Source organism: Malurus melanocephalus, unplaced genomic scaffold, assembly GCF_030028575.1.
Source record: "Malurus melanocephalus ecotype Western Australia unplaced genomic scaffold, MMel_1.1 scaffold_237, whole genome shotgun sequence".
Lineage (NCBI taxonomy): Eukaryota > Metazoa > Chordata > Aves > Passeriformes > Maluridae > Malurus > Malurus melanocephalus.
In genome coordinates, this window is record NW_026623469.1 from 975,311 (window position 1) to 1,044,803 (window position 69,493).

General features: G+C 44.4%; 5 protein-coding genes across 26 annotated transcripts in view; 4 read left to right on the forward strand and 1 right to left on the reverse strand.

The window, feature by feature from the left end:
* Positions 1 to 2,352, forward strand: part of PHKA1 (phosphorylase kinase regulatory subunit alpha 1) — an 18,551-nt gene extending 16,199 nt beyond the window's left edge. For 2 of the 6 annotated variants that reach the window (XM_057375041.1, XM_057375042.1), the window contains 5 exons: positions 573 to 617; positions 867 to 1,037; positions 1,536 to 1,589; positions 1,726 to 1,926; positions 2,177 to 2,352. In XM_057375041.1, coding sequence (XP_057231024.1) covers positions 573 to 617; positions 867 to 1,037; positions 1,536 to 1,589; positions 1,726 to 1,926; positions 2,177 to 2,350 — 645 coding nt within the window. In that variant the 3' untranslated portion in view covers positions 2,351 to 2,352. Of the gene's footprint in view, positions 1 to 572; positions 1,038 to 1,535; positions 1,590 to 1,725; positions 1,927 to 2,176 lie in introns of all 6 variants that reach the window. The other 4 variants (XM_057375039.1, XM_057375040.1, XM_057375044.1 and 1 more) reach the window with 2 other exon arrangements.
* A 3,008-nt stretch (positions 2,353 to 5,360) lies between these two features.
* Positions 5,361 to 27,123, forward strand: HDAC8 (histone deacetylase 8). 7 transcript variants are annotated; one of them, XM_057375046.1, is made up of 11 exons: positions 5,361 to 5,741; positions 6,204 to 6,256; positions 7,532 to 7,662; positions 9,165 to 9,306; positions 12,139 to 12,251; positions 13,223 to 13,300; positions 13,690 to 13,798; positions 15,318 to 15,490; positions 17,098 to 17,192; positions 21,890 to 21,995; positions 23,979 to 26,075. In XM_057375046.1, exons 1-11 carry the CDS (start codon positions 5,376 to 5,378, stop codon positions 23,999 to 24,001), a joined length of 1,389 nt encoding a protein of 462 aa, XP_057231029.1. In that variant the 5' UTR covers positions 5,361 to 5,375; the 3' UTR covers positions 24,002 to 26,075. The 7 variants fall into 7 exon arrangements, with proteins under 7 accessions (XP_057231029.1, XP_057231030.1, XP_057231031.1 ...); XM_057375047.1 differs by lacking the exon at positions 23,979 to 26,075 and adding an exon at positions 26,507 to 27,123 and having other exon boundaries at positions 5,628 to 5,784; XM_057375048.1 differs by lacking the exon at positions 23,979 to 26,075 and adding an exon at positions 26,082 to 26,500 and having other exon boundaries at positions 5,628 to 5,784.
* A 539-nt stretch (positions 27,124 to 27,662) lies between these two features.
* RPS4X (ribosomal protein S4 X-linked) lies at positions 27,663 to 31,772 on the forward strand. Its single transcript, XM_057375054.1, has 7 exons — positions 27,663 to 27,763; positions 27,977 to 28,054; positions 28,530 to 28,710; positions 29,152 to 29,249; positions 30,274 to 30,445; positions 30,897 to 31,054; positions 31,614 to 31,772. The coding sequence occupies exons 1-7, from the start codon at positions 27,761 to 27,763 to the stop codon at positions 31,713 to 31,715; spliced, it is 792 nt and encodes a 263-aa protein (XP_057231037.1). The 5' UTR covers positions 27,663 to 27,760; the 3' UTR covers positions 31,716 to 31,772.
* Positions 31,773 to 33,845: 2,073 nt separating this feature from the next.
* On the forward strand, positions 33,846 to 41,681 carry RBM11 (RNA binding motif protein 11). 2 transcript variants are annotated; one of them, XM_057375055.1, is made up of 5 exons: positions 33,846 to 37,326; positions 38,217 to 38,379; positions 39,285 to 39,363; positions 40,057 to 40,150; positions 40,653 to 41,681. In XM_057375055.1, the coding sequence occupies exons 1-5, from the start codon at positions 37,225 to 37,227 to the stop codon at positions 40,653 to 40,655; spliced, it is 441 nt and encodes a 146-aa protein (XP_057231038.1). In that variant the 5' UTR covers positions 33,846 to 37,224; the 3' UTR covers positions 40,656 to 41,681. The 2 variants fall into 2 exon arrangements, with proteins under 2 accessions (XP_057231038.1, XP_057231039.1); XM_057375056.1 differs by lacking the exon at positions 40,653 to 41,681 and having other exon boundaries at positions 39,975 to 40,124.
* Positions 41,682 to 50,760: 9,079 nt separating this feature from the next.
* The window catches only part of RPGRIP1L (RPGRIP1 like), a 61,752-nt gene continuing 43,019 nt past the window's right edge, over positions 50,761 to 69,493 (reverse strand). For 8 of the 10 annotated variants that reach the window (XM_057375007.1, XM_057375010.1, XM_057375012.1 and 5 more), the window contains 7 exons: positions 68,788 to 68,871; positions 64,866 to 65,037; positions 63,657 to 63,784; positions 60,715 to 60,898; positions 59,129 to 59,213; positions 56,998 to 57,131; positions 50,764 to 54,335 (listed from right to left, as the gene is read on the reverse strand). In XM_057375007.1, the coding sequence (XP_057230990.1) occupies positions 54,232 to 54,335; positions 56,998 to 57,131; positions 59,129 to 59,213; positions 60,715 to 60,898; positions 63,657 to 63,784; positions 64,866 to 65,037; positions 68,788 to 68,871 (891 nt within the window). In that variant the 3' untranslated portion in view covers positions 50,764 to 54,231. Of the gene's footprint in view, positions 54,336 to 56,997; positions 57,132 to 59,128; positions 59,214 to 60,714; positions 60,899 to 61,474; positions 61,685 to 63,656; positions 63,785 to 64,865; positions 65,038 to 68,787; positions 68,872 to 69,493 lie in introns of those variants that run through there. The other 2 variants (XM_057375014.1, XM_057375013.1) reach the window with 2 other exon arrangements.

The following is a 69,493-nucleotide window of genomic DNA, read 5'->3' on the forward strand; positions in this document are numbered from 1 at the left end:
CATGACCGGTAGGGACTCTGCTGGACAGTTCACTGGATCCTGTCTGTAGCCTCCTCAGCTCTTTCTCCTCTGGGGAAAGAGGCTTCTGGTCAGCTACAAATGCCAAGGATCTCCTCCTGTGCCTGGCMTGTGTCCGGGAGGAGTCCTGAGCTCTAGAAGGAGTCCAGTCATCAAAGAGATGGAGCTTGCAGGGATCAGGCTGATGCAGCAGATTTAGAGCCAACTTGCTTCAGTGTGAAACCTGACATCACACAGGGTTGTTTGTGGGCAGTGACCTTGCTACTGGTCCCCTGTCTGCTCGAGATTAAATCACTGCCCATGCCAGCAGCCAGCAGGGCAGTAACAGTCCTATTCCTATGTGCAGACCAGCACAAACCCCCTGCTGCTGCAGCCCTGGCATGTGCAGCCTTCTGCAGCTTTCTTTTTGAAATTCCMTCTGTCTTCAGCTAAGCCTGGCCCTGGGATAACTGCCCTGTGACCTGACCTTGATCTGTGCTGCTGCTGCTCTGTTTCATGTAACCACTACTGTGCTCTGGCATGGTCTCATTTCCATCTCTCCCTTTCTCCTTCAGCCSCTCAGTTTGCAGTCTGGGAGCATCGACCTCAAGTCCTCTCTGGTAACCTGTTTGTTGGCTGCACACATGGCGTCTGTCTTGTTTGGGACTGGGCTGTGGGAAAGAGCTGTGCTCTGGGGGGTGCTGCAGGGAGCTAGGACTGTAAGGTGGGCCTTGCTGGGGGTGGGGGATGGCAGCTCTGTCTTGAGAATGAGGCTGGAGAACCACAAGTTCTTGAACAGCAGCAGGCTGCATTCCTGTGGGATATTTAACTTTGCAGCAGCCTCTGTGGTTCTTGCTTTGTCTGCCCAGTCTGCTAGGCACACAGAGTTGCTGGACAAGGACTCCTTTTCAAGCATGCTGGAAGACCAGAGCAGTAAGGACAGCCGGCAGGGTCAGTGGCAGCGGAGACGACGGCTGGATGGGGCCCTTAACCGTGTCCCTGTGGGCTTCTACCAGAAGGTCTGGAATGTCCTGCARAAGGTGAGCTGAACATCAGCTGGTGTCTCTCCATGCACCTGAGSCTCTGGTCCCAGGCATCAGCTTTGCCAGGGGGACTTCGACACTCAGGGCTGGTCCCTGCTGTGGTGTAGATGTGTGCTTCATAGACAAGGCCTGCAGCTGAACTTGGAAAGCTGTGGAAGACTTGCAATTGYCTTGTAGTCATGTAGGACCTACCTCAGCCTGCACTTTGCTGAGGGGAGCTGGGGTCTGCTCAGGTGCTTCATACATCAGACAGACAGGGGCATGGCTGAAAGTGGTCTGGGCACAGCCCATCCTCAGCTCCCATTCAGGTGGGCTCTGGCTGATGCTGAACTGATGGGAAAGGAGTGATGCTGTGTGGAGTCAGGAGGCAGAGCTGGGGTGTATGGGCAGCATGCACCAGTGTTCAAATGGGAACAAGTTTGTGGGCTGGACCTATGCGTCTTAGCATGGTGTTTCTCCAAGCCATAATCACGAWCTCTCCTTCCTGTTCTGCAGTGCCATGGCCTCTCTGTGGAGGGCTTTGTTCTTCCCTCCTCAACAACCAGAGAGGTAGGTTCACATGAATAGGAAGCGGGGCATGTGGGTTTTTGTGTGCTGGGTTACCCTGGCTGATTGCCCAGCATAGCTCAGGAATTGAGCTGGTGATACAGTGCTCTAGGGTACACTTCTTTCTRCCTCTTCACAGATGACCCCAGGGGAACTGAAGTTTGCTGTACATGTGGAGTCTGTCCTCAACCGCGTGCCCCAGCCAGAGTACAGGCAGCTGCTGGTGGAAGCTATCTTAGTGCTCACCATGCTGGTGGATATGGAGGTGCACACCATTGGTGGCATCATAGCTGTGGAAAAGATCTTGCACATAGCCAATGACCTCTTCTATGAGGAGCAGGTAGGGGCCAGGCCTCACCCAGGGCTGCTGGCTACATTCCCCACAGCTGTGCAGCCCTCACCCACTTGGAGGGCCCTGCCTGTTGTCCCTATTGTGTTCATGGGGTCAGCAAAGCTGTAGTATCTTCGTCCCACTGCTCACCATTGATGTGTCATACTATAAGTGCGATAGAGGATGCTTGGGTGGAAGTGGATAAGGGGATGGCCCTCATTACTAATGATGCCTTTCTCCTTCCCTATCCAAAATCCAGAAAGCTCTGGGCGCTGATGAGCACATGCTGGAGAGGGATGCTTCGACAGGCATCTGCAGCCTGCTGTATGACAGTGCACCAAGTGGCCGGTTTGGCACCATGACCTACCTGTCCAAGTCGGTCGCCTTGTACGTGTATGACTTTCTGCCCACAGATGGTTGCTCTATGCAGTAGCTCTTGCAGTTCCTCACTGGATTGCAGGTGCTCTAGGAAGGTTATTTCATAAAGCTTGTAAAGAGAAACACTAGTTTAGTTTGCAAGGCAGCCTGTGTGGCCATCTCTCCTCCCAGCCTTGGCCTCTTGGTGTGTGAATGGCCCTCTCAGGAACTCCGCAGAAGGCATGTGTCCTAAACTGACTTGTGCCTGGGTGTGGCCTGAGGAGCAAGGGAAAGGCTGAGCTTTGAAGCCTGCTTGTTTTGGAATGTTCTGTCTGCATGACTCCTCCTGAGCCATCACCCTTGGAGAGACCTTTGAGGGAGTTGGAAAGGGCTTCCCTGGCCAGACCTGTGTGCTCAGCACTACAGTGCTCCCTGACCAGCTCACACTCTCCCTGTCTCCAGCAGGTTTGCAGTTTTTAACCTCTTCTGTGCTGCTTTTTATTCCAAATCTGTAGGATTTAGCCTAGTGTAGGCTGGAGCTCTTGTTCTTTCAGCTGCTGATGGAAAAGTTTGCTAGAGGAATAGGGGATGATGCCTTAGTCTTTCTCCCAGCACACCTAAAATCAGTATGGTCCAGCCCAGCCACAGCTGTGCTGATTGGAAGCAGGCAGCCCAGCATTCCCCCCAGGGGTCCTGTGTGTGGAGCTGGGGAAGTTCTGGTAGCCAGGATCCCTGTTACCTTCAAGCTGCAAGGACAGGGCTTCTGCCTGGTTGGGACATGTCAGTGGCAGTCCCTCTGTGCCATCTACCCTATCCCTGGTAGCAGTGCTAGTGGAAAAGTCATAGATTCCTGAGTTCTCATGGACCCTGTGCAGCAGCTCTGAGCTGGCTGCTTGGCATTACCTCTGCAATCAGAGCCATGCTTTTAATGCTCTGGCCTCTGTCCCATCTCCCATAGCCTGGCACAGAGAGGGGTGGGGACACAGTGGTTCCCTGCTTCAATCTATCCTGCAGGTCAGCCCCCACTCAGGATGGTGCGGTTGGACTGATGAAGATCAGGCATGCATGCCACAAAGTGATGGAGGAAGTGGGTTCTCTTGTGGGTCCCTGGTACATCTCCCTGATACATCTCCCTGACTTCATGTGTGCTCCAGTATACTCAGCACATTGAGCCACAGGCCAAGAACCATCACTCTCACCTTGTGACCTTGCAATGGCCCACAGCTTRTCAAAGGCCAGCCTGATACCATCCATGTCCCACTCCAAAGACTGCTTTACAGCTGTCAGTGAGCCCCACTAGCTCTGAGCAAAGACCCCTTTGGAAAAGATTGATCCCATCTAACATCAGCATGCCTTGTTAAAAAGTTATTAAAAAATTTGAAATCGTGGCAGTGACATCAGCTACCAAGCCATGAATAAAGCAGACTGAGTCCATGTCTTTCAATGTCACTGCTCACAACTGGAAGGACAGAGGAAAGAACCAGTGTTCCAGAATCTTACCAATCATCCCCTGGCCCTGAAGTCTCTTTCGATTGCCCTCAGACATGTTGCAGCTTCATTGCCACCCTCATGGAGGAGCGGCAGTCTGAAGGTGAACCCCGCTGGGAAGTTTCCAACTGCTGTGCTTAACCTGAGCCCTAGGGAGGCAGCAGACCTCCCTCAGAGGACCATCTGTGTGGCATGTTGGACCCTCAGAAAGGAGTCACCTCTAACTCTAACCCATCTTTCTCATGGAGGTGGACATGATCTGGGGGCTCAGATGCAGCCATGGCAACATCTCTGTGTACACATCYCTGGTGTACATGGACTAACATCCACATAATCCATTGCTGTACTGAGGCACGGGGAGGCACGGTGGCAAGGAGGGGATTTGCTTCCACCCACTCCATTCCTTCAAATTACTGCCTTCACCTGGCAAGGGATGACACAGGATTCTGCTGAGCTGTGGGGTGGCTGTTGCTGTCAGGGAGGGGAGAGCCTGGTTCCCCCATTCTTTCTGAGATTCCCTTATGCTGCTTAGCCATTCTATGTCTTCTCGTACCTCAGCCCCGAGGGTGGGCAGATCTTATCCCCTTGGCCATAYCAAACACAGCTGTTCTCACCACTGCCTTCGCTTCCAGTGAAAGGCTCTGGCACTCCCTGTGCCCAGAGGCCTGGACTGCTGCGTGTTTTCATGGGAGCTCTGTCTGTGYGGTCACATCCGCTCTAGCAAGCACAGAGGATGTGGTTTCTGGATGTCACAGCCTGASCTCCTTTTGAGAGGGTGATGGCCAGCAGCTGAACTTGTCTTTTGAGCTGGCAGGGTGACAKTGCCCATGCCATGTGCCAGCACCGCACTCTGTCCATGCTGCCCGCGTGGCTCCCTGGGCTGGCTGAGTGCAGGAGAGCCTGCCAGACAAAGATYGGCCACTCCATTGGGGATAGGGCTGGCTTCAGAGCCAGGTGTTTTCCTGTGAGTGTGCCTGTGTTTTGTGATATCCAGGTTGGTTTGGCCTCAAAGCCAGGTGGTCTCTTGGGGCAGCAGCTCTTCTGTATCTGTGGCTGTATGGAAAATCACTAYGAAACTGGCTATGAAAAGCCAATGTCCAATAAAGGAGACAGAGGAGTCCTGCACTTTATTCAAATAAAGAGAGAGAGTCCAATGGGGTGTCTGCCCACAGGATTTTCTCTATCGAGGTTTCAGAAAGTAGTCTCCCTTTATCCTAAACTCCTGGCCGCATGTTGCCTGCTTCCTTTTCCCACTGGCTGAGGTACTAGAAAGGTACAGCCTTCCCGAACTGCGTACCACGTATTTCCCCCTTGAACCTCACAGTTCACAAACTCAGGCTTGTGCAGACCCAATAGTCTATTTCGGGAGTCAAACTGTCTGGGTTCTGTAACAAAACTGTGGCTTGAAGTAGGTAGAAACATAAGATCTATTTCAAAGACGTTACACCCATACCCTCACCCCTCATGTATGGAACAGTTTGTAAAGATATTAGCATACATCTTTCCTGTCATGGCTGATCCTTCCTTGTGTGATCCCTGCCCCCGTCAGAGGAGGCTTGAAGGGCCCGAGACCTGCCCGGTGTCTCCCTCCGACCCTAGGGACCCGATGGGAGATGCCGTGGGTCAGGGGGGCCCGGTTACTTCCAGAAGTGCGGCTCCTTGAGCAGGGCGAGCACCCCGTGGGGGCTGCGTACGGGCCACAGGCCCTTTTCAAAACATTTTTAGAGAATAAACATCCCGAGCCGCGTGGGAGCCCCAATAAAAATGTCTCTAACACGAGTTGGCTGTCTCTTCTTACACGGCCGGGCCAGGGGAAGGATGGTGGTGGGGCCGGCCTACAGCTCCCGGCACGCCACGGGGCCGGAACTGCCCGTCCCGGCGCACCCCGAGCCAGCGGCTCTGCGGGTGCTGCTCCCGGTCCCGGTCGCGCCGGTCCCCATGGCGGTAGTGCCGCCGCCGGTCTATGTGTACAGCCCGGAGTACGTGGCCCTCTGCGACTCCCTCTGCAAAGTGCCCAAGCGGGTTAGCGCCGCGGCGGGGGCGAGGGGGCGCGGGGAGCACAGCGGTGAGGCCCGGGCGCGGAGGCGGGCGGTGCCCGGCACGGCAGCAGGAAAGGAGGAAGCTGGGGGAACGGGCGGCCCCGGCGGGCAGAGTGTGGGGTCAGAGCGGGGAGGAATCGTCTGTTCCTTTACATCGCCCCTAGCAGCGCGGGGTCGCACACTGAAGAGACGCTTCCCTTYGCCGGGAAGCTGTGCGCGGCTGCGTCTGTGTCCGGGACACTGGAAGGCCGGTTCACACGCCATGGGCRCGGGCCGGAGCTGGGACCCGGGCGGGGAAAGCCGCTGCTGGAAGAGTCTGAACCGCATCTCGTCTGCGAGTCCTTGGGTCCCCGGTTGCTGGCTTTCTGTCCCCTGCTCTTACAGTCTTATTCTTCTCTTTAGGCCAGCATGGTGCATTCATTGATTGAAGCGTATTGCTTACTTGGCCAGATGAAGTAAGTGCCCYCATTTTCTGTGACGGACGTTTTCTTCTCCACTAAGGTTTGGAAGATGCTGAGCAACTTCAGGTTTCACAGTGTCCCTCCCTGGTGGCATGATTATAGGACMCCCCACAATGGACACAATTACAATAATTATGGCAGGTGTAATTCAGTGTGGTTACACTCCTGGTCTGGTGGAGCACATACAACCTTGTGCCTTCTCAGCAGAGTGTGCGTTACCCCCCTGCTTGGGACTCTGAGCAGGGTGACACTCTTCTTGCTGCTCCARATCCACCAATCAACCAGGGCTGATGCAGAGAGGGACCATGTTGTTTTGCTGTGTTGTTATTGATCTGGGAGACTTTTTGTGAGTTCTGTGTGCTGTTAAGGAGAGAAGACCAAATGAGAATGGGGGCAGAAAAGTGAGATACCTCTTGCTTCATTTGGCTCTTGGCACTGAGGCATATGAAAGGAAAAAAAGGCTTAGTTCAGGCCCTCTTGTGAAGCATCTCATAAAATCTTTAAAAAAAATGTGTTCCAGTTCAGCAGAAGACTTCTTTTTTAAACTATTTTTTTTTCTGGAGTGTGCTTGGGAAATGGCTGCAGGTATCATTATGGAGCAAACCTGGAGGGCTGTTTGCCCTAGCATGGGGTGGGAAGCACCGGGAGCAGCCTGGAGCTGGGAGTTTCCTGTGTTCTTCCTGTAGCAGCGAAGCTGTGCTGCACTGCCTGTGTGTGCTCCCCGTGTCCAAGTTTTGGGGAAGGTTCAGTGTGCTGCAGGATTTGTTTACCCAGACCCAGGAAGGTGCTGTGCAAGTCGCTGGGAACAGCGACAGTCACTGCTTTGATGCAGGTCACAGTATGCAAGAGGCATTGCCCAGCTTCTCATCCAGGCTGAGATCCTAATGCAGCTGGGCCTGGGCATTTCACTTGGTTAGTTTCTCTATGTATGTGTAACCTGAATGWTGGATCTGCTGGGGATTGCGGAGAAAAGGGAAAAAAACTTGAAGCGAAGTGGGAGGTTAATGCAGGCAGCACTTGCAGGTGTTCTTCACTGGGGTGGGCACGGCAGGGAGTGCCAAGCCAGGGCAAGGCCTGCTCCAGCTCAGCTGGATGRTTTTCTCACCTGAGTGACAGTCCAGTGCAAGAGGAAGAGGAAGTTTTGTTTGCTTTTACAGCAGTAACTGCCAAAATAAGAAGGCTCCTAGGCTTTAAAGGCTAAAGTTGGACATTGCTGYTGAAACCTGAAGTCTCCTGTCCTGATATGCTCCCCTCCTCCTCTCTGCCTAGCATAGTCAAGCCAAAAGTGGCCTCCATGGAGGAGATGGCAAGTTTCCACACAGATGCTTACCTGCAGCACCTGCAGAAGGTCAGTGAGGAGGGGGATGATGACCACCCGGAGTCTGTGGAGTATGGACTGGGTAAGGACATGCATCTTCAGCAAGAGATTAGTTCAGTGTCAGGGCTAGGATGCTTTTTGTTGGAGCTGCAGTTATACAGAGGGGTGAGCTCAGGGTGATGCTGGACTTGGTTCTGGAGGGAGACACTCTTTGATGGAGTGTTGCTGAACTCCAGCAGTCATCTGGTAGGCACTTTCCATGGTGCCAGCAGAGGGTACACCTAGCTTGACACTGCTGCTCTCTGCAGCTTGGCCTGTCTCTTGCCAGCTGGGGCTGATGCCTTTTGCTGCTGCCCTGGGGCCCTGGAGAAGGATGCAAAACCTGGGAGCTGGGACTGGCTGCTGCCAGCCTGCTGTGGGGAGGCCATGTGAGCTGTAGAGCGGCCTGGAGCTGTAGYGATCTGCTCTGCAGGGACCAGAGCAGCTGCTGTCTCTCTGGTGACTTATGTCTGGAGCAAAGGGAGGGCTCTTGCCCACCTGGACCTGAGACAGTCTGAGCAATGTGATGGGTAAAGCAGTTGAGATGGCTATGGGCACTGTTTTGGTCTCAGGAATGGGAGAAGTGACTCAGAACTGAGGCAGAGKTGCAGATTTTGTGCCGATGAGTGTCCATTAGCCCTTACTTYCCCTGAAGCTGCTCTGTCTGCAGGAAGACAAGCAGTCCTGCTATATGCATGCTTTGTGGGGAGCAGCTGCAGGAAAGCTGCTCTATGTCAGTGACCATGCCAGGGCTTTTCTGGTCAAGTAGCCAGAGACCCGAGAGTAGTTTTTGGTGAGATTGATATGAGGGATCAGTAGGTTGGGCAAGCCAGACACACAGCTCAGAAGCTGGTTCAGGACACATTTTTTGATGAACTGAGTGCAAGAAAACATTTAGATTGTTGCGTTTTGTGGTGGGTTAACTTTTGTGGTGTGAGTGGGGTTTTTTGCCAGGTGCTCACCAAGATGCACTCTTTCTCTCCCCCTCAATAAGGTGGAGGAGAAAATACTGTGGAAAAGAGCATGTCAAGATAATAACAGGAAGATGACTCTCCAGTTACTGTTACCAGCAAAACAGACTCTACACAGGGAAATTAATTTGATTTATTGCCAATTAATAAAGAGCAAAATAGGATAGTGAGAATTCAAAATAAAACTGAAATCACCATTCCCTTCATCCACCTTTCTTCCCAGACTCAGCTTCACTCACAGCTCTTCTACTTTTCTCCTCAAGCAGTGTAAGTGGACAGGAAATGGGGATTGTGGTCAGATCACACATTTGCTGCTCCATCCTCCTCACTCTTGCCCTGTGTGTGTATGGAGTTCTTCCACAGGACACTGTTCTCCATAAACTTTTCCAGTGCAGATCTTTCCTATGGGTAGCAGTTTTTCAAGAACTTCCCCACTGCTGGGTCTTCCATGGGATTAGTCTTTCAGAAACAGGCTGCTCCAGCAAGGGTCAGTCATGAAGGTTCAAACAAAAGGAATGTGCTTCCCCTGGAGGAAAAGGCCTGTTGTGTCTGACATGCGGACTCTTACCTGCAGGTTACGACTGTCCAGCCACTGAAGGAATCTTTGAATATGCAGCGGCTGTGGGAGGAGCCACCATCACTGCAGCCCAGTGCCTGCTGGATGGCAAGTGCAAGGTAGCAATTAACTGGCCTGGAGGATGGCATCATGCAAAGAAGTAAGAAAATAATCTCTTCCCTTGTGTTTTCTCATCTGGTGTCTGAACGCTGCTTCCTAGCTCCCTGCTTCCATGCAAACCCTCAGGGTGCAATGATCCAGTTGGAAGAGAAAGCAAGGTATGTGGGAAGGCAGGAAATAGAGAGGAAAGAAATGGAGGGTAGGGCAGAGGCCTGAGAGGAGGCAGGTCACTGCTTGAAGCTGGTGCTGTCGCTGTCATTGGCTGCAGAGCAGGTCTGGGGCAGGTATGCTYACAGGTGTCCTGTCTTTCCTTGATATATTATTATCTCGGGAAGCTCAAGTGAGAATGGATTTTGTGGGGTCCATGGAGAAGCTCAGTGGAGAGACAAACAATTGATGTCACTGCCAGGCGGAACACAATGGGAATATGGCAACATGTCCAAAATATTTTGTGTGATTGTTTTGGTTTCTTAATAAGATGTTTCAAATAATGTAGGACTGACCTTGGCTTTCCCCACCCACTGTGCGGGGCTGTTTGCTGTGARCGCTAACATCAGTGGTGATCTTCCAGCACAACAGGAGAGGAAGTAAAAATTCTGTTCCTGAATCCTGTGGTTCTGTAGTGATGTAATAATTTGTTTCTATCCATTTTCCTTGGATGTATGTTTTATTTAACTCATGCTCCCCATCTCCCAAAACATGGGACCTCATTGCAGTATAGACCAGATACCACCCTTCCTTGTCCATGGCCAGCTCATGTTTGCAGTGCTGTTCTGTGTCCCTGGGGAGCCTCAGGAGTTCTCATGAGCTCTGTGTCTAGCCCTGGCAGCTTGTACATGCAGATGTCTTGCTCTTACAGATGTCTTACATGCAGTGACTTTTCTGACCTGACAGGAATTCTGGTGTAACAGTGATGTGCAAATGGCGGCAATAACACCGTCTCAGCCCTTTTCCTGGTGGGCACTTGGCTGAAATTGGCTTCAGCCGCAACTTGCTGTGAAAGGAGGCTTGCACTTGGCAGAATTGATGGCTTTTGGAAAATCTCCTGTTCTCCTCTGTCTGGACTGCATGGCTTAAAAAATGCCTGTAATGAAAAAAAAATCTTATCAGTTGCTCCTGCTGAGCTATTAGCACTGTTCTGGGAAGCAGTCTGTTTAAAAAAACAGCATTTAATACTCACTGATCCCAAAGGAGTCTTCCCAGTCACCCCAATAAGTTTGTGTGTRATGCTTCAGGGTAGGTGCCAGTCCACTGTGAAGGTCCAGGCAGACTGACACTGAATTGCAGGTGCCTGGTGCTAGGACCTGTGTTRGAGCAAAATACATTCCTTTTGTCAAAAAACACCTGTTCTCTGGTGGTTTGGTTGCTTTCTATGGTCCTAAAGGTAGGAATTACTTTGGGCTTTGGAAGCTCTTGGTTCAGAGAATGCCTTTAGGGTTGAGGGTAAGACTCTGAGTCAGTGCCTTTTCTCAAGCCAGCCTTACCTTCCCTTCTGTCAGTGACACCCAGAGCTTTGCTGGGTGGATTTAGGGCTGCTTGGGGACATCCCAAGTGCTGGCCATGAGCTGCAGCTCCAGCATTGCTCCACCTTTGAACTGGTTTCCTGCTCTGCTTAGCCTTGAGTTTCAGAGATGTGTCACATAGGAGAGTGCTCAAGACATGGCGTAGTTCACTTTGCTTCCTTGTGGGCTGTGAGGAAGGGGAGAAGCACATAGCCACAACTGAGTCAGATTCCCARGATACCTGGTAACACCTCCATTCTCAGCATCAGTGTAAATGAACAGAATCACTGGGAAACACCTGTGCTTCATGGCACTTGCAGGGAGTGAGAGTGAGTTTAGTTCTGCCATCCTGGGCTTACTTCTCGCTGTTTCCAGCTATTGCTGAGCAGGAGGTGTCAKGGGAAATGAGCGGAGTGCTATGATTGAAAGTTAAGAAGCATTTTCCAGAGTTGCATCTTGGATCCTGGTATAATTTGTGGAAGAGGGATTTGGGCACTCCTGTTGCAAAGTATAAAGCTTTGCTTTAAACCAGCTGTCCAGGGCAGATTTAGGAATGCATGTGGATTGGTGCTAAGTGGTGATGGGGTCTTGACTTTGGAGCGAGGCTGGAGTAGGGGTCAAGAAACTTCCTTGTTCCTTTGATGCCAGTGAGGAAGCTCTCCCCTGATGAATGCTACACCTGTCCTCTCTTTAGCTGCTGGGACTCTTTCCTGGCTGGGCCCAGGAGCTGTATTGTGAGGGACTGCATGTGGGACATGCCATTTGCATTTTCCTGGGGAGAGAAAGGAGYGAGTTACTTAAGAAAGAGCCTTAACCTTCATGTTCTGAGACTTTGGAGCAGTGGCAGAGGCATGTGACTGTCTTTCACTGCCAGGACTTTCCCGGGAGCTGTGACCCAGACAGCAGGGATGGAATGGCTGCTTGTCTGTGCCTGTCCAGAACTCACAGGAAAATGGCCTAGGAGACTGACCTCGTGCCGCAGAGGGAGAGTGGGTTTGAGTCGAGTGGTTCTGAACTTCTTTAAAATGTCTCAGGTGCAGAAAGCTAACATTTTATTTGTTCAACAGTGCARTGGTCAGAGGTACCCCCAATAAGCCAGGGCCTCTCTTCAGCAGAACCCMCTGATGATTACCAAGCTGCCAGAAAGCCCAAAGTTGAGAAGCAGTTGGCACAAACTGTTCCCTGTGCTTCCCAGTCATGCTTTGACCTGCTCCTGACCTGTCTCTGACCCAGCACTGCTGGGCCTTGGCTGAGTTTTCTTACTTCTCTGTGCCCCTGTGAGGTGGACACTTGCAAAGTCAAAATGAGAGTGCTGGGATCAGTGSTGATTGCATTGGCAGTGTTACATGTCACAGACATTGTTTTCACAGGGATGAAGCTTCTGGCTTCTGTTACCTGAATGACGCTGTCTTGGGGATCCTGCGACTGCGCCAGAAATTTGACCGTGTCCTTTATATCGATTTGGATTTGCATCATGGGGATGGTAAGGCCCAGAAGAAGCTGCAATCAGCACAGCTGCCCACACAGACTCAGGGAGGGATGAGAGAAGTCAAGGCTTGTCTGCACAGCAGGGTTTTATTTGCTGAAACAGCTGTGGTTTCACCTCCTTTCAGTGCAGTTGAGTTCCCCCCATCCATTTMTGCCTTATCCTGCTTTATAGAATTGCCCTATGCTGCTCCTCAGACCTCTCTTGAGGGTCTTGTATCTAARGCAACAGATACTGTGTCCCAGTCTCCCATCCTAGCAGAGCAGTTGCTGACAGGGTTTAATTGTTTAATGGTCCAGTGCAAGAGGGAAGCAGCCAGTAGTAAACAGTGCTTTTAAAAGAAGACTTGATGCTATGTGACTAGAGCCAGAGCTGGCCTAGCCAAAACTGCTCTCTCCTCCAGGGACATTATTTTTACACCATTTAACATCTCCTGCTTTTCTAAATTTTATGGTGTGTTTCATGTTGCTCCATTTTCCCCCTGCATTTGTTTTCTGTTAAGTTTCCTATTACTTCTTTTTTCCCTCTCCACCTCCACTATTTTAATGTGTCTTTAAGGAAAAGGCATGTTGAATCACAGCAGTACTGAGAAAAGGCAAGAGAGCCCAGTAGCACTGGTTCTATTCAGAGCCAAGCTCTGGCTAAAGCAGCCCTGCTCGGATCACTGTCCAGCTTTGTAGCCCTAGCAGTGCAGTCAAATGTTGCTACTGTGTGTACTGACATAAAATATTGAGAACCATTCAGTACTGATTAGCATGAGATTTCCCAGATTCATTTCAGTTGTGTTTTTTGCTGCAGTTGAACTCCAGTTTGTGGATTTAGGATGGATTTATTGAGCTACATCTGTATTTCTTTGCTATGCTGCTCCTTCTCTGCTTGCTGCCCTGTGTGTATCAAGCAACTCTGTGTGTTTAGACTCCATCATTTATAAAAATGATGCATGAAAGCTTTTTTCCCTTTCCTAACAGGAGTTGAGGATGCCTTTAGTTTCACCTCGAAAGTCATGACTGTTTCTCTGCACAAATTTTCACCAGGATTTTTCCCAGGCAAGTTGAACATGTGAGGTTTGTGCTCATTTGGTTTGCACATCACTGGTGAGGCCTCCATAAAGGCAAGTCTCATCCCTGCTGTCCTGCAGATGTGTCTTGCTGTCTTTCCTCTCGACCCAGGAGGAGGAAAGAGAGAGGAGCTACATGTTTGGCATTTCCCCCTTTCTGGTTGTAGCTGAGTCTGGGCAGAACCCCTTCAATGCTGCAGAATTGGGTGAAGGAGAGAACTGGGTCCTTCCACCCCACCTTTCTTGGTAGTGGCAAGTGGACATATCCATAAGCATGCTGAACATCCTGGCTCTCAGCTTGCCTTGGAGTCATCTCACATGTCTCTCTCTTGTCGCTGTGCTGCTTTCCCTCCTAATTGGGGTGTTTCTGTTGTGCAGGCACCGGTGATGTGACAGATGTTGGCTTGGGAAAAGGTCGCTATTACAGTGTGAATGTGCCCATTCAAGATGGCATTCAGGATGAGAAGTATTACCAGATCTGTGAATCGTAAGCCCTCTTGCTCCAATACAGCTGACTTGGATGGGATTTTAGAGAATAAGATACTACACAGCTTACTATTTTTAATTACAGTGCTTTCTTAGGCCTTGTCACTTCCTCTGTTGCAGCCTTTGATTACAATGAACATGGATTGTAAGAGTTCTCAGAGGTCTTTTCTGAATCCTTAAGCAAACTGAATATACAGAGACATTTGTGGGTGGCTTGGGGGGTGTCTCTGCCACAGGTCAGCCTTGTGTATCTAAGGAGAGACTGAGAATGGACAAGTATTTTTTAGCTGTGAACTTAGGGCTAGATGTCTTTTCTTCAAGTAAGTGCTRTGTCTGTCTGTGGGATGTATGCTTAGGGCTTAGCTAAGTGTTTTACTAGTAGCTTCTGTCTGTGCTGGAAAAATGAAAGAATGACAAYGACAGAGCTGCCTCCTGGCAGGCCCCTCTGTCATTTAGCTGATGGCAGACCTCACAAGTTGTTGCCTGCCTCAAAACCAGGCTGTGAGGCTTGTTCTTTTCCAGGGGAGAGGAATCTCAGTGCAGCGCTGCAGGACATGGTAGTGTGTCCACCTATAATGCTTGAGGGCTGAAACCTCTCCAAAGTTCTAGGCCAGTAGGACAGTCCTGCKGAGGCCATGCCTCCTGCTAGCTTGTTGGTTCTTGCCACTGCTGGGATAGAGCAGCCCTCTTTGTGCTAGAGGACATGCTTCTGAAAGGCAGCTCTAGGGGCTGAGACAGGTCAGGAGCGCACCCAGGAGGAGCTTGCTGCATACATGCATTCAACTGAACGACATCATAACCTACCATTGATTTCAAGCTGTGTGTAGCTAAAGCTTCTGCAAAGAGACTTTGCGATCTCTTTGAGTTCTGTCCAGGCTGGGAGGTAGCCACAGGCATGACTGTGGATATCTCATTCAGCTGTTTTTGAGGGTGATTGCCTGTATTTCCCAAAACCATGGTGGGCTTGAAGCATGAAGCTCTGTCCAATACAAGTTTTTGCAGGCTGACTACACCCTGTACAGAGGTTTTCCTCAGTTTTGCCTTGAGCCACATAGGAGAGAGCCTAGCCAGAGCCTTCCTCTGKTTCACCTGTCCTTTCTTGTGCTGTCCTAGTGATAAATGTCTGAGAGGTCAGGATTATTGTTTTGCYAGACCCTAATTTCCACGATGGTTTTGGCAGGGGAGAAAGGCCCCTGGGTTGTCCTGCAGCCAAAGGGCAGCCAATGTAAATTCAGAGTTTGATGCTACCACTAAATTGGTGAGGACTAGATCCCCCTCTGCCATGTGGCARTGGTGCTTTTGCCTTCATCAGCCTTTTGATAAGTGCTCTCAGAGCTAAACTTGCTGTGGAGGTAGAAGACTTAACTGGGAACAGAGGTAGTGTAACTGGTATGAATTACGTGGAAGCAGAGAATGCAGTGACCCTGAGAGGCATTGGTGGATCTGAGGGACCAGGGCTGTGCCACCAGCATTACTCTGAGCCATGTTGGCATTAACTGGACTGCTTCTCCTCTCCACAGAGTGCTGAAGGAGGTGTATGCTGCCTTCAACCCCAATGCAGTTGTGCTGCAGCTGGGGGCAGACACCATCGCTGGAGACCCTATGTGCTCTTTCAACATGACACCTGAGGGAGTGGGCAAGTGCCTCAAGTATGTCCTGCAGTGGCAGCTAGCAACTCTTGTCTTGGGAGGAGGTGAGTCCATCCTGCCGTTCACAGAGAAACATGTCTCCTCCTATGACCCTGCCTCAAGTGCCTGCCCTTGGGCTCAGCACTGGCAAGGGCTTAGCAGGGTGACTGCTGGACAGTATCAGGAGGACATACTGTAGCACAGTACTGTTTCCTCATGCCTGAAATCCTTGATACTGACAGGTGCAAGTCTCCGTCCTGACTGAGATCTTGATTTAAAATCTGCTTGGCTCCTCTGGAGGAGAGGCCRACAAAACTCACCCTGATTTCTCAATGGCACCTCTGATACCCATCTGCTGATCAGCCCTTCTGGGCTTCTCTTTAAAAAGTGTTCCCAAACTTACCTTGGGCACCTGGTGATGAATGGTGTCATTTAGATTCRAGCAGGGACTTGGGACAAGGTCTGGCTGCCTGCAAGGTACAACAGGGCTCTGATACCCAGTGAAAGCTAAGCTGGACTTGTGTCTGCTCTGCTGCCTAACCAGCTGCTTGTCCAGTGGGGAGAGCACAGGACAGGCTTTATGTTAACAGAGCATTCAGAACAACAAAAGCCACTGTGTGCCTGGGAAAGCCCCTGAGCTCCATGATTGGAGCCAGATCAGCTCTAGCTGTTCTTTTTGAGATGGGGGAAATCTGGTAAAGCATATTAYGGCTGAAATTTTATGTGCTTGATGCCCTTTGTTTTGGGAAGGTTATGAGTGTTCTGCCATAGCGTGTCTGTGAGTATGCTGGAGATGTCACCTTTTAAACAAAACCCCCCAACCTTTTGTTAAAAAATAAGGATTAACTATTTGTCACTCGTGAAAATACCAAAGGAGCATCCCATCCCTGCAGCACATGGAAACATTTGAAGTAAAAAGAAAAAGCAGGAAAAAAAACCTCGCAACAACCAACCCAAACATAAGGGAATGTTGAAAAATATGGTGTCTCTGTCTTGTTGAAGTGCTTTTCTCCTTTCCCTATTCTAGTCATCTTTTCTGGAAAAAAACTTACTTGAGTCTCTTGCAGGATTGCTTTCAGCTAAGGTTTCTCCTTGTGGGCTTATGTTCCATTACCATGGAGGTAACCATTTCCTACTGACTGTAGAATCTCATTTACCTGTAAAGCAGTTGCAAGTTGTATTGATGAGTTTCACTTTCATCTTCTCAAACATGGCAGTGCTGAAGAGCTCACCAGCGTATRGCTGGACATGTGTATTTTGCTTTATAGGTCATAGGCTGGTATTAAAAAGCAGGAAACCCCTGTTTGTGCTGTGGCTCTTGCACTTCTCTCCCTGCTATTTGTGAACAGCTCTCCTTGTTGCCAGGAGGGAGACCAGCACATGGTGCTAGGAGCTCATCCTGGGTGGCTGGAGGACTGGCCTCTGCCACACTGGATATAACTGGAGTTCAGTTTGAGAGATCTGCTCTTCCATATACTGTCATTCAGACCTGGCCTTGTGTAGCCAGCAGGTGCAAAATGCAGATTTGGGCATGGCTTGAGTGAATAAAATAAGCTGAATTCATGTAACCTGCACATAGTGGCTCCATGATTTTTTCCTTACACTTAAGTGTTTTTCTCTTTTCCCTTTCCCCACTCTTCTTCCTCAAAATCCCAATTCTTGCTGGAAACAGGAGGTTACAACCTTGCCAACACAGCTCGCTGCTGGACATATTTGACTGGRGTCATCCTTGGGAGAACGCTGTCCTCTGAGATCCCCGATCATGAGGTAATGGTTTGAAAAACTCTCTTCTTGCAGAAGAGCCAGTTGTTCTGCCTCATCCACACAGCATCCTTGCAAGTCAGTCCTGTTTTGTGGAGACATGTAACAATRCTGCCCTGACATAGCAATATGGTGGGTGCCCAAAACCAAAAGCTGTCTGCAGCTTTCTGTGAGGGGTCTCACGTGCCAATAAACTGGTCTCAGTAGTTGCAGAGAGGATGGGCAGGAGTCACTGGTTTGCTCAAAGAGCACTTTAGGATGTGCTTTTTACTTTTCTTAGGGCTTCAAATTTTTGTCCTGCTTTCATTGATGTACACAAGAGACCAGGTGCAACTTTGAAGCTTTGGCTGTAGGGCCAGATGCTGTCTTCATGCCCATACTGGTGTTTTTCAAGTCTTGAGCTTGGCTGGACAGCCTCTTGGAGGGACATCATTTAGACTGAATTTGTGTGGAATAACTATAGGTCGGAATCATCAAAACACAGAAGGGTTTGGGTTGGAAGGGACCTTAAAGGCCATCTAGTTCTACCKCCCAGCCATGGGCAGGGACACCTCCCACTAGACCAGACTGCTCCAAGCCCKTTCCAACCTGGCCTTGAACACTGCCATGTTTATAATAGGACTCAAACYGTAGATCAGTGTTACCAACACTACTCTTAACAAACCTGTAGTTTCAGAGTAACTGAAGCCTACAGTGACTACAGATGAGAATTCAGGTTTTATGTATGTCTAAGGATCTCATGGATCAATATACATAGGGAAGTAAAGTTTTTGTGTGAATTGAGGCTGGAAATTCATCATTATAGAAACTGGTGATTAGAGATGCAAGATTCTTTTTGACAGATGTCATACTTAAATGTGATCCTTTAACCAGATTTTTGCAGAAACARGTTATAAACAAGACTGGTATATGTGGGAAGTGAAAAGTCCCACATGTACCCTGTCCTCTGTAGGAATTAACTGCAGAAAGTGGTTAGGTTTGTTGTAGCTCCAAAAATTTTCTCATGAAAACTATACATGAAAAAACTCCCAACTTGTAGATACCAAAGCTCTCAAAGTAAACTGGAAGCCAGTACAGGAATGTTCCCTTTTGTTTAAGCTCGAAGGCTTTATCTGGCGTAGCAGTTGGGGTTCCACCACTTCTTTAAGAAAAATTCCACTTTCAAAATTATTTCCATCACAGGAAATGCTCARATTTTCTGATTGTTTCTCAGTTTGGTTTTGTCTCCATGTCCCCAGGGGTACCAGGCTGTTCTTACCCAACTCTCAGGGTTTAGACCTCCCAGCTGGAGACTCCCGTGGCAGTAATTGGAAGCCATGGCTGATTGTGAGCAGTTGAAGGTTTTGTCTTCACTGCAGCTAATGTTGCCTTTAATTTAGATGCTGTCACCAAGCTGACTCCTCTCCACACAGACCAAATTGTTTGATCCTGCTCTTATGGATCCTCCTCTTTCAATTGAGGCTGCCACCTGGGGGCTGCTTTATTCAAATCAATGACTCTTCCTTGTATCCATGGCMTTCAGGATCTGGTCACTCATGGAAAAAGAATAATCTATTGGAAACATTGCCAGCTGGATCTGTTTACTTGTTAGTGGGAGAAAAATRGCCAAAGATGATAGACCAGTGAAACTATGAAAAGGGTGTGAGCTTGGGGCCAGAAGGGGCAGCTGGGACAATGCTGTCACTTGCTAATTTGAAAAAGGCATATGCAGCCTGAGCACCTGAGGGCTGGTGAGTGTCTGCTTCCCAGCTCCTCTCTTAGCAATTTCCATCCACTCCTGCTACATCCTAGCATTTGTATTAATCTCTGGTGAATCTCTTACCCTTGACATGGAAATCCCAGTTGGTTGATGAAACTCATGGAAGAGTTGTTGGTCTTCACTATCATCCAATTCCGTTTTGTGGGCTGCATTATCCCAGCATCAGAGCAGCTGGGTCACCAGGGCCTCATCCAACTGGTGGCTGAAATCTTTTTGCACAGCTCACCTGGGGATAAGGATCAGGTGATTATCTCTGGCCTTCCCTCTTCTTCCTGTTCTGAAGGCCCTGCTTCCTCTTTCTCCCTCACTAAGCGAACTGATTTGGCCTTGGATTTCTTCTGTATAGGGGTGACTGSTCCCAGCAYGAGTYGTTACTCTGGTTCAGCTGCAGTTTGAGTGGCCACAGTGCCTGTTGCTCTTCTTTCCTCCTCCTCYCCCTGAGGGTTCTGTCTAGTGACCAGCAGTGTCTGGTAAAAGTAGCCAGGGTCCAACACACTTCAATAAGTTGCTCYTCTCCAGAGTTGCCACAGCACTCTCCTTGCAAATATTCTGTCACTTTATCAGGGTCCTGTAGTTGTTCAGGAGTCAGCTTGCAAACCATTAGAGCAGACAATTTCCAAAAAAACTGGCCAATTTTCTCCCACATTCTGTGTCAYTCAAGACTATCCACCCTCAGGACAGATCTCTGAATGACTGTCCTAGAAATCTCTGTCCTGACTCTAAACATGGTGTGGATTGCACTAAACGTAAACTGTACGAGGAGACATGAGAGACATAGTAACAAGAACATACTATCTGTAACATCCAAAGGGAATTCAAAATTGTCAAAAGCTGTTGTAACAGGCCTGAAGGAGGAAAAGGGGGTGAGGAGTTGGGGAAAATCACCCTCCCCTGTTCCTCCCACAGGCTGAGTCCTCTTATTAATGGACTACCAAAGGTAGCACCTGAGGTAGGGGTAGGAGAGGAATACTGAATACCCATCCCAAATGACCCTTATTGCCCTTGTTATCATTTCATAAACTGATATCACACAGTACGGCAGCAAAGCAATCCTGATCCCTCTCCCTGCTCTCAAAAATAATATCACAGGGGGCACATACATGCTCACATGAACTCACACCCACAAGAACAGACCAAGCAGCATTGTGCTAAGGGGCTCTGTACCTAATATCAACAAATGCTTAAATCAAATTTGTTTCCAGCCCACTGTGGGCAGATCTGTTATTATCTCAACCCTTTGTGCCCCATACTGAGCATCAATTAACATTGTCTCAGGAATGGTATTCTCCAATTTAGTATTCCTGCTAAAACCATGCACTGCTCCCCCTGCCACCTGCAATTGGAGGCACACAGAGTAAAGATCACGGGTTGAATTAAACAATTTACTGGAAATAGCAATGACGMAAGAGAGAGAACAGCCACAACAATAATGACAGAGGGAACAAGACAAGAAACAATTCACACAGAAACACCCCTTACCCTCTGACAACACTGCTGAGCTCCCTCTGCCACATTATTTCAACTGGAAGGAATCCCTTCTGTCTGGAAAAGACTCCCTTTCCCTTGCCCTCAGCAATGACATGAGGTGGTGTAGAATAACCTCTGTGTCCTGGCCATGCCTCTTCCYATCCGCTGCAAAAACTGACCCTGTCCTGGCCAGAATCATGACACAACAGCTGGCAATAATCTGTGATTCTGTGTTAACATGTCAAGCCCTTGTGCTGCAGATTTTCTGCACACTATCTGAGCATTTAGCCAGGAGAGACACAGTATACTTGCAGCAGCAGCTTTTTCCTCTCCAGGTGTTTCACAATCATGTCATGCACTGTYCAGCAAGGTGGGAGGTGAATGGAAGGATATGTGATTGGCAGCACTTGGAATTTCTAAATAAAACAAATTCCATTTGCAGGTAACCATGTGTAAAATTAGTGTCAACAGCTTTCCCAAATAAAGTATTGGGATAGACATTTGACTGCTTTTGGCTGCACCACTGAGCTCTRCTTCTCATCCCTTGAACTGGGAAATGGTAGAAAACTCCAGGTTGGCATAGGCACTGCTGAAATACACCTTGATGTAGCAAAGCTACATGTGGCCCTGTTCTGCCAGTTGATGGGGACGGTGTAAAGAACACAGACACCAAGGGAAAGAATGGTCCTATTTTACTATGAATATTAAGGCAACACAAAAACAAAATGATACACCTGATAAAACTATGCTCTTGGCTTTAGCAACAAGCAAAAATAAGCAAGGTAATGCACCTAGTCRTTATTGTATGAGCAAAAGGACAGTGATTGAGAAAGATACATCATCAATTGCCTAAATACTTTACCATCATCCAGAGTCCACAGTCATTGGGGAGCCCTGTCTTGCAGCAAGGACCTGGAGAACCCTTTCTAGCAATTGGGAAAATCCTACGTGATGTGTCCACTCATAGGTGAGGTCTCCAAATTTGCCTCAAAAGTGGGTCCAGCTTTTATAGGCCCAAATCAGCAAGTTAAGTGACTTGACTGTATATTTTTAGAACAGAAACTCCTGGATCTGATGGCACACTTCCCAACTAGCCAGGACCAGGGCTTAGCCAGAGCCCAGTTCTTGGCTGGGAGAGTTTTCCCCTAAATTACCCTACAAACAAGCCTCTATTCATGTCAGTTTTTTAAAATGATACATTTCTTGCAGATAACTATGCAAGGTTATAAAGAGCTAGCATAAGCGTCTTTGTCGTGTATTTTTAATTAAATAATACTGATGGTGTTAGTCACACAGTACTCAGGATCCATCTTGTAAGTTAACCCTGGCTGAGGCCTTCTGCCCACTAAGCACACTAGGCCCTTAGATGGACAAATGCTTTTTTGTCTTTTTAAAAACAGGTACCCTTGGGGAGCTCTCCCTCTAGCCTCAGCCTTCAGAGACCTCTCTGCTGACCCTCCTCTCCTGTTCTCTGCAGTTCTTCACAGAGTACGGTCCTGATTATGTGCTGGAGATCACACCAAGCTGCAGACCGGACCGCAACGAGCCGCAGAGAATTCAAGAAATTCTGAATTCTATCAAAGGTGAGTTGTCCAAGACAACACTCCTGCTTCAGRCTTACAGGTCTTTTTAGAGAGGGCTTCAGAAGAGCTCATTGGAGTCTTTTTCGTTGACTAGAAAGATGAACCATATTCCTGTGGCTGCTCATTAGTGCACAGTGTCATTTGCCTCCCACATCCCTTGGGATTTTCAGGGTTGGTTATGGACTTATGGGTCCTTGTAGCAAAAGTTGCCATTGCCTTTCCTGTGGCTGGGCATGGGAGCATGGGGCCTTGTCCTTATTGGAATCATAGAACAGCCCAGGTTCCAAGGGACTTCAAAGATCATCTGGTCCAACCTTTCATGTGAAAGAGAGCATAGACAAGATTATCCAGCACCCTGTCCAGTCACATCCTGAAAACTAATGGTGGGGTCTCTACTACATCCCTGGAGAGTTTCCTCCAGTGATTGATTGTTCTCATCGTAAAAATAAACAACTTAAAATAAGGTGAAACCTGTCATGGTGCAACTCACACCTGTTGTCCCTTGTCCTCTCTATGTGGCTCCTTGTGAAGAGAGAGCGTCTGTCCTCTCTGAAGCCAACCCTCAAGTATGAGGCTACTGTGATGGGGTCCCTTCTAAGCTTTCTCCTCCACAGAAAAAGTCTTTCCTCCTTAGACAGCCTTTGATCACCTTTGTGGTCCTCCTTTGGATGCTCTCTGCTCTGTCCATGTCTTTGCGGGGATCAGAACTGGACATGGACTTGTTTCTTGTCAGCTGCACCTGGAATGAGATGATCCTGTTTCTGTCTCTCATAGTAATGCTCCTACAGATGCTGACCAGGATCCAGTTTGCTTCCTTGCTGCAGCAGCACACTGCTGAATCATGTTCAGGTTGCTGCCTATCAGGACTGCCAGGTCCCTTTCCACAGGGCTCCTTSCCAGTCATGCAGATCCTGGCCTGAACTGGGCACCTTCTATCCCAAATGCAGGACCTYGCTTTTGTCTTTGTTAAACCTAAGTCTGTTCTTTTTAGCCCAGTCTCCCAGCCTGTACAGCCCTCTAAGATGGCTCTCCTTTCTGACATGTTCACCTCAGCACCTAGTTTGGTGTTGTGATTGTTTTCAATCTCATTATCCAGGTCATTTATGATGTTAAGCAATGTGGAGCCCAGTATCAGTCCCTGGGGGACCTTGCAGGCTGCAAGACCATGTAAAAACCATTGATCACCACCCTCTGTGAGCTCCCTGTGAGCCAGCTCTCTCCCTACTCCCTTTGCAGATCACCCACCCAATCTGCATCTTTCCAGCTGGTCCAGGAGGAGACTGTGGGAAATAGCTCTCTGGAACTGGGACAGGTCTCTAGCAGGCAGGACTTGAAGCTCTACAAGTCCAGGACAGGCAGCTGGGTGAGCCGTGCCAGCTTCAGCCTATCTCATCCAATGCCCTTGCCCATCTGTCTTGTCCCTGTCTGCCAGAGGGGCTGGGACCAACAAGATGGGGCTTGGCATCTCTTTTCCCTCTCTGTGTGTTGCCATGGGCTGGTATTAGAAGTAGGGTAGGAGGTACAATGGCCATGGATGCCTTCAAGTGTCCATTTCCAAGCACAGGCCTTACCTAGGGAGGGGACATTCACTCCCTGGGGGCCTGTCCAAGGGGGTAGGAGGATCGCTCCAGAGCTGGAAAGGAGGGCTGTGCACTCCTGTGAATCCAGCCTGAAAGAAGGACAAAATAGCAGGGAGTCAGCATGTGCCTCTGAGATGCCGGTCCACGAATCCCAAACCAGCATTCAGCATGGCAGAAGCAGTGGCATGGTTCCCCTGTGGTAATTTCCAAAGCCTGGCTTGGATGAGGGCAGCAGCCTCTGCAAAGGGAGCGAGGAGTCAGAAGGAAYGGAGATCTGTGCTGAGGCTGGAATTCCCACATCGTGGCCTAATCCATCAGGCATGGGAGTGGCACCCCTTGCCAGGTCACTCATCAGGCTAAAATAACAGTGGAAATACCCTTTTCTGCTTCCTTTTATTTGCAGGGAATCTGAAGCACGTTGTTTAGCAGAAAAGGAAGGCTCAGGCAAAAGCATTTCCTATGGGGAAGACAGCATATTTATGTGAACAACTGGTGAAATTTGTGGCTGCAGGGAAAATTTGGAAGAAATTACTGTTGGTTGGTTAATGTTTTTCTCTTTAAAGAAGAAAAGCTGCTTCGTGCCACGAGCACTGTGGCTCTCCCCAGGMAGGAGTGTGGGCCCTCCAGCCACAACCTTCCAGTACTGGCAGAGCCTCCCTTGCTCCTTTCTCTTTCCTTTAACACCACAGTTTGTTCTCACAAGTGGTTTTAAATGTTTTTTAAGAGAGGGGCTGCTCAGAGCTGTGAGCATTTCCCAGCCGTAGCCCAGCACTGCGTTACCTTCCTGGCGAAGCCTCAGAGCTGCCCACACGGGAAGTAGAGCTGAGGGCTACCCTGGGGCCTGTCTCTTAGCCACAGAAAGGCACAGCCATTGTGTTTTAACTGGGAATTTTTAAAAAATAAAATGTTTTAAATATTCCTCCAGCCCTTTCCTTTTTTGTTCCACCCACCCTGCCTTGCCAGTGCTCTTTTCCACAGCACCCCCCACTGCAGGGCCATATGTGAGTTCTTGAAATCACACGCAGAGGGGCCAGACCCTGGGGAGCCTCTCAAGAGTGTCAAGGGAGATGAAGGTCATTCTGACTGTTCCGGTCCTGCTAGATCTTAGATGAACTTCCAGATGCTCTGGTGGTCCATGAGAGCTGCCATGAGGTGTCTCAGCAAGGGAACAGATATGCAGGTATCTGGGTTAGATCTCTCCCAGTGCCATGGGCCATGGACCCCCTGGCCTCTGCTGCCCTTGTCCCCTCATTCTCCTGGCCTATGGAGTTTTTATTGTGCTGGGTTTTTTAAAGATGTCTTGTCACTGTGGGAAAGCATATTTCCTCTGGCTTTGATTAGATTATGCTGGAATAAACAGGAAGACGAAGGAGCTCCCAGCCTGGCCTTAACTTTGTTTTGCTCTCTTGTTTTTCACTGGTGATTGAAACAACAGGAAATCTGGTGTGGAAATAGTTCAGCAGAATGTGGCTCTCATGACTCCAGACCCCTTGTCTGCTTCCATGTACCCCTGGTGCCTGCTCTGGTGTGGTATGGTGGGGATGGGAGGGACCAATCTTGTATGGTGACTGCTGGCAGGAGGTTGATGCTGCCACCACTGCAGCAAAGGATCCCAGTGCCCAGGGGAGGTGTCAGGCTTGGGGACTGTCCAACCATGGAGAAAGAGAGGACTCCCCAGGGCCCCATATRCTCTGTCCCCACACCACGCAGACTGCCCTATGAGCAGTGGGAGCTGTTTCAGGAACACAGCTGGGAAAACAAGCAATAGGAAACCCCACAAGTATCAATTGTTGCGGCTTTAGGTGGGGTTCAGGGAGACCTGCACTTGGGGATGGGACTGTCAGGATATGGCACCCTAAACTTAGCAGGTTGCCCACTCCCAGACAGCTGTCAAAGCTGAGGTAATGTTACGAATGAGAGTGTTTGAGATTGCTTAAAAAATCACTGTCAAGAGTATGAGCAAAACTCAGATTTAATATTAACCSACAAAGGACAACAAGTTTGTTGGAAAGATTCACTCTACTACTTACAGGACAGCTAARGCACAACAAGAGAAAGCAAGCCAACAACAAAACCAAACAAAATCTAGGCAATCAAAACAGAAATGAAATGAGAACTATCTACAGTTGTGTGTGGGTGTGGGTGTGGGCGTGGGCGTGTGTGTGAAAAGTGCGGGAAAAGATAAAAAGGAACACAGCCTGCAAACTTAACACTCAGCAATAATTTATACCTTAAGCCTAAAAATTTAACCTAGAAAAACCACTAAACTTATACCTAASTTACAACTTAATTAATTGCTCAACTTTTATAATCTAACCGGAGTAACACTTAACAGCGGTTAAGCTAATTTACAACTTCAAAATAAGCAACTCAGCAGCAGAATAACAATTAGCAGCACTTAGCTTATAACATGTTTAAAAACCTATCAAAAGAATAACAGTTAGCAACATTTAATTAAGTTTATAACTGTACCTCACGTGGCTGCGTGGGGGGCCGCACCCTCCAGGCCGCCGGCCCCGACCTCATCGAGTCGAACCCGGTGGACAAGGTACTCAGGACGYTGGTGCTGGAGCTTGGTCTCGACAGGGCGGATGAACTGCCGGAGCTCTGGCTCGGTCACCACGAGTTCGACTCACCCTCGGATCTGCCGGCCGGCTACTGAGGCTGGAGAGCTGCTGGGGYGGGAGGCTCCCACCTCACCCCACCGCACAGCCGTATGCCGGCTGCTCCACGTGCCAGCGCAGCGGTCGCAGAGAATGCTCGGAACCCGAACAAGAGTGGGAAGAGGCGGGAGGGGGAGCTGGGACCATGCTGCGTACCCCAAAACGGACAGGCGTCGCGGCGGGTCCGGCAGGCGGAGGTCTCAAGCTGCCGTGTAATAAAATCTGGAAAGACTGTTGTTCCGCTGGCTGTGCTCCCTTCCTTGTCCAGGTCTTGGTGTGAAGCGGCCCTGGGTGGAAGACGGGTYGGCGCCCTGCAGCTCCAGTGCGTTTTTTCGGCTTATGGTATTTCCATCCTATTGTTGAAAATTGTATAACTTTTCTAGTAAATGTTGTAATTAAAATTAATTTTCCACTGTAGCCAAGCATTTAGTAAGGTTTGTCATAAGCTGCTATTGTAGGAACACAGCTCAAAAATTATGTTTTGCTAAACTAACCTTGATATGCTTCATCAAAGGATGGGAGAGATAYATTGCTGAAACTAGACACAAGGAATGCAGAATTTCTAGACTGCAAGGACATTTTGTGGAACCCAGAGATAAAAAAGAAACTAGCAAAGACAATTCAACAATTGTCTTATCTGGGAAAAAGATAGTAAGATAGTAACAAGACTGAAATGTAGTAGACTAATTGAAAATGTAGACTAATTAGCATGAGAAGCAAGAAATCAATAACCAATAGAAGATAAAACACTCATTAATGAAGAGAATTATGTACTTTATAGCCAATGCTCATTAATTTCTTTGCTAAAGTGTATAAATAGTGAAGTTTTGWAAGTGTGCATGCATCACAGGTGGAACTGCCCCTATGCAGTCAGCACTGTGAATAAAGTAATGCTGCTCTCTAATCTAAAAACAGCGTTAGTGTCATTTATCCCGACGTTTTCGGTGACAGTGTCACTCTCGGGAGTACCTTCCAGCCACACTGCTGAGGGAGCCCTGCTCTGGGGATGTGCTGGGTGGGCTGTTGCACTCATTGGGCTGCCTGGCAGGCTGCGTGGGCCTGGAACTGCCCTGGGGACTCCGGAGCACGGTGGGGACAYGTCGGCCTCTCCGGAAAGCGCAGCTGGGGCAACCTGGCCGCCAAACTGCCTTTAGGAGTGGGCGCTAAGGCCCGGCGTCAGGCTTGGGAGCTGCGTGCCGTCTCAGCTCTACCCCGGGAGGAGTCGTGGCAGAGCGTCCCCGCTCAGATTTTCCCCTGGCTCGGCTCCCGACATTCACGCACACTTTCAAACCGCAGGGGCACGACGTGGCGGGCTGTCCTATGACATCAGCGACGATCAGCGATGACTACGGGCACAGTGGCCCCRCTAGGAGGGGCCGCGAGGAAGGGAACAATCCCTCTCGAGTCCCTTGTCACCTCGTAGGCCTCCAAGCCGCCAGGGGGCGACACATGTCGCTGCTACCCTGCATTGTCCATCCGCGGCCGGCCGGAAACGCCCGCCCTTTCTCGGCAGAGCGCAGCCATGGTGAGAGCGCGGCGCCGCCGCTCCCCGCGCCATCCACTGCCATCCCCCGCTCACCGCGGGCTGTGGCCGCCCCACCCCGGGGCGAGAGGCGCGGGAGGGAGCCCGGCGCTAGGGTGTGAGGGGCGGGAGTCGGAGGGGTCCGGGGAGAGATGTCTTGGGGCACGGGCCTAGCGAAGGCCCATAAAACATCCCTTAACACGTCCCGTTCTGTAGGCCCGCGGCCCCAAGAAGCATCTGAAGCGCGTGGCTGCTCCCAAGCACTGGATGCTGGACAAGCTGACGGGCGTCTTTGTGAGTGCGGGCCTGGGTTGGGGTTGAGGCCAGGGTCGGAGGTGGGGGCGGGGCCGGGCTGCTCGTAGCTGCCGCGGTCACATCAGGGAAAGTGTTCGGGTGTTGCGCGGGGGCGAGTGGTGAACAGTGTTTGTTTAATGTTAGGGTCTTTGTGAAAAGCATTCGTGTTCTCCCCACTCAGCGTTTGCAGAGGATGTGACGGAGTCGTTGGCTGCTCCCTTTTAACCTGCTTTTCCACCACTGGGCTGAGATGGATGGCTGTGCTGTGTCAGGGGCAGTTTCGTGAGACTGGCAAGGCATGGGGGAAACTGCTATGAACACCAAGAACAAAGAGCTGCATCTGGTCGCTGGCTGTGGCAGCTGCACTTTGTGYTGCTGCCTTTGCGTGCTGTTGCATGAGCAGTTGGCACCATAGTTTCCTTCTCTGGGGTAGTTGATGCTGCTTGATCCCCCAGCAGAAACCTTCTGTCCACAGGCACCCCGCCCATCAACAGGCCCACACAAGCTGAGGGAGTGCCTTCCCCTCATCATCTTCCTGCGCAACCGGCTGAAGTATGCTCTGACAGGAGATGAGGTCAAGAAGATCTGCATGCAGAGATTCATCAAAATAGATGGCAAAGTCCGCACCGACATCACCTACCCTGCAGGCTTCATGGGTGAGTAGGGGGTTGAGGTCGTTTCTTAGGCAGCTCTGCTACACTGGCAGGGGAGTGATTTGTGGGGCTGGCATTATTTAAGAGGCAAGGTTTCCCTGCCAGAATTGAAGAAAAGATACATATAAGCAGTTGTTAATTCAGTTTGGCATTGCGCACTGCAGTGAATACCAAAGCCAGATACCTGTAGCYGGTAAGTGCCTCCTTGATTTGGGTAAGTTGCTGTTCAGATTCCAGCTTTCAGCATTTTTTGCTGATTTGCAGTCTGTCACAGGAAAAGATGTGAGCCTGTGGTCAAGGGTAGATCCCAACCTCATCAATCACACCCTAAGTGTGATTTTTCAGCAGTCCCTGGTTCTCTTTAAATGTGAGCTTGATGCCAAGTTAGGGTTTTGGGTAATGAGCTGATAACAGCTACTGTTGTATTTTCYTGTCTACAATCAGATGTCATCAGCATTGACAAGACAGACGAGCATTTCCGCCTGGTGTATGATACCAAGGGCCGGTTTGCTGTTCACCGCATCACACTTGAGGAGGCCAAGGTGAGGAACTACAGTGTTGTGAAARCATGGGCCCAGTTGGGTTTAGTTGGGGCAGTGTTTCCACTTTGGTATCTCCTGGATGAGAGCTGTTGTCTCTCTTCCCTGACAGTTGAGATGATGCTGCATCTGAGAGTGGGACGTTCAGGGTTGTGGTGAAGTTTGTGTCGAGGGAAGRTCTCTTGGTGACATGAAAATAGGTCACATATGGGTGCAGCTGCATTGTGCTGTAGGTGGTGCTGTAGATGATGCTGTTGGCATGAGCTGGATCAGGGGTCTTTGGGGTGGAGGAGAATCTTGGCTTTGCCAGCTAACAGTAATCAGAAACTGCCTGTGGTGTAAAAACCTTGAACTTTCCAGATCAACGTAACTGCCTTTTCACCCTGGATGCTGGGGAAGCAATTTCCTTGTGTTTTTCCTTAACCRGGCATGTCAAGCCTGAGCTACAAGGTTGCCCTCTGCTTTGCATGTCCTTTCTTAGGGCAGGCTGTACAGGTGCRTGGCTATGTGCTGGAGACAGCTGTGTTGTGGTTTGGGGCTTCTGATCCCCTTGTAATGTGCTTCTCTGGCTATTACTCTGTTGATCTGTGCGGTCCAGAGAGGCTGTGAGGGAGTTAGGTGACAGGCAGAAGGGATATCAGTGCCCGGGAGGGTACACGTCTCTCTTGGGTCTTGGAGAAATGCAGTCTCTTCCATGTTGTATACCTGTGGTCTTCAGGGAAAAATAAAGGAACTGCTGTGCTAAAGACTTTCTTGGGAGCGAAGCCAGTGTTTGTGGGGAGGCTGAATCCCAAGGTGGTCTACTGCTCCTGCAGAAAGGTGTTTCCTGTAGGGGAACTGTAGCAGAGCTGCATAGCAGCTTCCATGAAAATCATCATGGAGCCAGGGGGCTGGGCAAGTCACTGCCTGGGCTCATGTTGTGAGTCCTGGGTGTCTGGGTAATCTGCTGTGGCTCGGGACTCTGGGGTACAAGAGTCCATGGCATTGCTCATTCCCTCAGCTGAGAGGTGTTGGATTTTGTTTGCAGTACAAGCTGTGCAAGGTAAGGAAGATCTTTGTGGGCACCAAAGGAATCCCTCACTTGGTCACTCATGATGCCCGCACTATCCGGTATCCAGACCCCCTCATCAAGGTGAATGATACAGTCCAAATTGACCTCGAGACAGGCAAGATCACAGACTTCATCAAGTTTGACACAGGTAGGTCTTGCATCCCACTGAAGCACAGTATCCTTCTCCACTGTGGAGAGCAGATTGGAAGTTAAATGCTAGGTATTTTTGCATTGAAATAGGCAGTGGTGTCAACCTTGGAAAAGGGTTTGYTTTTCAGGAGCATGTCCATCTGGAACTGAGGAGGGGATTTCCTGTATCCTGGCAGTGGGAAGCATTTGGCATAGGGACTTAGCAGTTCTGAGGCACCAGGTAGAAGCAGCGAGCTGGTGGGGAGGTACTGGAGCTAGTCTCTTGGTGGTGAGAGAAAGTTTCAGTGACAGAGCTGTTAGCAGTGCTAGCACRGGGGGGGATGGGAATCCCTCCTTGCTGACACAATTGGGGAGGTGGGGAACGTTTGATACGGACAAAGCACCCAAGTGGACGGACTTCGCCACAGCACCTGGTCCAGTTCTTCTCACACTTACATTCCCTTACCCAGGTAACCTGTGCATGGTGACCGGCGGTGCCAACTTGGGCCGTATTGGGGTGATCACCAACCGGGAGAGGCACCCTGGGTCGTTCGATGTGGTTCATGTGAAGGATGCCAACGGCAACAGCTTTGCCACCAGGCTCTCCAACATCTTTGTTATTGGCAAAGTAAGGCTATGGGGGCACCACGTGGGGGGTTCTCTCCTCTTKTGAGAAGCTGCTGGCTGAGGCAGAGCCTTGGTGTTCCCTTAGGCAGCTGTCTTCCTGCACAGTGGAGCTTAAGTGTTTGCCTCAGTTCTGACTCTGCTCTCTGTATTTCTGCCTGCTCTGGGAAAGGGAAGAAGCATTTGTAAATTTAGGAATGCAGAYGTTTTCAAGAAACAGCCCTAAAACCTGAGAGCTGTGGGCTGAGCATTGCTTGGGCAGCTGCTCTGACTCAGAGTGCGCCCCCCAAAGTTTTGCCATCCCTGATGAGCTTTTCGTCCGGGTTGAAGGTGATGTGGTTTTGGCTGAAGCTCATTCTTCATGAATGTGACTGAAAGGCAGCTGTAGACTCGTGCATTCTTGGCACTTTCCTTAGGGACCTCTGCTGGGCTAGTGCCACCACCGTGTGTACCTAGCTCAGCATGAGCAGGGGTGGGCTTCTGCTKCTTTTCCCCTTAGAGGGAGAGCTCTGTTGCTGTCTGGGTTTTCTGGTGTGAAGTGCTTTTTTTCTCTGTTGCTGCAGGGCAATAAGCCATGGATCTCATTGCCCCGTGGGAAGGGCATCCGCCTGACCATTGCTGAAGAGAGAGACAAGAGACTGGCAGCCAAGCAGAGCAGTGGATAAAGTCCAGCTCAGGCTGGCTCTGGTGCTGTCAGTGTGTTCATTAAACTGTTTACTGCATGGCTCTGACTGGCTGGGGAGCATCGTGGGGGTAGGGGGGTGCCATGCTGCCAGTGCCGGGCCCTGCTCTTCAGAATGTCTTGCTTCTCTGGGGAGAGTCCCATCAATCTGAGTAACTGCCGCAGCTGTGTTCCAGAAAGGCAAGGAGGAAGGGTGGGAGAGCTGTCAGACTGCTCTGTGAGTGGGAAGGTATTGGTACCAGTGCTCCTGGATATGCAGGAGTAGGGGTCTGGGGAGAGCTAGCTGGGCTTTCCTCTAGCCAGTGGTGCCAGATAACTGGAGGGATTGCCCTGGCTGTGTTGGCTTCAAGGGTACTGGCACTCAGTGTCCAAGMCTGGCTGGTGGCCACATACTGGAGAGATCCCTCAGGGGTTGTTCTTCAGTGTCTTTTTTTGTGGAAGCGGAGGATAGAAGTGATTACACTGACAGTGGGGGCAAGGTGAGAGGGGAATGGGCTAYTGGGGACACTGAGCACCTGCCTGACAATGGGCTGGTGCCCTGGAGGAGCCACAGAGCTGGGCACCAGCTGTGGCTGTGGAAATGGCCCKGGGGGGCAAGGTGTGGGCAGGGTGCCTGGTCAGCAAGGGGAGTCCCATGACTGGGCTGTGCCAGCAAGGGCACAGGAGACACTGTAGGGAACAAGGAGGCTGTGGCTGGGCTTGGTGTGCACACTGGGGCGCCAGGTTCAGGTGAGTACAGCCAGTGGAGCAATGCTAGTGGAGGAGCTGGAGTGATGGAAGCATTGAAGAGGCTGAGTACACAACCCCTGTTCACAATCTCTGCTCAGCCTGGGGAAGAGGAGCCCTAAGGGCCCTCCCGCTGTCTGCCAGCATCTGCCTTGTGAACACCTGTGTTTCAAGATGGATGCGGCACAGATGTGCACAGTTGGAAAAATCTTCATCTTTCATTGGCTTCATCAGGTGTCAATGTTGAAATGTAGTCGAGCTTCATGAAGTGTCTGCAGCCAGCTGTATTCTGACATTACTCAGTAAAACTGAATGCCTGTGGCACTGCCCATGCTCCCATCCCTCAAGTGTCCCTATGCTGCTCCCTCTGGATGCTCTGCAGGCTCAGAGTAGCAGTATCTCCTGGATGAGAGCTTTCATGGTGCTGGCAGCAGGCACTGGTGCTTGGGATGTCTTGTGATGCACAGACATGAGTGGCCAGAAAGCTAAAACCACATTTTTATGCACAAAGCTGTAAGCAGAAATCACTTAGTTTTTATGTTGTGGAAAAGCTCCGGAAAGTTGCCAAAATTCAATATCTACGAAAGTAAAGCTAATTTTTATATTAGCAAAAAAAAAAAAAAAAAAAAACACAAACAAAAAAAACCCACCCAAACAAAATGGCAACGAAACTACCTATTGGAAAATACTGGGTGAAATGTTTGCAGTTTGGGGGTGGGCATTGCTGTGGATTATCCACTGTGTATTATCCCAAATTGATTGTCTACTGAGCATTATTCCGGGTGGATCTGGTATATGTCATCTCCACGCGTTTCCCGTGCATCTCTCCGCCTCTGTGTCCTTTTCCCTTCCCTCTGCTCCGCGCAGGCGGTCCCGCAGGGACCCCGCCGAGCTGTGCTCGTGGCTGCCACCTTCTGGTGAGCAGCTGTTACTGGCAGTCAAGAAAGCGGCGCATGCGTCTTGACCGGAAAGGTGTCTCTCTTCTGCCCCCCGCTGGCCAAAGCGCCGAACAGCGGATCAGCAGCTAAACGCACATGCGCGTGGCGGGGCTGCGGTGGCTCCCTGTAAGGACACGCCGCTGCTGTCGCACGGGCACCATCAGAGCGGCGCTTGGACTGCAAAGCGCGGAAATGCGACTCCGGTGCCGCCGGAGCGCTGCTGCCGCCACTGCCGCCAGGCGTTTGAGTGCCCCTCGGGGCACGCCGGCCCTGCTGCCCGTGCGGTGCTCGGGAGCGGCGTGGCGGAGCACCGGGCGCGGGGGCGTATGAGGGATGAAGTCGCGGCACCGGTGAGATGACTGAGCCTCTGCGGGTGCGCAGGTGCCACCTCGGGGCGGCGGGGGAGAAGCTGCCGCCCACCCGCCGCGGCTCCCGGGTGGGAGCGGTCACACTCCCGGGCAGGAGCTGGGCGCCTCCCTGGGGCTGTCGCCAGAGCACCCCTGAGCCCCAACCTGAGGGCCCTGTGCCGCTGCGCCAGCTCCAGCATCGCCCCTGAAACCCCCTGTGTCTCCTGGCCGCCCCCAGCCCTGTCGTGACAGCTCCAGGTTGTCCGTTGAGGTGTCCCCAGAAGCCCCTGCAGAAGGAGGGATTCTTCCGAGGGATCTACAGCAATAACAGTCGCTGCTGCTTCTTGCCATCTGCCAGAGGCCGCGCTGAGGATGCAAGTGTCCATTCTTCCCGAAGCATCCCCTGGGGATGCCAATGACTGYGCCCACCTCGGGTTTGCCTAGGTCGTTAGTATCGGCCTTGCTCCCTCCAGGGCGCGGGTTAAAGAGGGACAGSATGAGCATTGGCTCCGACAAGAGCTTCTGTGGCAGAGACTAGAGAGGTCATAAAAAGGGCAAGGAAATAAAAAAATGGAGCCCATCTGGCTGATACCCACCACCCTCAGCAGGCAAGTGAGACCCTGCCTCTCTGTGTAAGAAAAATTTTCCTGGCGGTGCTGAGCTGAGTCTAGCATCAGAGCTGAGATGAGTCCAAGGTCCCTTGGGCCCTGTGTCCCCTCTTGTGTGTCTCAGGGCCTCCTTGTTTCCCTCCTGGCCCCCATTTTCTCCCATACTTTCTTTTGCTTTTCTGTAGCTCTCCACTTGTCTCTATTTTGTCTTGCTTCCTCTTCCCACACATCCTTTCTTTTTTCTCTCTGCTTCTGTCCCACACCAGTTCTCTCTCTGTTTTTCAACCTCTGCCTCTCTTCTGCGGCTTATAGCTGTTTTTTCCTTTTGCATCACTTTGTTCAGAGTTGTATCTGCCTCTTTTTCYCTCACAATTTCTCTGGCCTGTTCTTTGGTGGTTTCTTCTCTCTTCGTACCTCTGTGTATTGCAGTATGTCCCTGCCTTCATGTCTATTTCTTTTTTTCCTTTTGTTTCTCTCTCTGTCCTTTTGACTTGCTAACTGTTGCTGTTTTTTCAGTTCTCAGAATCTTCATTGTCCCTTTTCACTTTCCTGTTCATTTATTACTCCCTCTGATCCTTTTGCAGTTTTCTGACCCTAATATTTATTACTTCACCTCTCTGGCCATTTTTTTCTTGTTTCTCATATTTGTGTCATTCTCTGTTGCTCTCGTTATCTCTATCTCAGCRTCCTGCTCTCTTGTCCTTCTCACTTTCACAGTATCCCACTTTCTCCTTGTCCCTCACCTGGTTTCTGTATCAGTCTGTTCTTCCTCCTGTTTTTTCTTGTTGCTCTGTTGCTTTCTTTCTTTCTTTTTTTTTTTTTTTTTTTTTTTTTTTTTTTAACCCATTGCTCTGCTTCAGTCCTGTCATTCTGCTCTCTCTGGCTCAATGATGGTCATAATCTTAGAGATGGATGGGTTTATGCAGAAGTGATTTTAGAATGGTTGCATGTTATTTTGAAGTTAATTTCCTCAGTGACTGGTAATGAATGGACCTGAGCCATGAGTTGAAATATGCTCACTGACTATATTTCCTGATGAGAGAATGCTCTGAGGAACTTGTCTGCTGGTAAAATTAGGGTCTGGTGGTCTGAGCCTTCATTCGAAAATGTTGTGCCTTGAGATGCAGAATACAGAAGTATGACCCTTCCAAAGCCATCTGAGGAAAATGAAGACTGTTGCATTAAGGTTTTACTGGTATTTTGTTTTCTTTTGAGGTAAATTTGATACTTGTTTATGGATACAAAGATTAACAATGGTCTGTGAGAAAATAATCACAGTATTGTGAAGTATCTTGTACTGCTTTTCCTCCCCTTTTTTCTGTGGGGGAATAAAGTTATACTTGAATAGGAGTGTAACTGATTCCATGCAAAGTTCATGACTTTGGGAATGCTGGTAAAGTTAAAAGGTTCAAACTCCTCCCTGTAGTGCAGACTCCCAGAGATGAACAGCCTCACTCCTCTGGCAGGTTAATGCTTTTGGTTAAGTATCAGTAATGCATCAATAATTGCATTCATCTCCAACACACCCAGGTATTGAGTTCATGSTCTGCATTTCATGTGCTCAATTCTCATTTATTCCCTGAGGCAACCCATGATATAAAACTYTTTTACTTTGATCCACAGAGGTGACATATTCTGTCTGACAAGCTCTTGGGCTCTGGTAGCACTCAGCAATGCAGCCTGCTCTGCAAATCATTGCTCTTAATTTTTCACTGTTGCACAACTCAAGCCCAGCTTGCCAGAAGAAGCTCCAGCGGAGTTGTTATCCTGCTGCCTGTGCCCCTTTATGCTGGAGACTTCCTGCTGGCTCTGTGGTCAGAGCAGTTCTCAGCCCAGCCCCAGTTCTGTCAAGCAGGGGGATGTGGAGGTGCAGGTGGGCCTCCTTTCACCTCAGCTGATGCCCTTGCGCAGTGTTTGCAGATTAGTGGGAGCCAGAGACACCTGATGCKTTGTGCCAAATTGTCTGAGGGGCTCAGTGTGCCATCATGATGGAGAACCAAAGACATGCTCAGGAATGCTGACTGACTGGTGTTCACAACAGCAAGTGTGTGACTGGTGATGTTAGTGGTTGATCTGGTGTTTCTACAGAAAAAAAAAAAAAAAGCTTGGATCGAGAATTCTCATTGTGCCATGAGCTCAGTGCTCCCCTGCCCAGGGGCTGCTCCTGCAGCTGGGCTTTGGGTACACTGCTGCCATTGGAAGCTCRGCAGGAGCAAAAGTCTCTCTCTGTTCATTTGCCCAGCTGTGACTGGACAATTTCAGCAGTTTATTGCAGAGATTAGTCAGTCTGTTATGCTGATGGTCCATGGTATAAAATCACTTCTGCTGTTCAAGTCAACACTGTGATGTAGTGCAAAACCAGGTTTTCTGTATGGCTGGCATGGAGTTCCATCTGATAAAACTCTCTCTTTGCACCTGACCTGAGCTCTCTCTCTGTTTGCAGCCTCTTCTACAGGAAGGACTCATTGMAATGTTAATGGCAGGAGTGGATCGTGTGAACACACTTGTGAATACTAGTTTGGGGAAGTGGATTGTTTTTCAGGGTTGGCCTGTTTGTTTTGCACCAGTCAGTCCCACCACGACTTAAGAATCAGTGGCAAAAATAGAAGAAAACCCCTTCATGTTCATATTTAGCATCATTACTACACACTGAACGATTAAGTACAGTGTCACAAACAGATGTTGGGTGTGGTGTCACAAACAGGCGCGACACCCTCAGCCCACGTTCCAGCGTTGCCGGGAGGCGCGCCCGGCCCCTCACCAGGAGCCCCGGAGCGCTCTGCTCGCACTCTCGCCGTGTTCCTCAGTGTTCCTCAGTGTTCCTCAGTGTTCCTCAGTGTTCCTCAGTGTTCCTCAGTGTTCTTGCAGGCTCCATGGCGTCGCCGGGCCGGGCCGAGGCGGCGGAGCAGACTCTGCTCGTGGGGAACTTGGAGAGCCGGGTCAGGGAGGAGATCCTCTACGAGCTCTTCCTTCAGGTAGCGGATGGGTACCTTCATATATCGAAATGCTGTTTTTATGCTTGAGAGGAAAAATTCCATCAATGGGATGTTCAGTTAGTCAATTGGACAACATGCTCTCCAGAGGTCGCTTCAAACCCCGACCCTTCAGTGATAGTGTGGAAAAACGAAGTAGTCGGACCTGTTTCAAGCCTGAGCTTAATTCATACCTGTTTTCAAGACTGAATAGTAATCTGCTGTATAACTGTCAATGTGAGGTTAAGTTTATCTTCCTAGAGGACATGAGTAACACAATACAAAAKGCAGAAGTGACAAAGATGGTCTTAGAACACAGTTTTGCATCATTCTACTGCAAAATCTGCAGCAGCCTTCCAACTGCCAGTTTTTGTCTAGATTTTTAGGTCATCCCAGTAACTTGTGGTTTCCCTTGTTTTATCTTGTTTACTCAGGTTTCCCTTTTGCTGCAACAGCCTATGCTTCTCATTCTGTCTTGGAAAGTATCCAGTTCAATATTTCTGCTATGGCATARTCCTAAACATGTACCCCTGACCTCTAGCTCTTCCCTCATCAAATGATGAGCCAGTATCTATTGCTCTTCTAAACTATTAATATTTTTTATTTATGAACTAGAAGGTAACTTTTGCAATGGAGTTASAAAATTAGTTGGGAAGCTATTTATTATGGTATGGTATTCTAAAAATAACAGCAATTCTGATTGAAAGACTGAACATGAACATTTTAACATTTATGAAGCTGATTTTTGTTTGTAGAAAGCTCAGAATTTGAACTTTGAGGAGTGGAGAGACATTTTTTTTTTGTTTCTGACTATGGCAAAAGGGAAATCATAATGAAATACTCAAAACACAATGAAGTGTCAATCTGTGCTAAATAATTGAAATTTCTATCAGGCTGGACCATTAACCAAAGTGATGATTTGTGAGGACAAAGAAGGAAAACCTAAGTCTTTTGGATATGTCTGCTTTAAACACAAAGTATCAGTGCCATATGCAAAAGCTCTGCTGGATGGAATCCGTTTGTATGGAAGACCAATTACTGTGCAGTATTGGAGGGGTAAGTTTCATAGGCGCAATGGTAAAGTTTCAGTGTAAATTTTTTACTTTTTTAAGAACAGTTTTGAATCCTACAGTCTTTTTCAAATGTAACAATGTGTAGTTGGAAAAATGAGGTTTAAAAAAAAAAAAGAAACAAAGTCTTCCTATTGCATTTGCATAGGGAAGTATTAAGTCCTTGTATTATTTTGTTTACTAAGAGAATACAATAGATTGGTTCAGAACAGCGTAACTTGCAAGTTGTGTCAGACACTGCTGCATGGAAAACAGCGATCCAGGTTTTCATGCCAGATTACATGTGGGAATTGGGGTGTAACTTTACCTTACAGACTGACAGGAGAAGTTGATTCAGTAAGGCCAGCCACTATTGAGCTGTTGGATCACTTTCTGACTAATACAAGCACGGAGTTGTTGTTTTAAAAGGAAGGAATTGTAGTTCAAAGTATATGTTAAATTCAAAGTAATACTCTTCATTTTGTGTTTATGGAACTAAACCTTTGAGCAAGCCAATGAACAGGCAGCATTTGCAACCCAGACATTAAGGACTCATGTTCCTGCTGTGCCACTGCTTCTTTCAAAGGCTCTACAGAGCAGTTGCTGGGTTTAAGCAGAGTATCTGAGGTTCCCAAAATCAGAACCATCTCCTGTGTCTGTTACTGGATGACAATGATGCTGTTCTTGATCACTTCAACAGCCCTAATTTGTGCTTCTGTGAGGGAATAAATGAAAAATGAACATTTTCAAGCTCTAAAATGCTGCTGTTGATTATCTGCTATAAAATGACACCATAACATTTGTATACTACCTGAGATGTACTAGCATACTACAGATGACACAAAACACTTTCTGTGGGTTTTAACTTGTTAATTGAATAGTCATGATTGAATGTTACACTCTTATTTACAGGGAGTTCTCACTCACCAGAACTAGACAGCTGTACGCATGGTTTTGAAAACCATATTGACTTACATTCTCCTGCAGACAGGTAACAAAGATCACCTGTAAAAGAACCTTATATATATTTTTTAAAATCTTATTAAGAAAGTGAGTTGGTGCGGTAGAGCAATCCTGAGGTTTTTCATTAAAATAGCATCTTGTCATTGCATCCTTACTGAGGACTTGCAACATGCTTCAGTTAATTTAATGTTTGGTTGTTTAGCTTGCTAGATGTTTAGTTAGCTTCAATTTTCCATTCTTTATTTGTTTCTACAATATTCAGGACCATGAGAACATACTGAGCCCTGGCTTTTGCACTAACAGTGTTTACAGTYATTGGGGAAAAAAATCTGACAACAGAGATAATATTTTTTAACCTCCACTGAGTTTATACCTGCATTTTTTGTGTGTATAAGCACAAGCAGCTGACATGTACATGTGGGTGCACAGTTATAAACCTGTTACAATGGAAGCCTGAACACCCCAGATTCAGTATTTAAACTGACCTCCCATGGTGAAATCTAGCACCCTTTTGTGCATGCACATATGAGGATTGTCATTAATTAAGCTTTTGGGTATATTTCCTTTGTTTTATTTTTTTTTTTCATGTAAGTCCTGTTGTTAATATCTTACTTGTCCTCTTGGATATTCCCATTGCAGCCCAAGAGTTAAGTCTCAGTACTCTGATAAGCAGTATGTGATGGACATCGAGACTCTGTACATTTGCTTGTTTTTCCTTTAGACATCAAGAGCCTTATGGAAATTCTCCATTTACTGTTACTCCTTTGCCAGTGAACAACAATTTACTTCACGATCACCCTGGCTTTCAGGATATGGTGAGTTTATTAAAAATTTGGGAGCATTTTTATAAAGCTGAATGCATTTTTCATTTCTGCAAAAAACAGTGCCTACTTCATGTCTCAAAATGTGCTATAAGCACAGTATTAGGACGCTTCAGGGTCCTCTAATGATGGGATCTACCAAACTATCTTCTTCCTGTAAGAATGGCTTAAAGGTACATCGCTTAAGGAAGCTGAAAATGCTAAATTCTATGAAGTCTCTCCTGCCCTGTGTTCCAAATGGCAGGACATGTTGACCTCACTGGACTAAAACCATGCAAGCAACAGCTTCTTCACACACAGCTAATTCTATCAGGGAAATCTCTTAGTTCTTCCCAATTGAGAAATGCCCAGCAGAAGCTTGTAATGTGCTAAAAGCAAACCTTAAATTCAATTAATAACTGCTGCTCAAGTTTGGGAAACAACAGTTTGGGGATTTCTGGCCTGAACCTTGACATTCCCACATAGGTCACTCCTTCATTATTTACTTTCACAGCAGTAGATGACAAGAACCCAGACTTCCCCTCTACAAGACTCTGGTGCACTGGACCATTCTTGCCCTATTCTCTTCTGTCTGAGATATTCCACAAAGCAAGGGAACTGGTCTTTAGGTGGAAACCTGTGCATCAAACCTACTTCCCAAACACATCATGAACCTTCTGAATCTGATGAGTCTATGGACTGGTAGACTGAAGAAACCCAGCCTTTAAGCATGGGGTACCACGTATGCACAGTCCTGCTCACCCAGTCTGACTAGAGACTGGCCAGCGCCTTAGAAAAACAGAAGGTGGGCAGTCTGAGCATTAAAATGGAGAGAATCTGTTCCTTATTGCATGGATGGAGTGGGGGTGTGCCCTCCCCTCTTCCCAGACTGTGCCCTGAGAAAAGCTAATGCTTGTACCAAGTTTCCCATCTCYTCCTCTCCCTTTGGAAGGCTCAAATGCACCATCTTCCCCTCTGTGCTTGCTGATGAACCTACTCCTCAGTAACAAGGCAGCAGTYACACACTGTGAGACCAGACTCAGCAGACAGGCACACACAACCAAGTTCATCCCATTTTCTGCTTGCCAGGGAGGATGGTATTGCAGTGTGTCTCCCATGAGAGCCTTTTGAAGCTTCAGCAGGAAGTGATCTCATTACTAGYATGCCTTCACACACCTACTTTACCTTGCCTTGGGTGAGCCAGGCAGGTCGCTTACCCGGGAGACTTTTAAGCTTCTTGTCAGAATGCTTTGTTCCACATTGACTTTAAAATTGGTTAAAACAGGTTTGAGGAATTTGCTGATGTGCATGCCTTTACATTGCCAATAGGCACTGCAGTTACAAGTATTTATCAAATAGAGATGAGGAAATGAAAGGAATACCATGTTTGTTTACCTTACATGAGGACTAGCTGGTAATTTAATCTTAAATCAGATTATGTTGCTTTTCTAACTTTGCCATGAAAAATTTGCCTGCTTTTCTGAACTATACTAGTTGTTGTAATAAAACAGCTTTATTCCCAAACATTCTGTGTTATTTTATAGTTTGTCGGTCTTTTAATTAAATAMGTCATAAAGCAGGCAAAATTATGTTCTTTAAAACGTCCTCCTCACAATGTTAAACCTCCTCAGGTTTCTCTTTCTCTGAATGTACCAGGTTTTATGGCAGCAGTACACAGTACAGAGTCCAATGGTTTAACAATTTCCTTAACAGTTTCCTTAACAAATAGCAGATGACTCCACCAATGCCTTCAGATTTATCCTTTTCTTCCTATCAGAATCAAACTGCACATGTTAAGACTGCACAGAGTTCTTCTGAATTGGCCACAGCCAAGTGACTGCGAAGGGCACCAAGCAGSATGAAAGACCCTCTGAAAGAAAAAGAAAATGGCAAAGTTGTGATGACACTAGTACCAAAGATGATAAAAGGAGACAAAGATAGCGTGGCCAAAACTGTAAAAAGCACAAAGCCAAGAAAAAGGCACATTAATATTGGGTAAATATTTTTTATTATTATATTTGCTTTCATCTTTGAACTTTATTAAAGAAGAAATGTTCAAGATTCATTGTATTTTTGAAATATGCACAGAAACACAGAATATCGTGAGTTGGAAAGGACCCACTAGGATCATCGAGTCCAGCCAGACCCACACCTGCCSTGCTGTTCCTCTTCCCATCTCCTCCCAGCATACCAGCCCCCTGGGGAACAAGTTCCCCCCAAAACCCCAACAGAGCCCACTGATTCGCAAGGTCTGACTTTTGTACCCCTTCTTTTACACTCTCTGCCACAAATGAAAGGAGTCAGGCTAGCTTTAAGTAGCTGCAAACTGATCACTCCTCAGATTCCACAGGCCCAGCTACATCAACCTCATACCTTTACTTATCCTCAATAACAGGCATTGATTTGAAAAATATTCACAGTATTGTTAGGGGTTGGAAAGGACCTCTGGAGATGATCTAATCCAACCACCCCACCAAGGCAAGGTCACTTGGAGGTGACACAGGAACATCTCCAGAGAGGGAGACTCYACAACCTCCCTGGGAAGCTGTCCCAGTGCTCTGCAACCCACAATGTAAAGAAGTTCTTCCTCATGYGAAGCTTCTTGTGTTTTAGTTTATGGCTATTGCTCCTTGCCTGTTGGTAGGCACCACTGAATAGAGTCTGGCACCACCCTCTTGTCACCTGCCATWGAGATATTTATATACATTAATTAGATCCCCTCTCAGTCTCCTCTAGATTAAACAGGCCTAGCTCCTACCGTTTCTCCTTATCAGTGATGCTCCAGACCCTTAAACACCTTTGTGGCCTCCACTGGACCATCTCCAGTAGCTCCTTGTCTTTCTAGTACCGCAGAGCCCAGAACTGGACACAGCACTCCAGATGTGCCTCAAGGGCTGAGCAAGGGATTCTCTGACCACAGTCTTCCCAGTTCACCCCAGGATCCCATGGGCCTTTCTGGTCCCCTGGGCACATTGCCCACCCATGGTCAACTTGTCATCCACCAAGGTTCCCAACTCCTTATCCACAGAGCTGCCCTTCAGCAGGTCCCCCTTGGCTGTCCTAGTACTGGGGGTTATCCCTCTCCAAGTGCAGGACTCTACACTTTCCTTTGCTGAACCTTATTAGGTTTCTCTATGCCCATTTCTTCAAGTCTGTCAAGGTTCTGTTGAATGGCAGCTCAGCTTTCAGGTGGATCAGCCACTACTCTCCATTTTATATCATCAGCAAATTTGCTGAGGGTACATTCCATCCCTTTGTCCCAGTTGTTAATGAACAAGTCAAGTAAGACTGGACCCGGTGTTGATCCCTGGAGAGTGCCACTGACTACAGGTCTCCAACTGGATTCTGTTCCACTGATCATGACTGTCTGATTTCTGCCAGTCAGCCAGTTCTTGATCCACCTCACTGTCCATTCAACCCACATTTCCTGAGCTTATCTATGAGGATGTTATGGGAGAGAGCGTCAAAAACCTTCCTGAAGGCAAGGTAGACCGCATCCACTGCTCTCCCTTCACTGACCCAGTGTCCAGAAATCAACAGCCTTTGTATTTCCACTTGTTKATGGTGAATGCAGGTTAAGGGATTTTTGAGAAAATACAGAAAAAGCCTGAGTTGGTTTGTTATTTGGAATCTACACTATACAGGTGAAATGACAAATAGACTACACATCTCCATTCACCTTTGCTAATTTTTCTGAAACTTCAGACACTTCTGTGAAGTATTTTGGCAATTGCCCCAATACTTCAGTGAAAAGACACTGAAACTGAATCTAAGCTGCTTATTCCCTGTAGGACTCTCTGTRCTCCTTTTGGAAGGGTCCTTCTGAGAAGTCTTTTACTTTCAGTCTGCCAGTTCTGATTGCTCATTCTATCTGGCACCATGCACCCCTCTCCTGACATTACTCATACAGAATCTCTCTCATGTGTTCTTTTTTCTGCATTTTAGTTTCAGAATTTTTCTCTTCTGATTTTCTCTTCAGAGCCAATGGGTTTTCTGGAGAGCCATCATCTTTTTTCCCCTCACGTCCATGAAGGTTTCTCCAAATATAGATAATATCCAGCCAGTATTTTGGTTCCTCAATGACAAAATTTTTAATCTAATGCAACATTTTCCCTGCAAGAAAAAGCACTTTCAGGTTAAGTAGTTCAGCCTCAGCATTTAATTTTCTAATAGACTGAGAACAGCTGTTAATAGAAACATGTGAACCCAGGAACCACAGCAGCATCAGACACCATAAGCACAGCTGAGCTCTCAACATCCACATACCTATCAGCAGACACCCAGGCATCCCTCCAATTACAAACTTTGCAAAACTGAAATTAAATCATGCAAGGGTTGAATTCTGCAGAAAAATTCAGTAGCTCTAGAAAACCAGACCACATCTGAGAGACATTCCTGAGGACAGAGGACCAGCTTCCCAGAAAGCACCTGGTACAGGATTAAGAAATGTGGGGCATTTTTCAGGACTGAAAGACAGATATAAACATGAAACACTTTAATTCAGCTCAGATAAAAAGCCACAAATTTATTCTTTCAGAAAGGAAATCTCTCCTTGCTACTCATCAACTGTCAATGTTGCAACACACACTTCAACTTASATGTGTGGGTAGTATCCTTGAGCTAGTGAAGCACGAGGAATAGTGAAGCAAATCCACTTTGAAATGAGTCAAGGAAAAAAAAAATGGTACTTTTAGGTCTCATTTAAAATTTTAGAGTCTGAGTCAAATTTTAATCCTCAAAGATGAAAGATATCTATGATCTCCAAAATAAAAATCAAAGGCAGATATCCATCTAACTTGAAATTCTTATTTGTAATTGTTATTCGAACACTAACAGAGAATGTGACMCAAGTACCTGAGATTTACAAGGAATTTGTGTACTGAAAAGTGACACAGGATATAGGTCTGAATCCACTTCACTTAAAAGAAAATGAGCACAAGGATTCAGAACTGGACTTCGGTGTTTTGCGAGTGAGTGGGGGAGTCTTACATAAGGTCGTACATGTGTTCAGTGCCAGGAGAACACAGGCAGGAAGGTATCTATTCAAAACAATTTAAAAGTGCTTTTCCGCTCAAAAGAAAAGCATTGGAAACAATAGTGGGTGACAGATACTCCAGAATCGATTATTGTCAGAACTGATGGAATTCTTTTTAGTAAAAAAATAAATACATCAAATATAAATTTTATAAACTAGGACTAGAACTGGGGCTTCCCCTTTGGGCTCACAGTCCGCGAGAAGGGGCAGGGGCCGGACCTTTGTTCCCAGACCGTGGCAGCAGGGTGAGCTCCTTCAGCAGCAAGACCAGCTGCGCTCCCGAGTGGAGCGTCTTCAGGTCGCCCATCCCCGCCGCTTGGTTGCAGAAGACCTTTCCACAGATGCCATCCRCCTCCGAGAAACACAAACCAGACCCAGCGGGGAGGCGTTTCGCCTTTCGCAGCCCGGTTCGCCCCTCGCAGAGGGAAAGGCAGTGCAACCCCCGAGCCAGCGCGGTTCCTTCCACTGCGGCGGCGGCCCCGGCCAGCCCAGGGAGTCTCTTCCGACCCTGACAGGCACCAGCCCCGGTGAGACCCTATCTCAGAGCGCCTCAGTCTATACCCTATACCTGGCGGGGCAAATCGTCACCCGYCCCACGGTGCCGCCTCACCAGTGGATGCGTCTGTCACGGCGGCGAAAGGCGAGAGGAGGGGGCGCGGCGCAGTTCACAGCCCTCCTGTCCCAGCAGGACTCGGCGCTGCGAGCGGAGCTGGAGGGCAGCGGAGCACCACTGGCAAGAACTGCCCTTTCCCCCGGCCGAGATTCGGCACCACCCATCCGGAGGGCACCGCCAGGAGGGCCGGCTGTGCTGGGGCCAGTTGGGCCGGAGCACTGGGAAAGCACAAGGCCGGTCTCCAGAGGGGCAAGGGGGCGATAAAAATTCTTSCCTTCCRGGTGGGTTAACGGGGAAGTCACGGCCCTGCAGCGCCTTGTATATATAGTTTGTGAATGGTACATACTCTGTTTATTAAGGCTACTGTGCAAAAAAGATTCTTAACTGTAATTCTGGCAAAATTATTAGCAACGTTTCTATAATTTAGCAGGCCTGTGTGATATCACCAGACAGGATGAAAAGAACTTATCCAACACCAATTTGATGTGAATAAGCAGACACTTCTTTATTCAGGCGCCATGAACACAGCAGATAATTCCTCCAAAAATATGTTCCACTTAAACAAAACCCATCCATTTTATATACTTTTTCTGCTGAATCATCATTACATAAGTTCTTTTACATACTATGCCTGTTCTTACATTTAACCTTTACATTGATTGGTTCTACTAGTTAATAACCTCATCTGATGCCTTAGGATTTTTAGCTTCTATATTTTCTATATTGTCTGTATTSTMYWRKASAAYACTAAAACTACCATTCTCCCATCTTTAAACAAAACAATCCCTCTCTGAGCCTGAATCCAAGGACACMTCGCTGCCTGAGAGTCCTAAGATATGTAAACAACAGCAAGTTGTGGGGAGAAAGTTTGGGGTGGTTGACATMATCACCTGAAAATATCATTGGGGGATTGAGGCGCAATATGTTAATAAAACAGAACTTATAAAAGGTGAAGATCTCGTGACTCGGAGTCCATTTTGGGTGTAGCCTCAGGAGGAGGMTTTTGTCTGCCCTAATGCACCAGTARGCCTGTTAGGCCTGYATTAAAGTTGTCTATTCTCATTCTCTTACATTTGTGAGGCTTCTGTTTCAGGTTAGCCTGCTTGATAAGGCATCACATCAATATCCTTATTCTAAAACAATCATCGATCATCTCTCCTGAGGTCTACTGTCTGGAATCCTTATTATTAAAATCAAGATGGGAAGGTGTGATAAACACATATGATAGTGTTGGCTTTCATAGATGGATGCTATGTGTTGGGCATTATAATATAATGTTGCCTTTTTGTAGAAGCAGCTTAGTTATGCAGACGTAGTTGTTTTGGGTTTTTTTTTGTAACTTAGACATAGTTGTAATATAGCTGATGTTGTTTTAGAGTACTTGTGGTTAACTTGCAATAACTGAAATATTCTAATTTGTGACCTAAACATTTCCATTAAAGACTTTTTGCATATTATAGCAAACTATACAAAAGCTGCAAAGAGGGCCACCAAGGCCTTGAATCAACTGCCTGATCAAAGATAAGTAACGATTCAGAGCYGTAGAGAAGGATACATTCACAGAGAGATCCGGCTTAGCACCTTCGGGGTGCAGAGACCCCAGGGCTTGCAGCTGCTGGACCAGCACAGACCCAAACACCAAAGGGTGGGGTGGAAAGAGGCTTTGGGTGTGTAGTGGAAAAGCCTCTGGTCAGAGGCAGCAAAACACCCRTCCTCTGCTGTGCAAAGGAGCTCAGCTGAAGGGACCCCAACAACTGGGACAAGATTATCCACGTGGACAGACCAGGGGGTGTCATGGCCCATCAAAGACCCTGCTACGGACATTTTGACTGTCAACAACTGTCATCTGTAAAAACCACRGAAAAAGGCCCAAGCTGGAGACAATAATGAAAATGGACAAACCACAAGCAGGAAGAATATGCATGCTTTAAAAAGGTGGGACCAAGGAAAAGCAATGCTAAACAGTTCCTGGAACATGCAAACTAGTTTGGGGAAAAGTTTGAATATGCATAAATGCCTATGAACAGGCATTAAGCTRATGCAATATGAAAAAATACTTAAGATGTCTCTGTCAATGGCAGGTGTGCTTTTTGGCTAAAGCACCCAGTGCTGCCGCTTTTTCTTTATTGCCTTTGTCCCCTGTTGTCCCTTATTAAATTTTTCAAAGTCTAACAGGAGAGTGAGCTTTGTTTTTCTCAGAAGGATAGTGGGTTTCCAAGCAGCCTAACAGGTGAGCAGGACAGTCTCCATAGCTTCTTGACAAAAACAGAGTGGTCCAGTAATTGCTCGGTGAGGTTTCTGCAGTTACACATTCCAAACACCAGCACTCCTGATGTTTCTATACCTTTTCTACTTACCATCATAGCTAACCCTTTATTATGATTATTTGATCAAAATATTCGTAACAATGTTAATAATGTACAGAAAAATCACACTATGGAAAACCACTGTCCACAAAGGAGACAGAGGAATCCTGCAACTTTATTCAAATAAAGGGAGAGAATCCACTGGGATGCACACCTGCGGCATTTTCTCTCGGGATTTCAGAGGGTGTAGCCCCCTTTTATCCTAAATTCCTGGCCACATGTTGCCCTCTTCCTTTCCCCACTGGCTGAGGTTCTAGGACAGTACAGCCTTCCTGAATTGCCTACCACATATTCCCCTTTGAACCCATCATTTTACCCCMAAGTTTCTAGGGTCAGGCTGGCTGGGCTCTGTAATAAACTTGATGCTTGCAGTTAGTAGAGACATTAACACCTATACCCTCACCCATGGAATTGTTTATTGAAGACATTACCACACATCTTCCCTATCAAAACCCTTGCAGTTCATCCTTGACTGCTATACACAGGCCCTGCTCTGACCAATGAGAAAACAATAGCAGCAGCCTCCATGTCCAATTAAGTGTTGGGAAAAATGAGTTCATATGCATGATACACATCTGATACTATGTCCTAGTTGAAGACAATTTTACAGGATGGAGACTTTGAAATAAATTACCTCCAATTAGTTCTCAACCTCTCTRTTAGCAAGTAGAGACAAATGAGAGAAGATGTAAGTGAAAAGTAACTGACATGTGGAATAAGGACTCTATAGCCAGAAGGGTTATAAAGTAGGTATGTTTATTACGCTAGCGGATGCACAGGGGATCACTCCTCCAAAATCATGCGTGCCCCTCAGCGGCATCCAGCTTGGTATATGTATCAGGTTACAAGTTACATGTGCATCAAGTTTTGCAACACACCTATACATATTCATGACCTTCCCCGCTTTGTATTRTAGTAAGCTTGAACAGTTATTGCACTTGCGCAGTGCTTCCTGGGGGTCGTGGGCAGGGGTCTTCCAGGATAAGAGTAAGGGGCTTCCATACTCTTCCTCGAGGGTTAAACTTTTGACCTTGCTTTCTTGCGCGTGCCTCCTCATCTCTTGGCTTCAATCCAAGTCCTGAGGCCAGCTCTGGCYAGTCTAGGGGTCCAGGGGACAGGAACCAAGTCACAGATGTTCCTCTTATCTTTTGGCCCTGCATTCTCCCCATCCTGCTTATCTCTGGTCTTGCCTAATGAAAAAAACTCTCCTGTTAAAATTTAAAACTCCTAATGTGAAGTTCACTCTCCTGTTAAAATGTAAAMGTTTAATAAATGACAATAGGGGACAGAAAGCAAAAGGATATTGTGCCAGAGGGGGCACCAGGTGCTTGGCCGTTTGCCAGAGGTATCCCTGGTATTGACAAGAGACATCTTTAAATATATTTTGTATTGTATCATCTTAATGCCTATTCATAGGCATTTATGCATATTCAAACTTTTCCAGGAACTGTTTAGCATGGCACCTCCTCCGGTGTAGCCCCCTGTTCCGTGTTCCGTGTTTCAGTAGATGACAGTTGTTGATAGGGAAGTGTCCGTMGCAGGGGCCCCTGGGTTGTCCATGCAGATAATCCCATCCGAAAGTTGGGGTCCCACCAGCCAGACCCCTTTGYGCAGCAGAGGGTGGACGTTCCATGAGCTCTGACCAGACTTTTCACTACACATCCCAAAGCCTCTGTTCCTTCCACCCCCACCCTTTSGCTGTCAGGSTCTGTGCTGGCCTGGCAGTTGATAGCCCTGGGGCGATGGCMTCCCCACCCCGAAGGTGCTRAGCATCGTGATATCTTTGTGAATGCATGCATCCTTTTCCCCAGCTCTGAGCTGCTTCTTATCTTTAAGGACCACTGCCGCCASGGCCTAATTCAGGGATTTTTGGAGATTTTCCTTGCAGCTTTTGTATAGTTTTGCTATARTATGAAAAATGTCCTTTACGGAAATGTTTAAGTCACAAGTCATAACACTTCAGTTTAACCACAAGTATTCTATAACTGTATCTGAGTTACAAAAGAAAAACAAACCCACCAGTGATTATTTCACCACTGTGTCTGCATAATTAAACTACTTATGCAAAAAAGGCAACATTGTACACATAGCACTCATCTGGGTATCTCTGAAAGCAAACGCTATAATATGTATTCAATAACACTAACATTTTCCTCCACCTTGCCTCAGTTCAGCAAAATGCTAAACAAGTGATTGTTAAAAATCAAGTTTAGCCAGCACTTACTAATCAACTCTCAGTTCCCCTGTAACTTTCAGTCCCCTGTATCATAAGAGTTTATTAAAMTAGATAGAGCAATAACTAAGACAACAGCAATACCACAAGGCAAAAGGTTCTGAGCCACGGTTGCCCTCACTCAGGGAACAGAGACCAAGGCGGCTTCTGCTCAGGGGCCCAAATGGCCTGAAGGGCAAAGACCACATGGTGGAGAAGCTCCCGCCTCCGGACTACGTGGCCAAGCGAGAGAACAAAGCAACAACAGGGTAATTGAGCCTCCATGGCTCCACACCCATCTCCGTTCCCCCAACCAACCAACCGACCAACCAACCAACCAACCAACCAACCAACCAACCAACCAACCAACCAACCAACCAACCAATGTGGGACAGGGACAAAACAAAACCTGAAGAGCTGCTTTTGTCCAAAAAGGAGTCACTGCTGCGGGGCTGCCCGCTCCATGCCAGCTGGCAGGGGCTCTCCGAAGCGATGGCCATCCTGTCGGCATTTGGGGATTGCAGAATGCCACTTCCTGGGCAGCGGCTGTAAGCGGCCCTGGCAGCAGTGGCTGCAGGCAATGGAGCGAAGTCTGAAGAAGCGTCTCCAGCAGAGTCGGGTAGGCCCTCCCCCTCCTCAGCAGGTGCCCGCAGTGAAGATCTTGCCAAACTATCCCAAGCCTAAGTAGAACTAATGGGGGTTGTGGGTCTCCGTTCCCTGGTTTTAAATGATCACTGCCCCTTCCGGGAATCAGGTTAAAACACTGAAGTGCTACTTCCTGGCTGCCGAGTTTTAAAGAGACAATAAAGAAACTTCATACATTGAYCTAGGGAAGACATGGGATTTTTGGATCACCTGGGTCAACTAGGATATACAGTTTTATTAATAGATCAATTTTTGTACATTTAATCTAGAACGTAAATCATACTGCAAAAAATGAGGTTCACTGTCCTSTTACAATTGAAAAGTTTAATAAAGGACAGTAGGGGACAGAACAATAAAGCAAAGAATATGGCACCAGGTGCTTGGCAATCTGCCAAAAAGCACACGTATTGACGGAGACCTCTTTAAGTACTTTTATTTAATAAACAAGTTTTGTAGAATTTGGCTTTCACAGTATTGTATAATTTAATGTTGGATTTATGATTTTTTTTTTTGTAAATATTGACTTGAATTGTACTTAAGTTATTGTAGAGGGTTGCTTTTGGGACAGGTCAGTCTTGCATTTCAATGAGGGGAACAGTTACATGGAAGTTTAGTTACTTTGGGCTGCAGCCAATGAGGACACAGCCACAGCAACTGCCTCGACCAATCAGAAGAGCGGCAGCCCCAGGGCAGGACCAATGGAAACACGAGTTAACACACTCAGGAGGAGTGCGCCTGCGCCAGGGAGGGACAGCGCAGGGCGGCAACTATGGAAAAGTAACATACACGTGCTTATGRCTGGGGGGCATAAAAGGCAGTGCCCACTGCCTCTCTGGGCGTTTTGGCGAGCAGCCAAGCAGCCAGCAGTCCTGTGTTGTTGTATACGCTTGCTCTGTGGCTTTTTGGATTCTCAAATAAACTTTCTCTTTTTGGCTCATTTTCAYTAGGAGTCTGGAGAGTTTATAACAATACTTGTCATATTGCATCAGCTTAATGCCTATTCATAGGCATTTATGCATATTCAAACTTTTCCAGGAACTTTTAGCATAGCACCTTCTCTGATCYGCTTTTTAGAGCATGTGCAGATGTTGTGTTTATGGCTTTGAGGGTCACATGTGTGACCCTGTGGTTTCAACTGATGGCAGTGGTTAGTGGAAGGGTCTGTAGCAGGGATCTCTTCAGCTGAGTTCCTTCACGCAGCAGAAGACAGGTGTTCCAAAACCTCTGACCAAAGGCTTTTCCTCTACACATTCCCAAGCCTCTCTTCCTTCCACCCTTTGGTGTCAGGGTCTGTGCTGACTTAGTAACTGATAGCCCTGGGACCCCAAAGGATCTCTTTGTGAATGTATTCTTCTCCAGCTCTGGGTTGTTAGTTATCTTTGATCAGTGCAGCCAGGGCCCCATTCAAGGCTTTGGTTTCCCGCTCTGCAGCTTTTGTACAGTTTTGCTGTAATACGCAAAAAGTCCTTCATGGAAATGTTTAAGTCACMAACTATAATATTTCAGTTACTGCAACTTAACCACAAGTATTCTAAAACAACATCAGCTRTATTACAGCTATATCTGAGTTACAAAAGAATAAAAGCATTAGTGATTATTTCACAACTATGTCTGCRTAACTAAGCTACTTCTACAAAAAGGCATTAAATTATGATGCCCAATACATAGCATACATCTTAATATCTGTGAAAGCCAGCACAATAATATGTGTTTATCACAATACCGTTGATATTACCAACCTATTGGAAAGTCTGATTTTGGTATACTACAATGTTTATTGCAGAGGAAAGAAGGTTAAAGAATGTTTTCAAAATGAAGCAAGAATTTTCAGAAATTCTTAAGTTTGCTCATTTTTAGCCATTGTTCATGTACCTGTGCTTGCAGTCAGATGCTGATTGGTGTCTCCTTTTATTTTTTCTGGTAAAACAGTTTTGGTTGTTCATTACCACTGAAGTCAAAGGCTATCAGCTTGTATAGATATTGATACTTATGAGTAGACAATCAGAATAACCACTAGTTTATAATATGCAAAAGAGAGTTTACTTTATTGATTCTTTTTTGGTAGTAGTAGAAGGATCATATTTTTCCAACATTTTTTTCAAGGATGGTTCAGTTCTTGTGACTTTAATACATATGGAAATAATTTTGCATTTAACAAGAATAACAATTTGTCTAAATAGAAAATAGAGTATGGTCCAAATCCACATAAATGTGAAACAAATAATTGCTAGATTGTGTGCAAAACCTGTCTTKCACTGTTGCAGCTATCCTTGTGGTTCAAATAATCGAAGCCTAATACAAAAAACCCTAAACCCAGGAATAAATCACAACAAATTGTTTACCACTGAAATCTACAGAAACAAAAATGCATTGTTAAAGTAATTGCTATTTTTTGGCAACTGCTTCACAAAACTGGATGAAAATTTGATGGCATACTGCATAGCATGAAAATCAACACTAAAATGCTTTGTTATTTTTATTTCTGTGCCATTTAAAATATTAAATGGCTGAAACAAATAACAAACATGCCATCCCTAGAATTAAAAWCCAAATAATTAAATTATTAGATGGTACGTTAAGTGCAAAAGCTGTTCCATGTGCTTAGATATAGCTTTTGCTTCAATTTGGATTGAAGTAATGTGTAATGCATCTCTTTTTTYCTCTATGAAAACAGTCAGGCATCAGAACAGGTTGTGCAATTAAGCACAATGTGAGTTAAGCAATCCCCATCCTTGGAGGTTTTCAGACTAAGTTGGATACAGCCCTGAGAAACATGGCTTAACATAATACCAAATCCTGCAGTGCCTGGACTAAAAACTACCTGAGGCAATTTCTAACGCTATTGTTAGATCATACTGTGACAGAGAAGTACAAGCATTTCTGTTTGAAGGTTCACCATCACTTCTTTCCTTAGACAAAATACCCTCAACTGGTATCTGGTAATTTACAAGCAGCTTTCATTGGAAAGCAAACTTTGTTAGAACTAAGACCATGATAATATCAAGTGTTGAGAGCCTGAAGTATGATTCAACAAGGACCTTAAAAATAAGAAAACAGACTGAAAAGTGTACAGAACTTTACACCTGCCAATCAAACGTATTTTTCATACACATTTTACATTAAATATACTGTAAGAATGACAAAGATCTCATTTTTTTGAACCATCAAGTATATCTTTACACTGGAAGCAAGAACCTCTATARGCAAATGCTCCTTTCCTGCCTCCTAGTCATTTTTGCATTCTTCATGGACTGAACGCAGTGCATGGAGGGCCTCCACTGTCACTGTAAGCTTTCCAATAACAGTACTGGCATCTTGTGAATCAAAAACTAGAAAGGAAACATCAGAAAACAGCATTAGCTATTTAGCTTAAGATTTCATTTTGTTTTTATAACTTTCCTTTGTTTGGACAGATTGAACGGCACCTAGCATATGCTAAAAATGGATAAATAAATAAATAAACAAATCTTCCAGTTCAAGTCCTCAGGCTACTAGAAATTAACCTCTCTTAGAACTAGAATGTGCATCAATAAAAGTATTAGCGTTGGAATTAACTTAGAAAGAAAACTATCAATATAATAATTGTCTATATAAATAATTTTTTACAATATGTAAAGATGTTCCAAACTCTATCAAAGATGTATCTACATATATAGGAACAAATTTAAGTAAAAATACACCAATTAATGAGTTTTCCACACTTTGTATAATGGAGGGGTCCAAATCAGCCTTGACAAATCACTCAGTGAACTGTCAACTTCAAGAGCAGATTTAGGGGACAGTATCCTTTTTACTTAGAAGAGGAGGATAWTTGCAATTATATCAGAAGATAACACTAATTCTACTTTTTGACTTTTTATACTGTCCTGTTATCTCTGAGATGCACAGTTACATTTTTTGACTGTTGTATTTTTTCATCGATCATCTTGCTTAGCCATTCACTCAATTGCTTCAAATTTCACATAAACCACTTTGACACAATCRGCAGTGAAAGGAACAAAATGTGAAAAAGATAGATGGTTGCAATCCACAAAAACAATAAATGAAGTTTATGGTATCTAACTTAAGAATGATTTTATCTTCATGTGGCAGCGCCCTCTGAATTTCCCTGTGTCCAGGTTTATTACTTTTCCTTAAACCAATATCCACCTCAGAGAATGTGTACAACAATATTACTTAGGAATTCTGTTTATTGTGCCCATACATTTAATAGATGTCTGTGCCCAGATCTTATTAACTGATCCTTTACAATGATTTCATCCATGACCAGTATATTATTTTGTCATGATCTAACATAYATTAACATAAAACTAATTTAAATTCTCTGAAACATCTAAACTTTCAGAAAATGTTATGGATGTAATAATAAAACAACCCAAAAAAAAACTTCACAGCGTATGCAGGAAAGGGGAGAAGTGCAGAAGGGAAAAAGAATAAAAGTATTTCTAGCTATTATCATTTTCATGGATATAATTAACATAAACGAAAAATTAGTTTAAATGTCTGATGATTATGGGAAGAAACAATCCTCACAATATTGAAGTAGTTGTCATTACATGATAATGATTAGCTTACAATGACTAGTAATAAAACAGTCGTTCCAGATAATTCTCTCAGATGATGATTAGGAATTGTAAGGGTTTTATGAAAGGTAACTTTCAAAAACTGTTTACATAACTAATCAGTCTTATCAAATGGGAATGATGACAGTGGAAGGTGTGGTCATAAATTCCAGATCAAAAACAATCTTCCAGTAAGAGATTACAAAATACTTTTTGGAGGAACTTTTGCACTTGGAGAAAAATTATTGGCAGAGAAAACCTTAAATGCTCAGCCACAGCAGGAAATACATCAAATCTGTATATTATTTTTTCAAACCATGGAGATTTGATTCTTAGAAGTTTTCTCATTGCATTCCTGTAATTTTGAGTATTTTAGCAAGAGCATGGATGCAAATCATGCATGATAATGGGAATTGATAAGAAAGCCTGTTTCTTTCCCTCATTACTCAGCTCCCCATTGCTCAAGGTGCAGGAATTAGATACAGCAGTAGAAGTAATAAAGTCACATTAGCTTGGTATTCTGCTGGGGCTCACTAGAACTCTTGCTATTGCAAAAGGTACCTTGCAAACATGGGTGCTCTGCATCCAGTCATCAAACTAGTTCACTTACTGGGAGAGGAGAGCAACTCTTTCATAACAGAAGTGCTTTCAGCTTCTTCACTGAGCTTCACCCCAGTGGAGAAAGAGGATTGAGAGGAAAAGGTAAAGTGTACCATTGGTAACCATGTACCAGCTGCCATGGGGAACAGGAAACTGTGCAAGGAGAATATTATCCTCACCATCTACAGAAGGACCAAATAGCCTTCTTGAGTTTTAACAGTATTATARAAATGCATCTTATAACCCTAGGAAATAGAAGATTCCATATTTCCTACTCACATTATCTTGCTCTAGTTTGGTCCAGTCTGTTACAGAAGGGTGCTCACTAAAACTGATTCCTAACCAAAACCAGTATTTCATATTGTCTCATACATTTCATATGGAGGACACAGACTTGAGGTACTCGGAGGGTAATTTCAAATAAAATAYTGACATTAGTATGACAAATTGCTGACATAAATTTTAATACAAAACAGCATTTTATACAAAATACATATTTATCATCCTACCACAATGAAGTATGTCATAGAAAAAAAAAGAATTGTAGTAGTCGACATGGCTTGAAAGTTCTTAGATTTTATAAACTAATTACTATGAGATGAGAATGCTGTTTGGTTTGGGTCTTTTTTTAAACAGACTTTAAGAAATAACACTAATAGAAAGTTTAGGCAGACTTTTGGAAACAAATGTGGAAGTCATTAGTTAGTATTAAAGAATTTCTTACTGAAACAATGTCAATTACTTGCACAGTAAAGCCTGCAAAGCAAGGTACAAATTCAATAAATTTTAGGATATAGAAGTTTACAAGAAAGTGATCTTTAAAACTTACCATCAATATCTTGCTCAATGATATCTCTTTGCTTCTGGAATATCTCTTTTAAACTGACATAAGCAAACCCAATATCCTCACATTCAAGATCCTGTTCATCTTCTGGGGGATCACTGACCACTGTAAATTTCAGGCTAAACACGCACAGAAAAAAAGGTATTTTGTCTTCAAAAAGGATTAAAAATCAAATTAAAAACCATTAAAAAATTAAAAGCCACACCATTTTACAAGTTTAAAATGCATAGAGGTGGAAACGTTTTGTGTATGCGCAYAATRTTTCCATAAATTTTGTTTCTTGGGGATCCTTGAAAGGAATGAGAAGGGAGTGTCTTTACAGACTGACTCTGAGAGTAAGATAAGACTAATACTGAGAAAGAAACAATAAAAAAGATTTCCATGAGAATTCCACTGATTGACTTACCCCAGACTATGTTAATACACTACAAGAGCAGAGACAAAGATGTATATTGAAAGGGGGAAATGTATGATAGAAGAGGGTTTCATTAGGCATTTTGAAGAACCTGTACCTCTCAAGTACCTCAGCCAATAAAGAAAGAGAGAGGGAACGGYGGCCAAGAAATTAGAATAAAAGAAGCTGCATCCTCTATGAATTTGAGAGACCCCATGAGAAATGTCCATGACCTCTCCCTTTATTCATGAACAAAGTTGCAAAACTCCTCTGTCTCCTTTTTAGACATAAACCTCTGGTGCTTGTAAATTAATTTTCCTGACATCCTCTTGCTAGGAAAAAATGGGAAACGGGACTACTGATGAACTTCTGCCTTCCTATTTACTCAACACAGAATTGAAATTTCAGCACAAGCCAAATCAGGCATTCTGATAACTGCAGGAAACAACCAACTCAGTAACACGGGACAGTAGTGGTATGGTGGCACATGTAAGATATGAATGCTTCTCTTCTGAGAAAAAGCTCACTGCTTTTACTTTATTTTTTTGCTTTATTTTTACTTCAGGTTTGTAAAATATTCAGTATAGATATCTAAGTATTTATAGGGGAAATCAGAGCATACAGACCAGCTATTTTCTTTCACTGTGTTGAGGAATCCACCCAGTGCAGGTGGCTCAGGAGCAGCTGCAGGCTGAGCACTGGAGGAGCCCAGCCMGAGGCAAAAGACTGTGAACTGCCATCCCGTGGTACAACAAAGGGCCCAAGGACCTGTGGCCCAGTCAGGGGAGGGACTCAGAGACACAGCAGGAGCCAATAACCCCCAAGACTTTGGGCTCAGCCAGGTGAGGGACACCTGGGGACATGGCAGGAGCTGATAACCCCCAGACTGTCCTGTGAGCGTATGAAAGACCAGGGGTKCCTTTGTTCAGGGTCCTTCTGCAGAGGCACCAACTTGAGCTGTTACTGTCTTTTTTAACTACTACAAAATTAAATTATTTTAAGGATTGGGACCTCTTAGACTCAGCGATGGGAAATCTGGACTGGAGTTGGTGAGGGAAACTGGTCTGACTGGGACAGTGTGGGGGGTGTAGCTGCAAAGGGGCCTCAGTTCCAGCTCAGGTGGTAAAGTGTGACTGCCAGTGTGGTCTTGGATGGTTAGATAGGGAAATTTCTTTAGCAACTAAATTATCTGTCAGGGGGAAAAAAAGAAGTATTTTATTCTCATTATTGTTAAATTTTAGTAGAATATACTTAAATTCTGGGGCCAAGAAACACTTCCTGTAGTTCTTAAGACTCCTTTTAGTATTCTGAATTCAGAAAGCAACWAATGTACTACTCTACCATCACATAGATATGTGCTTTTCAAATTAATTACTGACAGACTAGTGATGATAGAATCCAGAAAATCTTGTTTTTGAAAATGAAGTTGTTTAAAAAACCCATCAACAAACCAGCCAAACAAAACCTTCCCAAACTTAAACCACAGCACTGAACAAGCATTAGATGAGGTAGCAATATTCCATGCCACATGCATCTACYCAGAGAAGAAACAAGACTAGGTGCCACATCTGAATGCAAGCATCATTCCTAGCCAAAACAATTTTTTTCTTGTTAGTTACTTACGACTTAGGATTACCTTGCCAGTAAAGACAAACAAAAAAAGTAAACCACAAGCATTATTTACAAAGACCTGTAATAGAGGTTTTCAGCATTAATCTGTACCTGTCAGCAGGTAGATCTGGCTTTAGAAGAATTGACTTGAGATACTCTCTTTCTGCATGGTTATCTTCTTTATCCACATTTATCACTGCAAAGCAAATAATATAATTGGTTATCAATTGGTTTTACCTTTTAGAAGACAGAGCATGAAGAACAAAAAAAAGCATTTATTTTCTAAAGAAAAACAACAATGTCAGAATCAAATGTTAGAATCTTCATCTAATGGTGTGTCACTGGCAGGTTTATATGAACACTGTCAAAAAAAGATACAAGCAATATCTAAGCATGTCACAGAGCTGTCACTTGCTATTAATGGTAATAGCAGGCATGATTTTAAAAGCCAAGGGTCTTTACTGCTTTGTGTCTGAAGTGATTTACTGTATTTTCTTCCACTAAGGAAGCTAGAGATAATGAGAATATATGGCAAAGATCTTATCCTTTTTGRCAGCCTCAGTAATTTAATCCTCCTTTCATACCACAATATTTCAATAAGAGAAATCTCCAGACCAATGGACTAGAAAAATCTGTCATCCATATTCCCTCTCAAGTGGGCAATACCAACATAGCAATGRCTGAAGTGACATTGCTGATTCACTTCAGTCTTCAGCTACACACAGAGTGATCCAATAGTTTATGAGTAAGAGGAGGATCTAAATGAGTGAATTCTTTGGCAAGTTGCATTCGAAAATCAGGTTTGTAGATGGTAGCAATTTTAAAGATTTGACTAAAACACCATTTTTGCAAAGCCACTTTTACAAAATTATTTTTTGAAGAATGCTTAATTTGAATGTCTCTATTAATGGTTTGTCAAAAATAGCAAAATTATTAACCCATTCCAGAATGCTCTCAGCTAAAAGTCCAAGACCAAAGCACTCATGCCAAATCTTCAATGAAATAAAACTTTTAAATTTTTTATTTCTATTTTTAAATTTTTCTTTTACAAAAAGTTAATGAATAATTGAAATACAATTAAATATCTGGGGAAACAATTAACAAGAGAATTATCAATTATTACAATAGTTCTATGTATGCAAGTAGTGTAAATATAAACTATTTTGAATTGGCAATGTATTAGTATTAAACATGGATGAATCAGTTCCCCTGTTAAAAAGTTGTGATTAAAAGAATGCTGAGAATTTGCAAGTAGTGAAGAAATTCAATTACAGATCTCTTTTCAACTGTGTTTCAGTTGTACAGGTTAGAATCTTTTTCTTTTGCTGTATCATCATGTACTGATAGAAAAATCAGTTAATCRTGCTCTTTTAAAATGAATATATAGATTTTAGTTATGTATAGTCTAATTTTAAAATTTATGCGCTACCAGCATATTTAAATCTGTTGTGATGTTACCGTTTTATACACCAGCTGACCTCAGCATTTCATTTTACATTTGATAATTGTGTATTTACCTAATTTSTTAAAAATCACAATTAGTATTTCCCAATATATCTGGAAAACAGGCAAGTAGAGGTGGCATATAGAGAAATGCAACTATAATATACAAGAAGTAGGTTTTATTGCAGGCATTTTTGTCAGACAGAATTATTTAAGAGAGGAACCACGCCTGCTCAGAAACACATCAGACTTACCAGTGCTATAATTATAATGAATCCTCTGACCACCAAATGGTTTTGGAAGTGACAGTGGGGTCTCCTCTGCAAGGAAACTATTCAATCTGCATTCTACAAACAGCTGCTGTATTGTTTCATCTGATGTAATTCGTGACTCAGTAAGACCAAGTGATGTAATTTTAATCCGGATTTTTTCACCTTCCTTTTTTAAAAATTTTAAAAACAAAACATAAACATTATATAATTTTTTTCCGTTTCTTTAGGTGTTAACACAAAACAAATATACTTACAGTTATGTAAATCATAAGCTTATTTTATACGATTAATACTAATTGATTGGCATATAAAAATGCAAATCTAAAGCTCCAGGATTTGTAGCTAAGACTATTGTTGCAAGAGATACTGATTTCCATTCAATGTTTAGAATATTTTTGCAGTAGTCATAGTCTGCTGGTTATGTATGAATGCTATCTGAATCGCAAATTTCAGCTGTCATAATTTTTACCTAAACAGCAAAGTGATCCTGTAACTGCTTTCAGTACTACAAGGTAGTATTACTTTCAGTAATACAAGGTACCAAAGTTTTCCAAATCAAAAAGAAATGTTAGTGTTCACTACAGACTATACTACAAACAAAAAGTTCAATGAAAATCCATCAAATCACAAAATTGTTAGGCATGTAAAGTAATAATGTATTTGTAAATAATTCAACTTCATATAGTGAATTCTCCTAGTTAAATCAAACATACCTTTAGAAGTTAAATTTAACATGTGATAATAAAAGTAATATCCCAATTGTTTTTCACCAGAGCTTTTTCTTATTATCTTTAACTGAAATGACATTTTTCTGTTCCTTAAATGAAATTGCTTCATATTGTTCTGCAGAGTCTGGAGTATTTGTGTACAGATAAATTTTAATAAGTTTTATGTATTTAAGTGGGCATATCACACTCAAGAGAAAGCGCAACAAGTATTTCCCTAAGTTACTCTAGGAAGAAAGAAGAAAGAAAAGACACTAAGGTTTCAAAATTGGAATTTGTAGGTGAGCATTCAATGATGACATTCTTCAAAGAGCAAACAAAACACACTGGAGTACCAAAATGTCAATTTTTTAAAACCTAATTCTTTTCAATATTTCACTTTTTTTCCATAACTTTATTAAAAATACTTCTTCTATATGGAAATATCTTGACAATTTTTTTTTCTAAACTTAAATCACTTGGAGTACTAAATTAAATTCAAAATATTAGCTTTCTATATTCAGTCAGAACTTCAACTCAGTGTTCTTATTTAATTTGGAGATAGCTTACATTTTGCTGAGAAAATTATATAATTAATCAAAATAAAAAGCATGTGTATCCTTGTAAAAATATCCACCATATAGAACAATTTCCATTGTCAAGTCCTTTCAGTATTTGATGATGTAATTTAACCCCACCTTTCAAAAGACTTTTCCCTTTATTATATATCCTGCGAAACTTTAACTAAAAATCCAAATCTAGACCTTTCAAGAAGGTTCTTTCACTATTCAGCAGTTTCATGGAAATTTTACTAGATGACAGGAAAAAAAATCCAYGCCATTCTGTCTCTACTAACACAGTACATGGCTTCAGCAATTTTTTTTCCCTAAAATCTAATAAATCAAGTGGCTACCAAATGTCATGAAAGTGGTGGTCATTGACTTGAATATGCTTTTCATATTCCAGTTTATAAATGGAATGAAACAAAATGAAGTCTTTTATGATCAATCATACACTATAGACAAGGAGAAAAGATAAAGAAGTAACTGGTACAGCTTGATACTGGAAAATCTGTTAGATAAGCCTTGAACTGTCTAATTTGCAACATGCAAAAAAATTCCAGTATGATCTTAAATTATTTAAACAGTTTGGCATACAACTCAGATTTATAGGATAGTCAGCACAATGATCTCTAAAAATCACAAAACATATTTACAGTATTTGATTACCAGCAGAATAATTATCTCACAATATAAAAGACAGTGATTTTTGATCTTAAACAAACAAAAAAYGAATAGCAATTTTGATGTGCTGTATTTTATAATTAATCCAAGAATTCAAGTAAAGTAATGAGTATTTTCAAAATCCAATTTCTATCAAACATGTTGCCTTAATAGTATGTAGCTTTTATTGTTTCTATCTACCCTTTCACAAACATGCACATTGTTACCAGAACAGATCAAYGGAGGGACACAGAAACTGATGAACCTGAAATGAATCTACATACAAAATTCTCTGAGAATTTTTCTTAAATATTTAATTTTGATAAAATAAAATAAAATACAGGATGACCAGATAGGTACAGTGCAACTGTATTGTCATTTGACTTAGTAGTAATTACTAGTAGTAATTTTATTTCTCAAAATTACAGGTGAATTTTTTAAAAACATTTTACATATAAATAATGAAATCTTCAAAAGAACCTTCTGTACCTTTTCTAAAGAACATGTAAGTGATAGCTACAAACCTACTGTAGCTGAGGACATATAGCTTCTTTTAAGAAATACTTTCTACAGCTCRAAAAAAGGGAGCAATACTTCTCATACACATTTCATGCTGCTAGTTACTTTGTAAGATATCACATAGCCTTTAGAAGAGCACTTCAAAAAATCAAACTACCACTAGGATATGAAATTGCAGAATATTAAAAGTTGTTAATTTTAAGTACTAGTTTTATATTTAAAGTTCAGTCAATGTTTGATCTAAAATTGTGAAATACTAGCTTTTTGAGAACAATCCTATTGAAATACTGTTCAAAGTAAATTTTCCAAATTTGTATTATGTTGTACTATTTTGTATATATGACTTCAAGTCCTGAATTGCTGGTTTTAAGAGTAGGTCAAGAGATTTGATACTGTACAGCTTCACTGAAAATTGAYGTAGATATAGCAAAGCTACTCTTACAGGACATTAGGCTTAAAATATTTTTCTTAGTCTTACCAAATAATTGCCATGTATACTCTGACTCAGCTGTTTAATATTTGTGGATACTGGACTTGAAATAATACAGTCATCACTGTCAGTTTTTATTGATTCAACAGCATCATCCTCTTGATGATCTTCTTGATCTAAAAAAAAAAAAMAAAAACCAAACAACAATGCAGGTAATCCCCACTATATTTTAGACCACCTAAGACTTAATGAGAAATCTGATAGCAATAAATTTCCTTTTCTAATATAAAAAGAGTAAGCGACATGTAATTCTTCTCTTCCTCAAAGAAGATTAACACTGAGAATCAATGACCTTTGGAGTAATCTAATCTCTAATTTTTCTGGTTTGTTAAAAAACAGTAATGTTTTCCAGATGCAARAATGGAGTAAGTCCTGCAATCGACCAAGTATGTGCAACTGTTAGATTTATATAAGGCCTGAATTTGTGGATTTGCTCTGACTTTCTTTAACACCATGCATATATAAAAGAAGAATGCAACTTTTTTAAAACAAAAAAGTAGTTCTACATGCAGGTGCATTATTTTCTAGATCATTTTAGAGCATTTTTCCCATGAATTACTTAAAAAGACAAGAGGTATTCAACATCAACATTTAGCAAGTTTTTCCAATCTTTCTAATGAATTCTTATGCAAAAGCTTCAAACAACTAAACATAAAATTTTAGCATTCTGCTTCTGATTTTATTTTAAACTTGATATCATGGACTTGGTTATTGCCGTAATAAACAGTGTAAGCTCCGAGGTGGAACAGGATGACCTGGCTTTTATAATATTTAAATAAATTTAACAACTTTGTGCCACAGATGTGATATGGCATACTAGGCCTCAATGTCTGAAAGATTTCTGATATGAGCATTATGAGCATTGGCTGTTATCTGCAGACAAAAAACAGTCTTTGGAACAGCATAGTTCTAAGGGAGAATATAAAGACCTTTAAAACAGAAACCAAGTTTCCTTCAATATTTTATAAATATAAATAATATAKCAGATTTTTGCAATCAATTACAATATGGTTTCCATTTGGGAAGAAAACAACACCATCTTATCCACGACCCAGCTGTMAAGTACACTAGAATATAATTACTGTCATGAAGCTTTTCATAATGAGGCAGCTTCCMCTACCAGTAAGAAAAGCTTATGAAAATAGAAAGGTATTTCCTCAGAAAATACAGGTACTTATTAGTAATWATGAATTCTACCTTCTGGTTCCAGTTCTTCAATTATTTCTTTCTTATCTTTAGAAGTAATCAATGTTTGGTCAGCCAGCTGCTCCTCTGACACATGAGAGAGCTCTTCTTTTTCCTGCTGAATTTCTTCAGCCATCTCCTTCATCTTGTCATCTGACAGGTGCTTAGCCTCCTGTACCACATGCTATAGAAAAAGATAAACTTACAGTCTTTAGTAACACCCCTGGAATAGCAGAAGTTACTAAATTTCAAAACTTGAAGAGTTGTGACCCACATTCATTATCCAGAGCTTTTTAACAATTGTATTGCTTATGCAGTGCAGGAAATAGTGAGAAGGTGTCAACTGCTGTAATGTATAATTGATACAGCAGAAAGATATTTATCTAACCATGTATATTTGTGAAAACATAACTATTATAATAATTTTGTACCTGTCAACATATATACAGCCTGATTGATTTTCAGACTAATTTATATTTCATCTTTTTCTACAAGTTCTACAAGACTCAGCCAAAAAACCCTAAACCACAAAAACCACCACCACCACATTATTAATCATTTTATAACTTGAATTATACAGTATTTTCTGTCTCAAAAGCAAAACTAAYAGAATATTTAAAAAGAATCAGCTTTGCTACACAGTACAAACAAGTCATCTAAGGTAAAATATTTTTAGTGTACAATGTATTCTGAAGAAATCTTATTCTCTTCTTTCTATTCTTCTTACTCTCTCAGTTACAYAGAGTAATACCTCATCAGTGAATACTGAATTATAGACAAGGCAACTTCTGTCAAAATTTGCAGTGCTTTATTGCCTGYGCATTATTTATTATCCAACAATTCYCTTCTAGGACTGAATTTTTCACACATACTGATGCCTCACCTCCCACTCTCAGATCAATGAAAAATCTTTCAGGTGTCCACAAAACATCCGAGTTTTCCAACACTGGACCCAAAGAGCTCTTTCTGTTCTAACACATTTGGAGCCACACAAAGCAAAGCAATGTTAACAAATACATTAGAGCCTTGTTCTGTAACTCAAGATTATCCTAGAAGTTTTCAAGTCATAGAAAACTGACTTTACGTGTTTTTAGATGTTTATGTTCCTGCTTGTTATAGATCTGTCATAACCACTGTGTTTTATACAAAGTTTGGGCATTCTTATTAATTCCTTCAGTGACAGAGTTGCACTTTGTGGATGACAGTTTCAGAGAGAACATTTTTTTGATTATTCTAATTGACCAATACCACCTGATATGGTCAGAGAGAGACTTTTCTCAATCAAAGCCCCATATGAGCTTTAAAGTAGAAAARTAAAAGGAAGATAAGACCCAGTGATTAAATATTGTGTTACACCGCTAGAAACTACAGTTTGCCAATTTGCCACAAGCTACTTTTACAACCARTTGGAACAATATAAATTACAATATTTAATACTTTTCTTCTCCTTGAAATGCTACATATTGTGGYGGTGCATCCCTCCTACATCACCCACAAGTACATCATCCTCAATGCTGCTGTGATCTCAGCCACTCCTTATAAGCCTTGACAGAACCAGCTGACTGGTGAAGTGTCTCTTGACCTATCAGTTGAACTGTGAGGTACCCTTGGATCATAGCAAAACCTCTGGCATGGTAGAAGTGGGGGCAATCGAAACATCAGCTGCCTAACTAAAGTGGGAAACGAAAGATAAGCAATTGTCATTTTAAGCCTTGGTAAGCAATTTACCTTGAATTGTAGCCCAAGTGTAATGGTTTCATTGCTACTACACTTGGAAAAAAAAAAAAAAAAAAGACCAGGAGCAATTGGCCAAGAGGGAAATTGATGACCAACATCAATCACCTTGCAACCCTATAAACAGCAGTCCTGAGTGAAACCATTTGAGTTCTTGTGGACAGTAGCGGCTCCACCACACTGCTCTCTCTGAGAGTGGCCTCTCAGAGCTTGCAAACCCTCTAGTCTGTGATACCTGTAAGACCTTCACTGATAGGAGGCCTGGGCTGATTACCACACATCACATTCTTTGAATTSCAAGCCTTGCCAGGTGGAAAACACAAAAGAGATTTGATGCAAGCATTTCACTGAACCCAGGAAGGACTTTTGATAGCTAAATTTACACACATAGGCCTGCACATAGTTTTACCTGTGTGCATGTGAATTGACTTTGGTATGAATGTTACTATCTCAAATCTGTAGTTAAGTCATTATTATAATTGTAGCGAACTCTATGGAATTGCCTTTTAAATGTTAAAGTACTTCCATATTATTTTCAAATACAGTGCCGTAAGTTAGGAATAAAATAAGGGGAAGCCTTTAATATACAATAGACAATTAATATACAAAAGTAGGTATAAATTTACTGGTGGAGAAGCATTTGGACAGGAAATTACATCCTCCTTTGCCTCCATGCATTAGCATCACTAGTTCTGTCCTCTGCTACAGCTTCTGTGTATGAGGCTGGACAATTCTTACAAGCTGATCGGTGAGTCAAACCCTTCATCCCACTTTTTAGTGACTCTCCTTTTCTGAGAACAACTATTTGCTTTGGCATGTATCACATTGATAAGAACTTTAACTAAGAACTAGATTCTCTGCTATTCAGAAAAGGAACTGGAAAATGAAACAAACCTCTCATTTTAATCTGTCAAACTTCTATTTTTCTTGCATGGACACTCCCTTGCCATTTCATCACAAGACTCAGAGAAGGCCCACCAGTTTCATTATTTACGCCTAATGGTACTTTTGTCTCTAACCAGACACCAAGGTTTAGATTTTTAAAACAGCTAGAGGACCTGCCAATGCAGCAATGAAGACTTCTGATGCAGACCAAGTAGCTGTCTCACTTAGAAAATCCTAGTTTGTAAAAAATTTTCAAACTTTGAGAAGTTACTGTTTGGACAACTGAAGATATTTTGTGTGTATAACTATCCAGGCTAACATTTCAGTTTTTCCTATCTAAGCTCTCAAAAGATTATATTCACTAATATTTGACCTTTTTTAAAGTTAATAAATGCAACACATTGACTTAGTTCTTGTTTCCAGCCTTTATTGCATAACTCACAATAAAGTTCTAGTCATAGTAAATTAAACTGTAACAGAACCTGTTAATGGAAAATTGATGTTAACCTTTCAAAAAATAAATCCAATCAACTAATTTATGAAAGAAAAAAAAACCTCACAGCTAGTTTTAAATAAATGCAATATTATTAACATTATAATTATATATAATATATAATATATAATCATAGCCTTTTATAATTACCTGTTGAAGAACCTACCTTTACTTACTGGCTTTAATTAAAAGGCTAAATAGTCTATTCTTAGTTCTCTGAATGCAAATTATTTAATATGAAAATTTACACAATGCAGCAAATACACTTAAGTTAGTTCCATGCAGACTCTCTTAGATGCTAGAAGGAAGTACAGATGACAGTGTATCCCAGGTAAAGAAGTGTAATTGTTTTAATAACGTGTGCAATCTCAGCCAATAAATTTCATTTTGAGGTGACTCTGAACTGTGTCAAATTGTGCATACCAACACTCAGGATTTGTTTGGATCAAGTGGGTTTCTATAGAGCAATTTATATGCGATGCAAGTGGTACACTGCAGAAAGACACTTTAATAATGCTGAGAGCTGAGAAACACAGTGCAGAGAGCTGATTGGCCCTGTTAAGATCTGCCCTAAGCCTATGCAAATTGAAGCCTGCAAACTGTGGAAGACATCAAGCAATTCTGAGGGAGTCACACAAATACCCCTGCATTGCATCCCCCACCTATATGAAGTACTATGCTATCATTCATTGCCTCGGACATCCCAGTATAGTGCTGCTAAAATAATCCAGTGTTCTTGATTATTACTTCTACAAATCGCCCATACWGAGCCATAAGTAGACTTACATTTCAACATGCATGACAAAAATACTTAAAACTTACTGCCATATGTATTGTACTACGATCCAGAAAAGAGACTCTCTTGTGTGCTTGAGGTGCACGGTGCTTCAGTTTGAGTGTTGGTGTCTGTAATAAACAAATATTAAAGATAATTTACTTCCAAGTTATTTTACAGTAAATTTTGAGGAACCCTAATTTTTTTCAAAGCCAAATATAATGGCACTAAATTAAATTCTAAACAGACACAATCATTTAACAGAATTCATACACAACATACTTCTCAGATTACATCATGGAACCCATTGAGATTTTAGTATAATACAAATTTACATTATGAAATAATATAAAACATTACAGTTACTCCAGACATAGAGTATTTTTAAACAGCTTAGATTAAAAAAAAGCCCATTAAAAACTCTAGTATTTTCATTTATACATTCCAACCATTTTACTTTTATTTCTTAAACAACTATTAAAGATGTCTGAAAGTCCCTTCTTTTTCTGTGACCTTTATTTAAATGTGATTGTGCAGTGAACTACATTGTCAAAATTCTCATCAATATCTAGCTAAAAAACTCAGTAAGAAAAACAATGTGAAGGAATCTAAATCTCGTAATACTCCAATTTAAGAAGTTCAAGACCTTTTTGAASAACGGCTTCACCTATTCTACTGATACAACACCTGGTTTGTTGAACATTTATGMGTATGATATTAAAACATCTGTCACAGCTTAAGGAAATGAAATAT

Bases quoted from the DNA above. Each gene is read 5' to 3' on its own strand.
- RBM11 (XM_057375055.1), top strand. From the start codon at position 37,225: ATGGCGTCGCCGGGCCGGGCCGAGGCGGCGGAGCAGACTCTGCTCGTG. The intron at 38,380-39,284 runs GTAAGTTTCATA...TCTTATTTACAG, and splicing joins TACTGTGCAGTATTGGAGGG to GGAGTTCTCACTCACCAGAA. The intron at 39,364-40,056 runs GTAACAAAGATC...TTTTTCCTTTAG, and splicing joins TTACATTCTCCTGCAGACAG to ACATCAAGAGCCTTATGGAA.
- RPS4X (XM_057375054.1), top strand. The intron at 28,711-29,151 runs GTGAGTAGGGGG...GTCTACAATCAG, and splicing joins CTACCCTGCAGGCTTCATGG to ATGTCATCAGCATTGACAAG. The intron at 29,250-30,273 runs GTGAGGAACTAC...TTTTGTTTGCAG, and splicing joins TCACACTTGAGGAGGCCAAG to TACAAGCTGTGCAAGGTAAG.